This window comes from Eucalyptus grandis, chromosome 5, assembly GCF_016545825.1.
Source record: "Eucalyptus grandis isolate ANBG69807.140 chromosome 5, ASM1654582v1, whole genome shotgun sequence".
NCBI classification, from domain to species: domain Eukaryota; kingdom Viridiplantae; phylum Streptophyta; class Magnoliopsida; order Myrtales; family Myrtaceae; genus Eucalyptus; species Eucalyptus grandis.
The window spans coordinates 14,963,789-15,035,877 of NC_052616.1; the positions used below are offsets into that span (position 1 = coordinate 14,963,789).

The window sequence follows — 72,089 nt, forward strand, 5'->3', positions numbered from 1 at the left end:
TGTCCTGAAATGCAAAATTGATGGGGCTTTCAAGCTTGAAAGCAACCTAAGCTCAATGGCATGTCTATGCCGAGATCACACCGGAAAGCTGATAGAAGGATTTACCCGGGATTTCGCTGCCTCCTCGCCTCCGCAGGCTAAAACCTTTGCTTTTTTGTTCACTTTACAGTACTTGATCCAATGCGAACGAACGGAGGATCCGATTGTGGTTGAATCTGACTGCTTGTTGCTGGTTAATGCTGTGATCGACAACCGCACGACGTCATGAGAGGTGCAATCCATGCTTGCTGAAGCTGCCGTTCTCTCGCGCAGGTTCTCCAGCCTTCGCGTGTGGCATTGCAAATGCGAAGCAAATTTTGCAGCCGACTGGGCCGCGAAGGCCCACCAAAAGAGAACCCCAGTTGCTAACTGGGCCGAAGAGCCCCCTTCCTGTTTGTTAGATCTTCTAGTTTCGGACACTAAAGCTGCTGGTTGTAATGGTTACATTACTTGAATGAAAGCTTTTCTTCTTTGACCCAAAAAAAAAAAGTTGACGTGCATATAAAATCTGATGCCACACGACGTCGCTGTTTCAGCATCAAGTTAGTTTTAGCTTTGACCATGGACAAGAACAACTTTTCGTGATCTTGGAGGTACGTCGTCAATATCGAACACCTGAAGAAGGCGAGGTCGTCCAACCTTAAAGCCCAGCTTCGTCCTCTGCGAGTTAAAGCAGAATTCCTTACTATCGATATGATGCAAACTTGTTATAATTCTATAATTCGAACATTTCTTCTAGCCGGCCTAACATATTTTGATATAAAATAGCTACTTAACGCAGTAATTCGAAAACTTAAAAAGTTATCTAATACTTTATTTCCAAAAGTAGTTGAGGATACTTCTTTATAGATCTATATTGAAAATTTGGATGTTAAAATTATTGCATATCGTGGAATTAATCTTATGGGTAGACATAGGAATTACCAGATAATACTTGGTATTAATTTGGCATTTTCATTGTATTTCACATTAATAATTGATGAAATAAATTAATTTTCATTGATATATAATATAATGAAAAGTACAAGAAGGGCGCGATTATATCAGATTAATTGTAAACGGAATATAACATTTCTTCTTGTCAGACGACTACATTATATGTATTTTGTAATAGGACCGTCCAGATATTACTCTATGTCTTTAATGTATATCAGATAGATAGATTTAATGTCTAGAATTCAAATAAATTAGATGGTAATTTGCAGAAAGCATTTTGAATTCTTTTAGAATTTAGAGTCAAGGTAATTTGATAAGAGCAATGGCAAATATGCTGCCGCTAATAGTAACTAAATCTCATTTCGATAGATCGGGGTGCACGGTAGTATTAAAACATCTCTCCATCTCATTATTAGAGTAAAAAATATTTTTTTTCCATCATCTTTCCAGATCAGTCATGGTCTTCAGAACTCTGATTCTAACTTTCCATGAATTTTTCGTTTCTCACATTCAATTTAAATATAAATTAAAGTTGATAATGTCATTTAATTTTACTGGAATATAGGAGTTGCGGACGGCGGGAGAGGGGTAGAGAGAGAGAGAGAGAGAGAGAGGACTGGGCTTGTATTTCTTTGGGCCTCGCATGTGGCCTCAAGTAAGATGGGCCGGTCTGATTCCTAATTGGACTGAGTAAGTCTTTCTTTTCTTTCTTCCTCATTTCTTTTACATTTATTTATTTGTTTGTTTGTTTCATTATTTGTTCTTTTTGCTATTATTGTTATCTTTTTGCAAAAGTGTACGCTCAGCAAAATTGAGGTGTCAACGCCATCCTTGTGGAGAGACCTCTTGCGTTCTCTCCAAGCATCCCTACACTAACTATTCATGAAGAAGGTTGCCTAAATACAGTTGGAGCTTTTGTGGATCCTTTGAATTAGCCCAACCGATTCCAAACATCCCCAAGTTGGATTTTAAGTTTGTTCAGTTTCCCAAATGGCAGGTCTCTTGACAGATTGACGATATAGACAAGTGCTCAACTTTTTCATGTTTTTCAACTAAGCCAAGCAAAGTTCCTTCGCAGTGCTTCATCCTCGGTTTCCCACTAATCAATACCATTTTCCATACGCAGTTCTTCAACCAAGCTTTCGAGAATGCTGGGTTCGATAACTTTGAGCATGGTGCACCTTGTCAAGTTCAAAAATCTCAACCCTATTAATTCACCTATTTCTTTTGGTGGCCAAGTTAGGAGCTACAATTCTTTCAGCTTTCCAAGAGCAATTACATTCTTTCATTTTCATTTTTTTTTTTTTTTTTTGCCCTTTTACTATTATTACCTTTTTTTTTTTTTTTTCATTTTCTACAAAAAAGTATGTTTGACATGTCGGCACAAAATAACGTGTCAATAATGAGCCTTGGTGAACCGCCCATTGGGCCGGGCCAGACCTATATATATATATAAATACATCCACAATTTAGAATGTTAAGAACTTAAGTGCGTTTCATGTCATTTATCAGACAATTAATTACACTCCGTAAGCAATCAATTGCCCGCTTTATATAATCCGAAAACAAAACCGCGATGTCTTATATTCGGTTCCTTAAATTCTTCTTGCTAGCCCATTAAAAAATCTCTCTTTTGGTCGCTAGCCCATTAAATGGTCTCTATCTCATGTGGCCATACAGAGTACTCAATTTGGGGATTTGATCCACGTGGAATTTGTTGGGTCTTCACATAATGAGAAAGTAACGATCTCCTGAAGAGTGATTATGCATACTCTGTAAAAACGTTTTGCCGTGAGATTATTATCCGAGTAAAAAAGAGGATCTCGTCCATAAGAGTGGCATCACTTAATCATGAAATACCTAACAATATTTCATGGTAGAGATTCATACACGAAGAGCTTAGACATTGGGCACATGCACATAGTTCTAGGGTAGCAATTCCACACACGAATTTAATGAACGCACCACCTTATGGATGAATTCGAATGCTCTGCGTCTTATCTTCAGTTCAAACCTGATGTCCAAACTTTCCTGAAATGATTGTGGACAGGACTTACCGAATTCGTCATTTTTTTCGTATTGAAGTGAAAAGTAAACGATGAAGACTGAAAAATTCATAGCCTGGCTTGTAGCTAACAAGTGGCCTTTCAATCTCTCCAACCTTATCTTTGGCCGCAGATCGCTCTCATGACCAGGGAAAAATAGGACTTGACCAAGAAGAATCTTAGATAATATAATATTTTATGATCTAATTTTCCACATTGTATTTCACTGGATTCTTTTGGCTGGGCGAAAGAAGACCTGCTTTGTCTTTCACTCTTTTACTTCGTAAGATTTCTTACTCAATTGGTCTCTCCATGTTTCAAAGTGTAATATATTTGTTGTAATACATAAAAAAAAATTATTGAATTGTTTGCTTATTTTAGCGGCCATTGTCATTTATAAATGGGATATATTAAAAAAAAAAAAAAGCTCCTAAAATATTGTAGAATAGGCCACTTATAATGAGGACCCGAATAATTTCTTAAATAATGGTCGTGTGGCAACTTTAGACGTTAACTTAATTACTCAGACTCTGTTTCAAGGCTTGAGACATTTTGCATGGTTGCAAATTGGAATGCGAATTGAAGGGGATAAGTACACTAATAATGCCATAAGTTGTGTACAGCGCTCACTTTGGTGCCAAAAGTTTCCGCCGGATCACTTAAGTGCCAAATTGGAGAAAAAAGATCACTTTGGTGCCACCGGCGAGAAATTCCGGCCAAAGTGATTACGTGGCATTTTTATTTTTTTTAAAAAAAGTTGCTCGGCTTTTAAACGACGTCGTTTTCCATCCTCTTCAAGAAACGACGTCGTTTTGCTCTTATACGTGGACACCCTCGCAAAAATGACGCCATTTAGCTCGTACATGGGTTGAAATTAGGGTTAGGGTTTCTCCTCGCCGCTCGGCCACCGTTGTTCGCCCGCCAACGCTCGGCCACCGTCGCTTGGCCACCATTGTAAATGCTCGACCAGGTGAGCGAGGAGGGAATGAGATTGTTGCTCAAACAAAAAGTGGCAGAAAGAATAGGAGGCGAGGCGGAGGAGGAGGAGGAAGAAGAGGGGTTGAAGATGCCACAACCGGTGCACCGCCGCCGCCGCCGCTGGTGCCGTTGTTGGTGGTGCTACTGGTGCGTTGCTGGTGTTGCTGCCGGTGCCATTCGCTGCTGGTGTCACTCTTCAAGGAAGAAGACGACGTGCCTCCTCTCTCTCTCTCTCTCTCTCTCTCTCTCTCTCTCTCTCTCTCCCCTCTCTCTCTCTCAATTTGGGGATTTAGGGTTTCGATTTGGGGGAAAAAGCCAAACGACGTCGTTTTTGTGGTTTAGATGCTGATTGTGCTCTCCGACAAGCCACGTCAGCCTAAAAAATTAATTAAAAAAAAACGCCACATCAGATTTCCGGCCGATCAAATCGGCGTTGGCACCAAAGTGAGCGTTTTTCAAATTTTTTGGCACTTAAGTGATCCGACGGAACTTTTGGCACCAAAGTGAGTGTTGTACACAACTTATGGCACCATTAGTGTACTTATCCTGAAAATGGTCGAGAAATTTGCTTTTAACCAGAATAAAAGAATATCGTTTTGTTGACCGGACTTGACGTAGCAGGTCAATAACATTTTATTGATTAACTGAAATCATATCTAGGTGAACTTAAGTTTCTTAATTAAAATTTTGAAAAACTACCCTCACTTTTTCCAATGACACGTTCTTGAAGTAATACATACTTTCTCTAACTTGGACGTGAATTTGTTCAATTCATGCCTCATGCGCCATGTATCGTTTCCTGAAAAATTAGAATTTGGTGGAGACTCATTCTCTAGGTGATACATCATTAGATCACCGTATTAAATTGAGTTTTGTACTTAAAAGCTGGATCCATATCCGAAAATTATAATTATTTAAAAGAGATCTTATAAAATTTTATAGACAACTGCTAACTGCTTTAAAAATTTAATATTTAAATGTTTTAACAGATTCATCTTAATCATGACTTCATGCAAATCAAGATGTAGCATGAAAATTTTAGTTGTATAGAATAATTAATCGAGCAATATCTCTAGTTATTCCTTGTCACATGCACGTAATCGTGGAATTTAATTTTGGCATACGTGTGAGGCGATCACATTTTTTTTAAGCGATTACATTTTTAAGACGAGAAAATGATTAAACAAAAACTGCCTCGTAGTACGACAACGGAAAAATAGTGGGAAAAGGAAGGGGTTCCATCGTGAGTTGAGACTACATATAGAGTTTTAATATCACGGAAATTATTTATTTCTGTAATAAATAATAATATGGTTTATGTGATTGCACAGAGGTCACTGTCTGTTCAACGATCTCGGAGGCGCCCCTGGTGAGTATGAAATTTAAAAGAAAAAGACTAAAACCGTGTGCTTGTGTGTGTTCATAAGGTATTAGGTCAATATTTGCAAGCCGTAAACTTTGAAAATCCCCAAAATTTGACATTGCTGCCTGAATTATTACTTACAAAATTTCCCAGAAAATGCAGATTTTGGATACATGCATCTCCACATCAAACGAAAAACGTGGTTGATTAATTGCATCAATTTTTAGGGCTCCATTTCTGGAAGGCACAAGGGTTGAAAATAAAACCATCTGCCATAACTTATTTCTCTATCCCTCGTCTCCATCGGAGTCATATGCAATTTTCTTATGTTATTCACAAGTTATTTTGTGCTAGAAATAACTACACCTAATTAACTTAGAGAACCTGCCTAAGGTGTGAGCTCGTGCGTTGCTCTTCAATCCACAAGCCATAGTTGACAAGTCTAAGTGATTTCATAGGATATGAACTCATAGTCAACATTATTTTCAAGGACCAATATAAGCATACGTCTATTCAGTTTTGTTAGTTTGCTATATTTTCTAAAGCTTGTTCTATTATAAGCGCATAAAGAAAACGACGCAGTGGACTGAATCACACCTATGGGCGTGACGTGATTGAGAAAGCGGGACATGTTTCCGTCATGCTTTGCATCATTGGTTGACGAGATGCGTGGATATGAAAGGATCGCAAAGCCTATGTTCAGAAACGTGGAAGAGAAGTGGGGAGAGCGAGCATGCGGGTCGCTAAACCCTTCGAATCGATGGTGTCGTGTGTTGCCTTCATCTAATACTTCGTTGTATTTGATGTCACAACTTTCGCATCTTGTGGCCAATGCCAAATTTATGTCTGATCCAGTCCATTTTATCTCGATTAGCATCTTGATCTATGCTTTCTTGCTTATCCGTGGTCGATTTGAGGACGACCACCTCGAATGGCCTCAATCCAAGGTCACTGGGCCGTGCTCAAGGAGCCAGAAGCATCGAGGAATCGTGGTGATGGTCGAGGGTGGAAGTGATAAGGCCGACGGGTGAAGAGAAGAGAAAGGAAATGAAAGGGAAATATAGTAACTTCTTGTTTGGTTAAAAAAGAAAGGCATCTAATTATATCTTTATGACTAGCATACGGAAAAAGACATTAAAAAACTACACATTCATATTAACAACATAAAATAAAATACAATGGGCATATCCACATGTAATATTTTCAAAATTGTTCACCTTTATTATTGAGAAAATTCTAATAAGAATTCTTGATGCAGCCCACATTGAAGACCGGCTCCCTCGACCAAGAAAATCGGCCCGCATTAAAGCTCGACGAAACCGAGAAGCCATAACGACATCTCGAGTCCATCCCGGAAGCTTGAAAGACACTTGGAAGCTCGCGTGACGCATTTACTAGCTTATAGTTTCCATGCTCTTTACTAGTTTCTAGTTCCTAAGCTGTTTAATATTTTTCTAGTTTCTAGGCTCTTTAATGCTTTCAAGTTTCTATGCTCTGTTTTTATTTCTTTGATGATATAAGCCATCCAATCCCTTGTAGAAGACAGATAACTTTTGATTAATGAAAAGCTTTGCTTGAAGCAAGTATCATGAACCTTGAATAGTTCAACCCTTGAAAACCTAGAAGAGTTTTCACTCCGTCCTTGAAGAGTCGGAGCTTTCGAAATCTGCATCCTTGAAGAGTTGCAGTCATCGATCTAGAAGAATCGGTGTCCCTTTCAACTTCCTTGGAGGCCTAGAAGAGCAACCAACGAAGTTCCTATCTTTTCCTTTTCTGTTCGTTATTTCCAACCCATTTTCGACCATCCTAAAGTGCTTATTTCAGAAAACCCAAAACACAAAAATTGTAGATCCAGAAGTCTTTGTTCATTTGGCTTTGGAATCAGGTCAATCTGATCTGTATCGACAAAGATACAACTGTTCTCCTGAGCTTGCGCAGTGCTGAAATTACTGTTCGTCCCGTTTCTTGTGCGCGAGTCACTCTCCCGATCCTATTGTTTGAGAAAGCCTCCCCTAGGCTTGCATCAATTCTCCACGCGCCATGGTAGTAAATATCATGATAAATATATGTTTATGTAAAATTATAGGTTACTTGCGATGCAGTGCAGAGTTAATATTAGTTTCGTGAAAAATATGCAGCAGGAAAATATGTGTGCTGTGAACGATTAAAGTACACATTAATTTCATGTGATCAGTATGAAAAATGAAAAAGCACACATTAACAACAATCATTAAAACAGAAGTCATGTTTAATATTTACGGTCTAAAAATTTATTATAAGAGTACTTATTTAATCAAACAAATGAAAAGGCAGAGTATACTGTGACTTATTTGAAAATGATTAAAAGATATGGACAAAGTTATTGGAGATACATCGTCCATAACAAGATAATTTAAGGATCACAACATCGCAAGTTTAAAGAAGAAAAACATGAAAGAAAATGAAAACTAACAAGGGAAAGTGTTGTTTACTCTTCGTGTTATTTTATTATTATTATTATTATTTTGGGCTAAAAGTGCGTTTTGCTTGTTAAAAGGGAACGCATGTTCCAATGACAAGTTTATTTTATTTTGTAGATATAACATAGGGCATACATGGAAGAGAGAGACAAAAAAAATATTTGTTCCTCCTACAATCCCTCCAGATTTAGAGTTATTCAAGGGGATTAGAAAAAGTAAGGAATTTTGGGATCGTAATCCCGCAAATTCACTCCAGATCCCTTCATCTCAATCCCTTCTACCACAAGAGAAATGCTTATTTAATATTTTATCTTGCTCTCTAATCCGTAATCACTTCATCCAAACTTGTAAGAAAGAAAACAAGCATGATACTACAAAATTTGAGAGAATTATAAAAAAAAATTCTTAAATCTATTATAATTATACCCACTAAGTTCTAAATCTTTTAATTAGGGAGAAGTATACTATCAGTTCCATAAGTTGTTTATAGCGCTTACTTTGGTGCCAAAAGTTTCCGTTGAATTACTTAAGTGCCAAATCGGAGGAAAAACGATCACTTTGGTGCCACCGGCAAAAGATTCCGATCAAAATGATTACATGGCTTTTATATTTAAAAAAAAAAAAATCGACAAGGCCTTTAAACGACGTCGTTTTTGTCCTCTTTAAGAAAACGACGTCGCACAACTCATTTGGGTTTTATTATTATTATTATTATTATTATTATTATTATTATTATTATTATTATTATTATTATTATTATTATTTGGAGATTGAAATTAGGGTTCCGATCCTTATCAGCCGCCAACCTAGCTCGCTCGGCTGCCGTCACTTAGCCGTTGACCTAGCTCGCTCGGCCGCCATCGCTCGGCGACATGAGGTTCGCACTTGAGCGAGATCATGGCCTTTGACGTGGTCGTCAAGTGGCCAAGTCGTGATCGAGTTGGGGTCGAAGTGGTTGGAGTTGAGGTGGAAGAGCATGAGGTCGGCGAGCAGGCTGAGCTCTTCGAGGTGGTACTCGGCGATGTCGCCATGGTTGAGGTCGACGCCAACGACGGTGCGGACGCCGAGGTCATCGGGGCGGGGGAGCAAAAGACATTGGAGTAGCCGCAGACGTCGGGCCGACTCAATTGGAGGTGAAGTTGTTGGGGTCAGAGAGGATGGCTTGCTTCGAGGCCTGAAGGGTGATGTCAGCGTTACGGAGGCGCGGGTTCTCAAAGGAGGCGGAGGGGTTGACGGCGACTTGCTCGCCACGGTCACCGAACTCGTGAAGGTAGTAGAGGAGGTGGCGGTGCTTGGCGGTGCCATGGGCGGTGGCAGAGAGGACGGCAAGGGAGGAGAAGAGGACGAAGAGGGTGGCGGTGGCCGAGATTATCCGGTAGATTTAGGGTTTAGGGTTTTGAATTGGGGGAGAGACACCAAACGATGTCGTTTTGTGGTTTACATGTTGACTGTACTCTCCGATGAGCCACATCAGCATAAAAAATTAATAAAAAAGTGCCACATCGGATTTCTAGTCAATATGAATGAAGTTTGCACTAAAATGATCGTTTTTCAAACTTTTTGGCACTTAAGTGATCCAACAGAAACTTTTGGCACCAAAGTGAGTGCCGTACACAATTTATGGCACTAATAGTGTACTTCTTCCCTTGTAATTATGTTAATTGAGTGTCAAACTTTATCACATTTTATCAGTTCAGTGAATTCGGTTAGTTTTAGCCAAAAATCGCTAACATAGATGCTAGCAATCCTAAATGGCACAATTAGCACTGTAGTAGATATTTTCTAATAATATTTTAATTTTTTTATAATTGTTTTCTTTTTTTGTTTTCTCTTCTTTCTTTTTCCTTGGATTTAAGGCCCCTAAGGATTGTCCATCATAGGTGAGGGACGGGACGCCCTTACCCAAATTTTGTCACTCAGTGAGCTCAAGACCTTATTTGAGACTAAGGCTGCATTTTGCAACTTGCCAAACAATAGAAATTTCTATTCTTTTGTTCCCGATAGTAAATTTAGAATAGAAATTTATGAGGTAAATTTTTTTTCTTGATAATAGATTTGGAATAGAATCAAGAAGAAAAAAAAAGTTGATTTTTTGTTTCCATAAACAATTCCAAAATCAAGTAAATCTATTTTTTTCTTTTTTCTCTTCTTTTCTTCTTGTTCTTCTTCCCTCTCTCTTTTTCTTCAACTGCCATCACCATCAGCCGTCAACGCCACCACCATCCGCCACCGTTGGTCGCCAGCGACTAGTTAGGTCCGACGAGCTCACAAAGGCTTGCAAGCCAAGGTGAGGTCTAACGAGCTCACTGGTGGCTCACCCAACCATCGGTGAGGCCGACCTTCGCCAGTAGCTAGGTGAGCCTCGCTTGAGCCTCTCTAGGCCACCAGCTAGCCTTGCCTAGCTAGGCAAAGCCCAACCTCACCCAAATCTAGTGAGGCCAAGCTCGCCCCACCACTAGCAAGGCTCGACCTCATCGGGCCACCGCGAGGTCGATGTCGCCTGGCTAAGGCGAGGCTAATCTCCCGGTGGCCCAGCGAGGTCGAGCCTAGTCAGCGATTAGGCAAACTCGATTGAGCCTTGACCAGTTGCTAGGGAGGCAAGGTAGATGAGGCGTGGCCTCATTAAGGGCCGGCAATGCTCCAACGTGGTCATGGCCCTCGTCTGGCCGATTAACTGGTGAAGCCAGTGACCGACAAAGCTTGAAGGAGAAGAAGAGAGAGACAAGAAAAATGAAAAGAAGAAAAGAGAAAAAATAATAAATAAATAAAATTATTTAAAAATTAAAAGAAAATGATTTGTATTAGAAATTTTTAGAATTGTATTAAACGCAATTCTATTTCGAGAACAAAAATTTTGGACAATTATCAAACATTTTAAAATGCTTAGAAATTATTTTTGGAAATAAAATAAAAATGAATTATTTCTTATCAAAAATTATTTGCAAGAATAGAACGGTTACCAAACGCATTTATCTTATTTGCGGGAATAAAATGATTACCAAACGTAGCATAAATAAACAACTTTAGAGCTTTATTTAACACAAATTCCACTTTAGGTTATTGTCTTAAGAAAATGACCTCATTTCTGACAATTCTTTGAAGTTTTCTCTAAATCTTTAAAAAGGAAAACAGGTACTTGCCTGATTGACAGCAAGCATCACAGAAGCTACCATTTCGCACGATTTGAATTTTGAGGCCTCTAGGATTGGTGATGGAGTAATGGTCAAGATCCAAGATGGCGACCATCATAAATCCAAATTGATGGATGTGACAATTTGGAATGCGGTCGATATTTATCCTGAGAAACATTCGATGTGAAATATGAGAAACCCCAAAGAGAAAAAAAAAATGATTTGACCGGAACCGCCCTACTGAAAAATTTTATTGGGCAATTTTCTTACTAAAGATATAATTGGAACAAGACCGAGAAAAAATCTCGCTAGAATAGAAAGATAATAAGAAATTGGAGCTTCCTTCCGGTCGAAGTTAGAACTTCAGGCTCAATAAAATGATCAAGTTGAAAAGCCAAAAAAAAAATTGGAAAATTGATGCAACTAATTGGTGGTCCTTCTCCCCGAAATTTAGGAATTGACAAATATGCATTTAAATTGCTGTTGAATTTAAACATGTTAACAACTTACTTTTTTATCAACATCACAGCGATTGTTTTGGCCAAGAAGCATACAACCACCTGCGTTGAAACTAACACCAAAGGGGCATTTAGGTTCAACGTACATTGGTAAACCTAGAGTGAAGTTAAATACAAACATTTGAGCTTTCACCAATTGTCAAAGAACTAATTAGCCTTAATTTAATTAAAATAATTTAATAGATAGGCACAGGTCACAAGAAAGAAAAGAATGAAGAGGTGAGTCAAGATATTTAATAGTTAGGTATATTTAACAGTTCATAAAAATTCATTAATTAGATAGTTTAAAAGACTGTACTATATGGCAATGCAACGAAGCAAAGTCAGGCAAAGAAAAAAAAACAGTAAGGTGAGGGAAGAGCAAACGCCCATAAGTATACCAGATAATCTGGAGACTTAGGAATTGGTTTTTACATAGAAAACCCTGGAACTACATGATTTTCTCTCAAGCCGACCGGATTCAATTCGGCCCTGAAAATTACTGCATTTTTCTTATACTTGTGTTTGCTTGGTTGAGTATGATCCGATATAATATGTATGTAAGTAGTTAAGGAATGCTTGTATTTGTACATGGAATTGTTAATTCTAGTTATGATATCCAATGATTTGGTAGATAAGATAATCATTTTCTTAAAATCGAAATAGATGTCCCTTCTGACTGAGTATTCCCCAAAATATTCTTCTTCTTTTTTTCCGTTATTTTTTACGAAGAGTTTCATATTCATATGCATGAAATATATGTGCTCATAGCCTCATACTGGCCGCTTATTTGATTACTTCTGGGTCAAGCGGACAAGAGAAGATATATGTGCTCAACGAAAGTTACTATAGAAAGTTTCGACTGATTTCATATAATTGAGGATTACATATCCACATTGTACATCACTTCCACTAACTTCTATTAGATCGACCGAGCATTTATTAGTCTAGGGATGAAGAAGAAAAAAAACTCAACTAGAAAAACGATGGTGTACTTCCAGCACACATATAGATTCGTATACAAGTTCTTCCATAGTATGAAGATTGCATAAGTAAGATAAATTCTTAGTTATGGGCTCGGAGGCGAATAAGAAGACCATTGGCGAAACCGGAGAGGGATTGTAGATGATCTTTTCATCTGGGATGACCTTCTGGAGCTTGAATTTAGTCACCAGATTGTGTATGAAAACAAGTATTTCGAGCCGAGCATACTCTTTTCCAGGGCACATGCGAGGTCCACCTCCAAAGGGAACATAGGTGAAAGGGGCAGGTCCATTTCCTTCAAACCTTGAGGGGTCAAATTTCTCCGGATCAGGGAAGTACTTGGGATTTTTGTGAGTTGTATACACGGTCCAAAATGTCTGGGAGAAAAAAGTTTGAGATGATCAATGCGTATGATCATTACTTGGAGACTCCATGTATTAAATCACAGCATAACCATGCCAAGGAGAAGGATCAAAAGCTAGAGATTTACCTTCCATCCCTTTGGAATTGTGTAACCAGCAAAAGTGAAGTCAGTAATCGCCTCTCTAAATGCCCCTTGTGCAGCTGGCATTAGCCTCATAGACTCGCAAGCCACATTCCAAGAATACTTCATCTTCTGGATATCATCCCAGTTCAGTAATTCGCCGAGGGCTTTAGACTTTGCAATCTCCATTTGCTCTATTGACGTGAAGCAAGTGAGTTAGATATATGCAAACTAAATCCAAAAAGGCATATTGACGTTGCCATCTTTTCTATGGAAATACGCATATGACTATTACCTTTGTAAACTTTCTCATAGATGTGGGGCAACGAAGCTAGATAGTTCACTATTACAGTGATAGACGTACTGGTGGTGTCATGACTTGCAATTAGCAATCCAAAGATCTTGTTAGACACATCCATCTCATAATAAACGCTACTGTCATCATCAACTTCGGTTAGCAATCGAGACAACAAGTCCCTCGCGTTCACATCTTTTCCCTCCAAAATCTCTTGCTTCCTTTGTCTAATGATGTTCAGAAGCTTTTTCCTTATTACTTTTCCTCCTTCAACTGCTCTGTTGAATGGCGTGCCAGGAATATTGATAGGCACCGAAGTGAATCCCGGAGCAATACGAGCAAATGGATCGGCGAATTTCGACACGACCTCAGGGTCTTTAATATTCATGAACAAGCGACACGCCAAAGCAAAGGTATAGTTCTTTGTCAAATGAAAGACCTTCACCTCCTTATGTGGAGACCAGTCACTCTCCAGGTGATCCCTAGTCATGGAGTCCATGATAGGTATGTAATGTTGGAGAGCCTCTGGTTTCAAAAACTCCGGCAGGAAGCTGCGCATTTTCTTGGGGTCATCCTTGTTGAGCTTCTCCATGGTTTCGGGGAAGATGATGACCTTCTTCATGGAGGTGGGCCACCAGGTGGTGATGTACTTGTTCTGGCCAGAGAACAAGAACTTGTTGCCGGAGGCGCCACAGAATACGGCCATGTCTTCCCCAAGCAGTGAGGTACGGAAGACCTCCGGGGAGTACTTGGCCGTGCGGTCATTTATGAACTTCTCAGGGCATCCGCTCTTCGCCGTGCCGACAAAATCCAGGGACTCGCCGATGATGGGCCATCCCTTTTTGCCAGGCGGTAGGTTAAGAGCGGAGGATTTCTTTCTGAAGACGAGGAAGAGAAGGTAAAGAGAGATGTAAAGGACGGCGAGGTAAAGAAACAGCTGGGAATAGAAATCCATCTTCTTCCTCTACTCCGAAGGCAGATACTAACACTGAGAAGAGAAAAGAAGCCAGGCTTGAGGATGAAGAGAGGACGGCAAGATTGTGGCTATTTATAGACGAGATTTGTACGAAGTTGCTATAATCTCATTTCGCTCTCTTTCCACGTCCTTTGCAAAATGTAAGTGTATACACACATTAAGTGCTTTGACCCCAAGTGTTGTCGAGGCTGTTTTTTCTCCTGTTGGCTAGCTTGGCTAAAATTTTTTAATGCTATTGATGTGACGTGACGATTTATCAATTGTATAAAATAATATTTTAGGTGTAATTAATTTTTATTAATATTTAATAAAATTGTCTCCACTATTTTTTTTACAACATGTTAGCGTAATATATGCTTTCTCTAATCTTGAGTTAAATTAGTTTAATTCAGGCTAAAGCACATCACAAGTGCTAAAATTTGGTACAGGTAGACACTTAGGGCATGCATGACAACTATTCTATTTTAGTTTCAGAATTATTTTTCTATTTCAAACTTGTTTTTAGAATAGAAATTCATTAAGCAATGCAATTTCATTTTTATTCCTAGAACAAATTTTTAGTCTAGAAATAGATTTAGAATAGAAATGAGAAGTAAAAAAATTTAATTCTCTATTTCTGAAATAGAAATAAGAAATAAATACTATTCTCATTGCTCATCCTTGCCACTAGCCAGCTGCCCACTAGCCTCTGCTACTTGCCACCCACCACAAATCACTAACCGGCATTCATTGCCATTGCCAATTGTCAACAGCCGTTCACTATTGCCGCTGCCCACTAATTGCCCCCTACCGATTGCCACCGGCGACCCACGTTGTTCGTCATCAACTAGAGGGAGAAATTTTATGTTATTATTAAATGAATTTTTATTTTTGGAATAAAAACTTTGTGTTGTTATCAACATATTTTTGCTCATAAATTCATCCATAAATCAATTTCTAATCAAAATAGTTATCATTTACGTCTTTAAATGCCAAAACTTCCAAAATGTATACATGAGTACCACTTTTTTCAAAAAAAAAAAAAAAAAAATGGACACTCAATTGCCAACATTGACAAAGGTAGCCGAAAATCCGACGTAGCTTATTTTTAATAATATAAGTGGTCTACGTGGCTTGCCATAATGCTTACTCAACAATAAACATGCAAAACAACATTGTTTTGCCCCCAAATTAATTTAATATTAATTAAAAGTAAATTAAAAAAAAAAATTATTTTAAAAAACTCAACAACGAACATGCAAAACATCATTTTGCCCCAAATTTATTAATCTAATATTAATTAAAAATAAATTAAAAAATTGAATTATTAAAAAGAGTAGGCAGCAGGGTTTAGCGAGGGCTGTGGATGCCCTTGCCGAATGCTGTTGCCTCCTTTGTTTTTTTAATTTAGTTTTTAAATTTATTTTAATTAATTTGTATATTAAAAATCAATTTTAGGGCTTAAAGAGCCTCGTGGATACTTTTTCTTTAAAATATTGCAACGTGGATAATTTTTTTAAAAGGATTGCCACGTGGATAATTTTTTAAAGAAAATTACCACCTCGGTAAAAAAGGTCGTTAGAAAATGCCACATCAACAATTCAGTCAGAATTTCTCACAATTAACACTTAAATGTTCCGTTCTTTTTTTCGATTTTGATATTTAAATATACATTTTGAAAGTTTTGGTACTTAAATATCTAATAGTGTCAAGTTTTGGCACTTGCAGTGTTTAGCACTCTTTAATTCATCACTTGTGTCCCGTCAACCGTTCCCTAAAATACAGAATTTTTTTGGGAAACATTCTATAAGTCATGTTGCGTTATCATCACATTAAGTCGAATTGGGTAATTAAAACACGATTTTGAAATCGAAAATCCTAACCATTTGAGAAAGATCCATCCTAATCGTGTGAGTGCCGGCAATTCAAGATATGGCACCAATTTAGGACTATCGCCATGTGCTTTTGCGTGGTCATCCGGTTATTTGGTCAATGTTTGCCAGCTATAACACTTCGAAAATCCCAACACGTGACAACGGGGAGAAGTGTTAAAAAAGTCATAAACCTTTTATATTTTTGTCAACTTAGTCCTAATTTTTTTTTTTGCACCAACTTAGTCCTAAACCTTTTTTTTTTTGCATCAATTTAGTCCTAAACATTTTTACTTTGCGTCGATTAAATTCTTTCCAACCAATTTTGACCAGATTTTGCTGATTGAGTGTTGGCCTGCTAACATGGCTTCATCAGCACTGACATAGATAATTTTTAATAATATTTGAATATTTTGAATTTCTTTTTCTTTTTCTTTTTTTCTTTTTTTCTTCTCATCTTCCTTCCTCTAGTCAGTCACCTAACCTCAACACGACTAGAGGAGATAGCTGGTGAGGTCGAAGTTGACCTCGTCGGCCACCTCACTAGTGGCCACGAGGGCAGCCTCATGTTGGGCAGCGAGGCTTGACCCTTGCCAGATCGAGCAAGGCTAAGCCTCACCCGCTCAACGCTAGGCCAACTTCAGGTTACCCAAGCCTCACCAACTTGACGCAAGGCCGCCCTCCAGGCCTAGGCAGCCTTGAGTCGGCCTCACTGACCATGGGCAAGGCTTGCCAGCTCGACTCAAGGCTGAACCATGGGTAAGGCTTGACCCTCATAGCCACTGGTGAGGTGGCCAGCAAGGTCAACCTCGACCTCGCCAATCGTCGCCTCTAGTTGGTTGCCAAGGTCCCGTGACCGACTGAAGGAAGGAAGAGAAGAAAAAATAAAGAAAAAATAAAAAGAAAATAAAAAATTCAAAAGTATTATTAAAAGTTGTCCATATTAGTGTCGATGAGACCATGTCAGTCGGCCAATATCCAATTAGCAAAATCTGACCAAAATTGGCCGGAAAAGACTAATTGGCACAATGTAAAAAAGTTTAGAACTAATTAGCACAAAAAAAAAGTTTATGACTAAATTGATACAAGTGCAAAAGGTTTAGGATCTTTTTAACACTTCTGCCAATGACAATGCTGCCAGCGTTCTTACTCATGAATTTTCCAGAAAAGGCATATTGTGTCCAAGCATTTCCACCCGACAGAAAACGGTAATTAAGTTATTACGTTAAACTTTTGGGTTTCAGTTTCTTGAACGCATATAGTGCACATTATCAAAAATCTTGTTAACCGCAATTACTTATTTTTCGATCACTAATCTCCATCGAGTCATATATTGTTTTTGCTAGATATAATTAAACCCAAATAACTTGGAAAACCTTTCTAGAAAGGAACAAAAGACAGTTACCGTGCGTTGCTCTCTAATCCACGAAGTCAAAGTTGACGAGCATAAATAATATCCCCAGATATGTACTCATACGGAGTCATACTTAAACATCTTCCTCAAGGACAAACATGTCATTTAATATTCTAAAGCTACGAGTCAACGTGGAACATATGAAGAAATGAGACGTCGTCGTAACGCCTATTGAACCAAATGGCAATTCAACCTTTCCAACGTTATCCTCGGCCGGTTGCCGAGAATGTTCCAAAATTTTGTCTTGGTGAGAGATTTTTTCCCGAATTTGTTTTTTTTTTCTTTTGGGTTATATCAATGATGACTAAAAGAGATTGGAGAGATGCATTATGTAGTTTATAATAAAGCTAGTAGTAGCAAAGAGTTCAGAATATTTGGTATTCTAGGACTGTGCTTAATCATTTTTTATGGGTGACAATTATTTTAATTGTTGCCTTATTGCCTTGACTAACTGTAATTCTTCGAGCGAAGGTCAGCTTGAGTAGTTTGAACCATATGATAAGAACGTCTTGCAAATAGAAATCACTAATCGGTTTGTATAAAAAAAAGAAGACGTAAGCAAAAATATTTAAGAAACTTTTTAGATCGCTTATAGTTTGGTTTGTGATGTTTTATGAGATTATTCTTTTTCAACATTTTGCAAGAGATGGATATCATCTGACAATTTTTAGATTTAGAACACCTGAGAAGCATTTCGCCCATAAAATCACTTTTAAAAAAAATAAAAATAAAAATAAGAGAAAACTGTAAAAGGTATACGGTAGTTTGTGGCATAGTTCTTCTCTGTGGATTTAAATTTTCTCTCCTAATTATGCTCGCATAATTCTTATGTTTTTCTCAAAATTTTCCACCCAAATTATTTTCTCTACTAAACATGGCAAATTGAACTTCAAGTTCCCAAGAGTGTGTGTTTCGTCCCCTTTTTTGGAAATTCTGTTGATGATGAACTTGGATTCTGAACTGAATGAGAGTTGAAAATTTGATTACTGATGTCCAAATTGGAGGTCTTCATCTTTATCCTTTCTCGTTTATATGTTTCTTTTGGTTCTATATGATAAAGTTAATTATGTGCATTTTAAAATTCTAATTCCTGGCTCATTGATGTTACAGCTTATGCAATTTTAAAGCCAAAGCAAGTGATGATATCACAGCGAATGAGCAGTAATAATATCGGTCAAAATATTTTGCTCTTCTTTCCATTCTCTTCTTTCTTATATGCATTTGAGGAGGCAAGCATTGTGGAAAAGTTATATATTTCATGTTCTTTTGTTTCGTGAAAATCATTATAAAATTTTGCGTTAACCTTTCTGTAAATTCCCCTTGTTAAACGTAATTGTACCATCTTATAACCAAGATTTGTCGATGTTGACAACTCGAAAACGTCTGGAGGTATTCATCTCTAGTCTCGTCTATTGGTTGGCGTGGAAGCTTCAATTCAAAGTGGATCAGCTTTGGGTAATTTAACATTATAAACCGCATGAAAAACATGATTCTTTTTTTCTAAGAAAAAAATATTTTTAAACAATATTTTTTAATGCGTATATTGCCCTAACTTTCCGTGTTGTCCATACGTTAATCTATTTTTCAGTTGGCTATCTTCGCTGAAGTCATCAATTTATCAATTATGAGGGTGTGAAGTCAAAGCCAATCACATAATGTCTTGAGTCTGTTAGACGGAGCCCCATACACATGAATCATGACATATTTGTTTTATCTTTTGTGATACACGTTCTACCTTTTGATTCAATTAATTAGCACAACACGAGAAAACCATCCTATCCATGTGAATTAAGTAATACTGTATCCAAGCGGTGACCGACAGATTGCGTCACCTCTTCCGTCACAAGTAGGTGCAATCCCGCTGCGACCGATTTGAGGGCACGAGCCAGACTCGGTGACTCAGCCACAAAGAGAAACGCCATTGTGGGTCGATCCTGGCAATGCGAGGGGCAACTGTGGCTGCTATCCTCAACGTTGTCATCGTCATGGAGGCACCACCTTTGGTTGGGGGAGGGAGGGAGGGACCGTTGGGTTTCAAACTCCAAAGTGTGCACCCACAGATGCTTGAAACGAGCAGTGGTGTTGTAAGGGCACTTACGGTTAGTCTTTCCGACAAAACAGTAGCAAATAATTTCGAGCTAGCAAACAATTTAAGCAAAATGAGCAAGCAGGAGTGTTGCTACACATTTGACTGCCCATTTTTGTTCAAACACCAGTGTGCTTTTGTGCAAAGATTAATTTTCTTTGAAGGGATGATCGGCAAAAACAAAATGACCATAAATTGGAGAAGGGAAAGCCAAGATTGTCCGAATCAATTTTACCTTTAAGTTTCTTCCGGGAATGAAAGACAAGAAAGAGCATGAAAACCAGGTCATGCGACAAAATTAAGTACGATACATAATCAGATCACTTGCTGCACTGCATTCAGAGAACATTGCAAAGAATTCTTGAGAGAGTTTCGATTCTTCCTCCACGACTGATGTAGAAAATTTGTTGGCACGCAATTTTTTTATTTATTTATCGGGACATTCAATCTTTAGCTTTGTATTTTGTGAAAGCGAATCATGCGTTGTTTGAAAGTCCTTGCCCTAAATTGCCCTCATTATCATAAAACATCTACTTCAATGATTCTACGTTCTAGGATCCTCTACTTTGGTCTTAAGCTTATTGGGGGCGATTCTGGGGTCCCATATGAAAAAAAGGACCTCCATCCCATGTGCAATATTGACTGGCTATAGCCAGTTATTTGTAGTTTACTTTGGTTGTAGACAGTTGTGAATTAAAAGTGTAAGATAATTTTTGAATTTGCAAATATCTAAAAACATAAGGTTAATTTAACGATGATGAAACTAATTTTGTGAACATGGCATATAACTTACAAACATCATTTGGCATTTATGATACAATAAGGTACGTCACTACGATTAGGTTTTGTTGACAATTTACCAAGAATTTTGACCCCAAAAAAAAAAACAATTTACTAAGAATGAGTATAATTAAGATCATCAAGGATTAGCACTCGCTCAATTTACTAATTATAAGAGAAATTACAAGTTGAAAGGTGAATTATTTCCTATATGATAAATTACTATTTGGAATTATTTATTATAAAGTAGAATACTGTCTTAGGAAATGTTACTACTTTTAAAGTAAATTACACAGTTTGTAACTTGAGAATGCTTACACTTAGTAATTTCCTTATAACATAGTAAGTTACCTCAAACCATTACATGTGATATATTAGTTGGTTGACCTAAAGCTATGATGAATGGCTGAACTCCTCACCAATTAATTGCACTTATCGTTCGTAATATTTTATTAAAAATAGAAACATTCCTTTACACTTCGTTTGCTGGGGATGTTTTCACTAGAAATTATCTAATATTAATGTAATTGCTTTATATAGTCATAATTGGTAGTTCGTTATTTTTTGTATTTTTCCATTATTAATAGTGAATTCCCTTTATATTTCATAACTCGACAATAATATTCCTGAGTAACTGTGCTACAATGGTGTAATTTTTCTCAACATGCCATAACTCGTTGTTCCTGTCCTTAATAATTATATCTCCAACAATTGTAATTTTACTGAAATTGCCATCATCTTAATAGTACCAGTAGTTACTACATTCATTTTTTGCATAGTAATTTACTATAAAGTTTGTAACGAGAATGCTTTGATGGTAAATTACCGTCTTAAAAGATTATTACTTTGATAATAGGTTATTTATTTTGTAACGTGAGAATGCTTACAATCGTATTAAAATTGTAATTTCCTTGCAAGATTACCTCAAACCATGGCGTGTGATATATTATTTGGTAATTATAATTCCTCGTAATCTGATTGCACCTATTATTCTTAAAATTGTATTAAAATTGTAACATTTATATACATCACTCAACTCGGGGATGTTGTCACTAGTTATCCAGTCATATTATAATTTTCATCAATTAGTCAAAGTCGGTAGTTCGTTATTTTTCCATTATTAACAATAACTTGCTTCTGTACTTCGTAACTCGTCAGATCATGACTTGTAGGGTCATTATGATTCTTATAAGTGGTCTTCTTTTAAAGCAGGGTCAGATCTTCACGAGATTGTGATGTTGACCATGTGAGTTGCAATGACTTCCACGGCAGCAACTTATGCCATCTTTATTTTCACACTAGATAGCAAAAGGAATACTGCATATGAAATAGTTGGGTTGGCAGGGTTGGCATGGGCTTTATTGATGGCTTTAGTTTTCCTATGCCACCTTGTATGATTAATGGACGTTTTTGGACATTATATGGTTTTTCCCACATTGGGCTTTCCATGTTATATCCTTGGTATTGTTATTTTTTGTTTACTTATCATTTCAGCATTATATTTGCATATTGTGAGGATAAATATTGCTATTTGTTGTTGGGGATTAAAAGAATTTCAGTTGATTTAGTTTCAGGAGACAAATTGATCCTAGATTATGTTTGGCTCACGGTGAATTATTATCACTGATTCTCCCCAATAAAGTGGTTTCAAAGCTAGAGTTGAGAAACTAGTTATTAATGGAGAAAACTAGCAACTCTATGTTTAAGTTAAATGCCTCGAATTATTCTATTTGAAAGCCTCGGATGGAAGACGTGTTATATTATAAAGACTTGTTTGATCTGATTGAGGGTGATTAAGTCAAAGGAGATAAGGAGACAAAGAATGGAAGAAAATGAATTGGAAAATAGTTGGATTTATTCGACAATGGATTGATGATATTATGTTCCGTCATATTGCTGAAGAAACGAAAGTGGATATTTTGTGGAAGAAATTACAAGATCTCTATAAGAGGAAAACTCCACAAACTAAAGTTTTTTCTAGTTAAACAACTTGTAAATTTGAGATATAAGAAAGGGAGTAGCATGTCAGAACACTTGGGTGAATTTCAAGATATTGCAAATCAATTAACAAATCTTGAGATCGATCTTGATGATGAGTTGCAAGCATGCTTATTATTTGATACTCTTCCAAATAGTTTGGACATCTTGGTTGTGGTGTTAAAATAATTCAGCTCCTTATGGTGTGCATCCTATGACTATGGTTAAAGAAAGCTTATTCAATAATTATGCTTCTACTTGTCATAGAAAATAGGGTGAGTCGTCAATCAAGAAGGTTCCAAAGAAATGATAATTGCAACAAGTCAAGAGGAAAGCCGAAATCAAGACTAAGGAGGAGTATGAAGCGTTACAATTATAGTAAGATAGGACATTATGCAAAAAAGTGTTAGTTGCCAAAGAAAGATAAATCTCATGATAGAAATGGAGATTGAAAGAAAGAAGAGAAACAAGTTACAAAGACAGTTGCATCCGATAGAGATATTGTGTTCGTATGTAACGACGGATGTATGAACTTTACACACCAAGACTTTATGTGGGTTGTTGATTCCATGGCTTCTTTTCATGTCACTTCATGATGTAATTACTTTGCTTCGTATCATGGTGGTGATTTTGGTTGTGTTAAGATGGGAAATAGTCGTGTTTCTAAGGTTATTAGCATGGAAGATGTTTATTTGGAAATTGATGTCAGATGCAATTTGCTTTTAAAAAATGTGAGACACGTTATGGATATTCGACTTCACTTGATCTCCATGGGTGTCTTAGATGATAATGGTTATTGCAATTCCTTCTTTGACAACTAAAGATTCCATATTAGTGGCAATAGGTAAGAAGACAAGCTTTTTCTATACCATGCAAACTAACTTGATTAAATGAGAGGTAAAAGCAATGGAGGATTCCTCAATTGATTTGTGGCATATGAGCCTTGGTCATCTTTGCGAGAAAGGGCTTAACACTCTTGCTAGGAAGAATCTTCTACCATTGAAAGAGAGAAATTTGAAGGATGCACTCATTGCCTTACGAGTTAACAACACAGATTATCATTTCATAGTTCCTCTCCACACACAAAATAAAATGTGTTTGATTTAGTTCATACTAATAGTTGTTGCATGGATGCTAGAACACTTATAGGTGCATTATATTTTGTGACATTTATTGATGATTGCTCTAGAAAAATATGGATTGTTACTTTGAAATCTAAAGATCAGATGCTTGCGGCTTTCAAACAATTTCATGTCAACATGAAAAGAGAAACTAGGAAGAAGTTTAAATGTATTTGAACTGACAACAGTGGTGAATATAGAGGCCCGTTTGAATATTATTGCAAGGATTGTGGTATCAAGTTTAAGAAAACTATTCCAAAGATACCACAACAAAATGGAGTAGCGGAGAGAATGAACCAAACAATAAATGATAGCATTTGGTGTATGCTCTCATCCGAGGTTGCCTAATCCATTTTGGGGTATAGCAATGAGAATGATAGTACTTAATAAATCTTTCTCCATCATTTCCTCTAAAGAAGAATATTCCGCAAAAAGTTTGGAATCGCAAAAATATTTCCTACAATCATCTAAAAATGTTCGATTGTCAGGCATTTGTGCATATTCCAATAGATGAAAGATCCAAACTTGATAATAAGTCTAAACAGTGTATCTTCTTAGGTTTTGGACATGAAGAGTTTGGCTACAAGTTATAGGATCCAATTGCAAATAAAGTCATTAGAAGTCAGGATGTGATGTTCTTTGAGTATCAAATTATTGAAGACATTGACAAGGCAGAGAGACTAAAGAATATAACTCAACATTCGGTTAATTTCAACCCAAATCCTCCTGCCATTGGTGGAAATCATGGTGAAATGCATGGAAATCATGAAGATGGTGTATCCTCACATAATGTTAATTCTTCAGTTGAGATAGGTGAAATAGTTAAGCAAGAGCAGCCCATTGAATCAATTGAGCCAGTTGAGCAAGGGCTACCTACCCTACCTCAAGTTAGAATATCTGAAAGAGAGTATAGACCTTCTAAAAAATATTTGACTCATTGATGTAGGAGAGCTAGAAACTTATGAAGAGGTTATGTCATGTGAACGAAAGAATGAGTGGCATGAAGTTATGCAAGAGGAGCTTAAATTCTTACATGAGAACCGCATATTTGAATTGGTGAAATTGAACAACTTCATGTAAAGGCAGTTTTTCTTCATAGAGACCTAAAAGAAGAAATATATATGAAGCAACCGAAGGGTTTTGAAGTTGAAGGCAATGAGTGTCTTGTATGTAGATTGAGAAATAACTTATATGATCTAAAGCAAATGCCAAAGAAATTTGAATTATTCATGGAAGAATAAGGATATGGTAAGAAAACTTTGATCATTGTGTCTTTATACAAAGATTTTCAAATAATGATTTCTTATCCTTCTACTTATGTGGAAGACATGTTGATAATTGGGCATGATGCTAAGAAAATCAAGAGCTTGAAAAATGAGTTGAGTAAAGTTTTAGGCCCAGCCAAGCAAATCTTATGCAGACGAATCACTCGTGATTGGAAGAATAAGAAACTTTAGTTATCTCAAGAGAGATACATCGAAAAGGTGCTTAAAAGATTTAACATAAGTTCATATAAACCAGTAAGTACTCCATTTGCAGGTCATTTCAAGTTGAATAGTAATGAGTGTCCAAGTGAGAAAGAGAATAAAGAGATGAAGGAAATTCTTTATGCATCGGCCATAGGTAGTTTGATGTCCGTCATGATTTGTACAAGACCTAATATTGCTCATGTAGTTGGTGTTGTAAGTAAATCTCTCTTAAATCCAAGTAAGGAGCATTTGACCGATGTTAAATGGATTTTAATATATCTTAGAGGCACTTCTGCACTTTGCTTGTATTATGAAAATGTGAAGCCTTAGTTGAGTGACTATTTGGATGCAAATTATGCCGGTGATGTTGATTCGCGAAAGTCCATGCCAGGTCACAGAATGATTTTTGCAAAGAGAGATGTTTCATGACAATCAAGATTACAAAAATATATTGCTTTGTCCGCAACGGAAGCAAAGTATGTTACTATTACCAAAGGAGGAAAAAAAACTCTTGTGGATACAAAATTCCTATAAGAGTTGGGTTTGAAGTAAGAGAAGCTTGTTCTATATTGTGATAGCATGAGTGCTCTCTATTTTAGCAAAAATCCGGTATTGCATTCAAGATTGAAGCATGTTAATGTCAAATATAATTGAATCCAAGAGAAGTTAGAAGAGAAGCTCTTCCTACTTGAGAAAGTTCACACTGACAACAATGGATCCGACATGATGACCAAAGTATTGCCCGTAATGAAGCTTAACTCTTATAGAAGAAAAGCAATCATGATAGATCTTCCCACATGAGGCGGAAGGGGAGATTTGTTAGCTAAGTCCATCTCATTTGTGGGGCCCAATCAATATGTACATAAAAAGAAAAAAAAAGAAAAAAAGAAAGAGAAGTGGCTTCGTGCGTGAGTGCGCCCAAAAAGTGAGGAGAGGGAGAGAAAAAACAGAAACTACCAATTAAAAGGCCAAACGTTAATGGAGTCGGCTCAAATTTGAATATGTTGTTCGTGAGACTGACAGTTATGATTTGATGGTTTTCGTTCATTGAGAATTGCCTCCGAATTCTCCAATTGTAGTTAGGGTTTTCTTGATTCAATTTTGTTTATCCACCTATGGGGTGAGAAAATATGGTTGTAATATCAATGTTAAGCCTCTAGTGTGTGACTAGAGAATAATACTTTGTGCATCCTACTATTCTTAGTAAGTAATGGATGGTTTTGGGCGGCCCGTGTTTTTTCCCGCATTGGTTTTTCCACATTATTTTAGCATTATATTTGCATATTGTGATGATATATATTGCTAATTGTTGCTAAGGGTTAAGAGAGTTTCGATTGATTTAGTTTCGGGGGAGAAATTAATCATGGATTTGTTTGGCTCGTGGTGAGTTATTGTCCCCAATTCTCCCCCATAGTTTTAAGCATGTTGAATTTATGTAAAGGATGGGGCTTACATATATAATGAATGGATTTTTACTAGACTTGATTTGTGGTAGTTACCACTAAAGAAAATGCTATGGTAGTAGGATATCACATCGGATTTAAAGTAAAAAAATTCTCAACCATGGAATCAATTTTGTGTAACTAAGCATGTTAAAGCGGTAATTTATTGATGTTAAGGAAGTTTATTATAATAAAATTGTAATTTTTTTAATTAATAAAGGGAAATTATGACAAACAAGGATTATTACTAATGCATCGGCTCAGTTGATTACGAACTTAGCAAGAAAATTTGATTGCTTAAGTAAAGTTTCTAAGAGTAGGGAAAGAGAAGTTGCGGTCATGAAGACCTTTGAGTTTATGATAACTTGAGGCAAATTATTGTCTCCAAAGGTAGATCACAATAATTTTGAAGGTGTTTTTTCCATTGATTGAAATTATTTTCTTCTACTAGTTTATTTTATGTGAAGTAAATGACGAAAAATCCAAAAAACTTTTTTTTTATTGAAGATTGTTTTCCATGAAATGAATGGAGTTTTAATCTTTTAACAACAGAATTAGGTAAAGAAATTTTTTTTCTTTTAAGATATCGAAAGGATTCACAACCGCCGCACCCATCGCTAGGTACATATTAGGGCATGTTTGGTTGGGTCACCCCTTGGATTTTGATCATGTTATTTGATGGCTACAGTGAGGACTTCTATGATGCTGTGGTGTGTTATGACTTCTTCTATTCAAGATTCTTTATCTGGAATGCACCACCATAAGGGTTCAACCAATAGAATACTAAGCCTAGACTTAGCTTGACTCTATCAAGTCCATAACAATTCGCAACTAAAGGTTCGAGCTCTTAAACATACAAATTGATTTCATTTTGGAGTCACCACTATTTAATTTCTTTAAGGATCAATTGGAAACCCAAGTATCGAGAGATATACTTTAGCTCCAACATATTAGAGGTTATAGATTTGGGAACTTAATTACGCGAGATTATTCTAACATCCTTTGGATGCCTTTTTTTTTTTTTCCAAAAAATGTTTTCAAGCAGCATTAGTTGACTTTAATTTACTCCCTAATATGTGAGATGATTATGCGAATGCACAACTATTATTTAACACTCGATAATCAATACGTTAAATAAATTGCAAAGAAATGGATGAATTACATACCTCAAAGTAATGTAAGACACTGTAATGTTAGCTAGAAAATCAACATGACATGCAATTTCTAATTAAATAAACCTAGCATACAAGCTATATGACATGCGATTTTAAATGAATGACCTAACTCTAATGACGGGCAATAATTAATATTTAAGTACTCTAACATGGCATGCAATCTTCAACATGCAATTTCCAAATAAGGGTCAAATTAATATGCAATTATTCTAACATGTCATGCATTTAATTTAATGACCTTAAACATGTAATTATTAAATGACTTGTAGTTTGTGAACATAATTCTACATGACATGCACAATATATATTTTATTTTTATTAAAAATACCGATTATTTAAACATGCAATATTATCTATAGAAAGGAATCTAATCCATCGAAGATGATATTTTTTATATTTTTCACAGAAATTCGAAATTAGAAATTACTCTAAATTAAATATCAAGATTAAAATAATATCTAACTTGAACTAGGATGTAATCTACGTTAAATTCCTATTCAAATTGCAATACAACTTTAATCTTATAGAATTAAAGTAAACACTATCAGTACGCATCAACATCGCGACACCTCTGCTTCTTGGAATTTTTCCTTCGGAAACTGAACTCGTTTTTTGTTTTATTATTACTTTTCTTAGAAGGCAATAATAAATTCATAGATTGCTATCTGGGTTTCTCTCGAAATGTAGAGTCCTCTCTCTCGACATGCAGAGTTTTTGTTCTGTACTTTTTTCTGGGTTTCTCCGCATTGATCGACTTTCCTCGCGGTTAAACCCTTCTTCACTCTTCTTCGTTTCTCTGTCCCGTGTTCTTACATTTTCACTCAGCATTCCCATCCTTTCTCAGTAGATGATGTTTCTCAACGTCGCTTTTCTCCTACCAGTCCACTTACTGGGTTTTGCTTCTGTTGGTCTTATCGGAGCTTGCATGTCGACTTGATCACCATTACTAGACAGTTTCCAGTTATGAATACATCCCAATCTCCGGAAAATGTTCGCCTTGCTGCCTTATGCCATCGACTTGGCCGACTCTGGTCTGAAGCAGATGTGGACGTCTGGGATGATGAAATATCTCCGGAAAAGATGCAAGCATGCAAGGCAACATTAGTGGGTAAAATCCTGTCTGATTCATCAGTAAATTTTCAAGCTTTACAGAATACGTTAAAACGTGTATGGCGTAATGAACATGTGCAAATTTCCCAACCCGAAGAAGGTATGTATGTTTTTACTTTCAATTCTGAAAATGAACGGCAAAGGATCTTACATAGTGGCCATTGGCTGTTTGGGCACAACCTTCTGATACTGAAACCGTGGTTGCCGAATACGCCTCTTCATTGCTATGATTTCACCACATGTGAATTCTGGGTGCAAATATTTGGCCTCCCTCTGGAAAGATGTACCGAGAGAATGTTCGCCAAGGCGGCTCGACATGTTGGTCAGGTTCAGGAAGTGAACCTAGCAAATAAAGAGAATTCATTTGTTAAAACAGGGCGGGTACGAGTGAAGATTAACCTTCAAGAACCATTGAAATCTGGTAAGCTACTCAAAGTGGAGGGACAGAATATATGGATTGATTACAAATATGAGCGATTATCTGACTATTGTTACTCTTGTGGTATCTTGGGCCATTATGCAACTCAATGTCCAAATATTCCCTTTGATGAGGCCAAGACGGAAGGGAAAGATCAGCTGTCCTATGGTCCCTGGTTAAGGGCTGAGGTAAGAGTTCACATCCATTACGGAAAGCCTTTTATGAGAAATTACCGGACCAAAATGAAGTTGAAGAAGTTATACCAGAAACTCCACCGCCATTACCTTTATTACTTCCTGCAGCACCTTCATACACCAAGGAGCAACCCCCATCTGTGGAGATTACTACCACACAGAACCTTCAGAGTAATCCATTGCCTACCCTGCATATTCCCTCTATGGCCGAACCTCTTCCAAAAGCACCTGTGTTGAATAGCAAGAAGCTAAAAACTCCTTCCATGGCGGTAAAGGCTAGTCCTACTAAAAAAACAAAGCGTTACAATCCTTATGGGTCTACTTCTTTTGTTCCTGCACCTTTTGATGATTCTCTCCTTATGGATGCCCCTATATATGCAGCTGAAGGGGCAGACACAAGGGCTGTGGTGGCTTGCCCTAAACAGCCACCGCCAGCACAATGAAAATTATAAGTTGGAATTGTCAGGGGCTGGGCAACCCTCTGACAATTCAAGCGTTAAAGGACCTAGTGGTCCATGATCGGCCTGATATTATCTTTTTGATGGAAACTAAAAACCAGGAACCAGTTATCAAGAGATTACAAAGAAGACTTCAATATCATAATAGTTTTGTGATTAATCCCCAAGGTCTGGCTGGTGGCTTGGTTCTTTTTTGGAATGACCAGGTTAATATTACTATCCACTCTCATGATCCTCATTATATTGATACTATCTGTTCAGATGTGTTGCAAAGGACAACTATGGGTATTACCTTTCTACATGCTCCAGCAGTTTTTACTCAGCGTCAATTTCTTTGGACAACTTTGCGTCATCTTAGTCATCTACATACCCTACCTTGGGTGTGTATCGGGGATTTTAATGAAATTTTGAATCACTGGGAGAAAGGTGGGAAAACGCTTACCTCAGCAACATCGTTTACAATCCTTTAGAGATTTATTAAATGACTGCGCTCTGATGGATCTTGACACCAAGGGCTGTGCCTACACTTGGGTGAACAATAGAAATGGTGAGGAAGCTGTTAAGGAAAGAATAGACAGAGCTGTATGCACAATGGGATGGCGATTAACCTATCCGGAAGCAGAAGTTTACGCTTTACCTGCTATAGGATCTGATCATTGTCCACTATTTTTAACGACTGAAGTTAAACAAAACAGGCGGAAAAAGCGGTTCACCTTTGAATCCTTTTGGCTTCAAGATGATGAATGCCACCGGGTGGTCTCAGAAGCATGGTCCTCAACCTCATGTCACCCTTTCAGCATCTCCAAAAAATTGCAGCTGACAACCACAGCTTTATCTCAGTGGAGTCGAAGGAAGTTTACGGCTGGTCATCAACAGATAGATCTTTTAAAGCAGCATCTTCAGTACCATATCAATCAACCTGCGTGCAATTATAATACCAGTCGGGTTAAATCGCTGAAGGATCAGATTCAGAAAATATGGATACAGGAAGATCACTACTGGGCAATGCGCTCTCGTATCAACTGGTTGAGGGGGATCGAAATACGAAATTTTTTCATGCTACAACACTTCAACGAAGGAAGCGAAACAGAATCAGCATGCTCAAAGATGTAAACGAGGACTGGATTCGGGACCCAAGTCAGGTGAGGCGCATGACTAATTGTTATTTTCAGAACCTCTATTCTACTACTGGTCATCGAGACTATGGCCCTACTTTAATGAAATGTCCACAGATAGTGACAGAGGTAATGAACGATCATTTAATCGCTGATGTAACAAGAGAGGAAGTCCAGCTAGCTACATTCCAATTGGGATCAACAAAAGCTCCAGGACCTGACGGTTTTCATGGCCTCTTTTATCATAGTCATTGGAATATACTTCAGGATGATGTTTTTAGCACAGTGCAAAATTTTTAATTACGGTGTGTTGCCCGTAGAAATTAACAGAAACTTCTATATGTCTGATTCCTAAAGTACCGAATCCAGAGAGGTTAGATCAATTTCGCCCCATCAGTTTATGTAATTTTCTATACAAGATTATTTCCAAAGTCCTAGCAAATCGATTAAAGTGCTGTCTCCCAGATTTGATTGCCACAGAACAGAGTGCTTTTGTGTCAGGCAGACAAATCCAGGACAACATTATGATAGTTCAAGAGGTCTTACATCAATTTAGAATTCGTCAGAGAAAGAAGCAATTTCAGGCGATCCTAAAACTGGACATGCAGAAAGCCTATGATAGGATTGAGTGGGACTTCTTAGAAGACTATTTGCGACAGATTGGTTTTCACGATCGATGGGTGTTATGGTTGATGCAATGTGTTAAAACTACCTCTCTTAGTGTCAAACTTAACGGCGAAGATCTACCTTACTTCAAACCAACCAGGGGAATTAGGCAGGGAGATCCTCTTTCACCTTACTTATTTATACTCGTGGCTAACATGCTGTCCAATCTTATCCAGCAAGCTATTACTATGGGTCATCTCCGAGGACTGAAACTTAACAGGTGCTGTCCTGTTTTATCCCATCTGTTCTTTGCTGATGATGCGATCTTTTTTCTAGATGGTAAAATTCAGGAGTGTCACAACTTGGCTAGCATCTTAAATGAGTACTGTAGTGCAACAGGACAGCAGATAAATCGAAACAAATCAGGTCTGTTTGGTAGCAAAAATTGTCCTATGTCTCTCAAGTTAAATATGGCTGGAGAATTAAGAGTTCCAATTCTTGATAAAACCGGAAAATATCTAGGCCTCCCCTCAGACTGGGGATCCTCAAAGAGAGAGATGTTTGCTTGGATTCATACACGAGTGAATGCTAAATTGGCAGGGTGGAAAGAACAATTGATTTCCAAAGGAGGGAAGGAGGTTCTATTGAAATCTGTGATTCAAGCTATACCTCAGTATGCGATGTCCATTTTTAAGATTCCTACCTCGATATGTAAGTCTGTTGAACAGAAAATAGCCAAATTTTGGTGGCAACATACAAGTAATAAAGCTGGAATTCACTGGAAGTCCTGGGATATCCTAAAAGAGAGGAAAAGTACAGGGGGGTTTGGTTTTCGGGACTTATTATCTTTTAATAAAGCTCTTCTGGGAAGGCAGGCCTGGAGAATGTTTCAACATCCTTTCTCTTTGTGGTGCAAATTTTTCAAAGCTTTATACTTTCCTTCTACAGATTTTTGGCATGCTGCACAGGGATCCCGACCATCTTGGGGCTGGCGAAGTCTTCTAATGGGCCGTGACTCAATTATTCCTACGTTGTGTTGGTCAGTCGGCAATGGACAGAACATTAATGTTAGACAAGACAAATGGCTACCTATGGGAATCCTATGTGGACCATCTAACAGGGAGGAACCGAAAACAGTTGCAGGTTTTATAAACACAGAACAAAATGCATGGAACAACCAGCTTCTCAACCGTACATTCGATGAGCCTATTGTTAAAGCAATTATGGATATTAAATTATGGCCAGCATCTACTGAAGACAGAATTGTATGGACAGCAACTGTTGATGGACAATATACAGTAAAGAGTGCTTATCAAGTCATACACAAATCAGAGGCTACACAGGTAGATTCTCGCCCGTCCTCATCTTATATTACACCCCGTCATCTTTGGAAGCAAATCTGGAAAACTAAGACAGATCCTAAAATCCGTATCTTCCTCTGGTCTATTAGTCAAAATGCGATTCCTACCAAGTCTAATCTGTTCCGTCGCCGAATCATCAATGATCCTTGCTGTATTCTCTGTTCTACCCGCTCCCCCGAAACAGTCGAACATTTATTTTTACATTGCCCTTGGACACAACAGATCTGGAGCCATCCTATTGTGCAAGTTAATGTAACAGATTATGCAACACATCGTATTGAAGCTTGGCTTGCAGATATATCACAACAGCAAGGTAACATACCTGATTTTGAGACCATCGCAGCTCTTTTGTGGCGATCCGGGAAGGCCATAAATCATTTTATCTTTCGCCATCAATTGACGAAGCCGGACCAGCTCGTTGATTCCGCTTTGGCTCTCGCTCACCTGCATATTACAGTTCAGCATCCGAATCTGCAGCAGCAACTGAAAAGGGGCATTAAATCGCCGAACCCTAATAATACCTGGATCCCACCGATGCAGGGCACGATCAAAGTGAATATCGATGGTGCTTTTCCTATTGCAGAAAATTGGGGCGCGATCTCCAGCATCATACGGGATCATCACGGCAATCTGCTCGGCGGCTTCACCAACAGCGTTCCAGCAAATTCTGCATTTGAAACAGAGACTCGAGCTTTTTTATATACGCTAAAAGATCTTCTGCAACTCGGACATCATCACTCTGACCTGATTATTGAAACCGACTGCCTCACTCTGGTTGAAGCAATCACGCACGAGCGCCTCCCTCCGTGGGAATGCCGTGCCCTTCTTTCCGAGTGCGAAGCGATTTTGCCCTCTTTTTCGAATCTGAAAGTGCAGCACTGCAGACGATCGGCAAATGCCCTAGCTGACTGGGCTGCGAAAGCCCACGGTCGAGGTTCACTCTCTGCGAATTGGGCCTCTGCTCCTCCTCCCTTGTTGTTAGATCTAATATGTAATGAAGCCCTGTTAGCGGGTTGTACTCTTTTCCCTACTTAATGAGGAATATCGTATATCTTCTGACCAAAAAAAAAAAAAAAAAAAGTAAACACTATCTATCCTAAATTCACACAATCTATAAGAACCAATACAACTTTAAATTTCAATACAACGCTCAATTCCCTCACATGCAACACAATCTATAAGAATCTATTTAAATTCTACCTAATCTTTTTATATTTTCATTTGTAGAACCGATAAGATAAAAGATAAGCACCCATCACCAAACGAAATCCACACAATCCGCGAAGGATATATCATCCATTTAAATTTGGGGATAAAATAAATCATTGATCTGATTATGTATAGAATAGAAGATTTTCCTATTTAAATTTGGAAACAAAATAAATTGACAACATCTCATGGGTTGAGATCAAACTGCCATCCATATGCACGCGGGTTAAGAAAAATCGTGGATAGACATATCATTCAAGAATCAATTAAAATCACAATATTTCAAATGAGAAAGCAAAATATTCAAAAATAAAATTACATAAAATTCTTACCTAATTTGAAATATTGTGCGGATACGGTTTCCAAATTGAATTCGACGAACACGAATCGGTTGGCTCGGGACCGACGGGAGTGCTTACTTTGCGGTGGACGGCAGTGTTGCTCGGCCAGCAAGCTGGTGGTGTATCGGTAGAGAGGTACTGTCGGCGGGGGATGATGGACAGCCGTGGAGGTCGCAGGGCTCGCGGCCACCAACTCAAGCACAGCGTCCAGTTGACTACAATGACAACATCGGAACAATACAAAGTAAATGCAAGGGACAAATATCCAACGTGAAATCAACTGCAGAGTTCAATAGGGGGAGAGACGACCAAGGTTCGTGGCGGCAGATCGGAACAGCAGCTTGACGCCGGAACAGGGACAGCGATGCAGCGGCCACGTTGGAACCGGCTTGCTGGACACTCGCTTAGAGCTTGCCGGACAAGCAGCGAAAGGACTCCGTGACCATGGACGCCCCGGAATTCAGTATGGCCGCGAACGTGTTGGAAATCGTTGCTAGCTGCTCGCAAAGTATGTGAATTTCTGAGTAATTTTCTAGAAATTTTTGGAGACAAGTCTTCTCTGGCTTTTGACTTCAGTCATGTTTATATATTCTTCTGAAATTTTTGGAGCTACGAGGTACGAGCGGAGTCAAAATCTTCGCACACGCTCCTTTCCCATCTATAATTTCCTTTAAAAAAAAATTAGAATTTGATTGAAATACATTCTATAAATAAAGCGTAGGTATGGAAAGATGGATCTGAATCCGAAATTATAACCATTCGAGAGAGTTCCTTCTTAGTCTGAGTAAGGTGCAAATCAAGACGTGGTACGAACATTTCGATAAGGCCGACTTCTAAATTTTGCATAAAAAAAAAAAGGAGATTGTGCACAGCATTTCCACATCTAAGAAACATGATTAATTAATTATATTAATCCTTAAGATTGCTTTTCTTAGAAGCATAAACTTAGGTTAATGCGCATGATCTGAAAATCACATAAGGGTGAAAATAAAACTATTCGCAAATAACTTATATCTTCATCGTCTTATTTTATTGACGAATCATTTATTTGGCACAAATATATAAGCTCGAATAACTTATATCCTTCTTGCTCAAAATAATAATAATAATAATAATAATAATAATAATAACTTATATCCTTAATGCGCATTTTATTTTCTATTTTTATTTTCTGTCTTCTTCCCCAATTTCTTCACCGAGACTTCAGCAACGAAGTCTTCGCCGAGAGTCTGCCATTTTCAGACGAACTCTCTTGAACTCCAGCCAGCCCGACGTTGACAGCTGACGTCACCATCTACCACTGGAGCCATCCCGTCAGCCTACTACTCCCGCCGTCGCCGGTCTGTTACCAACGATGACTGGGACAAGCTGATCCTCAAATGGCTAAAATTTCCAGCTAAAACATCATAATCGATTAAAGTTTCCCAAGAGATACAACGAACACATGTACACACAGCGAAGAGAGGGAAACAGGGACTTCACTGTAGCGGACTCAAACCGCGGGCATCGCCGGAAAGGAGGGAGGTCTCCAGCTCGAATGTTTATCCATGACCAATGCCGGAAGTCCATGAACATGCCGCAAAATCGAGAAAAAGATACTAATCAGACATGGTTCAACAAATAAATCAGACAAACGTGCTTCACGCCTAGCCCTGGATACTGATTTTCTGGAAACAGATTTCGACATCTCATTTAGGCAAAACAACAAACAAGTGATATGCGCTTGAATATGACTGTTTCAGATTCAATTTCAGTATCATTCACAGCCTCGACACCATATATGAAGCTCTAAATCATCACTATCCCTCACGGGTCGGTCCCGTTTCGCGAAATTCATTCAGAATTTCGTCGGCGAACCCAGCGTTTCAAGCTTCGGTTCGGTAGGAGAAAACAGGGCAAACTAGATGAAGTTTTTACGTGGTCCGTTCGGTGAGGTGAAATCGCTGGAATCAGAGTCGATGAAGCTCGAAAACATTGTAGGAAGACACCGTTCCTCTGTCCTCCAGACTGCGAACCATTCTAGCTTCGTCCTTTCCGACCAGCCGTGACAAAGATCGGTGGCCGGCGGTCAGAAACGCCCTCAAAAGCCCGAATCTCTGAGAATCGGTCGACTGAGAGAGGATTTTTCGTGATCTTCAGCTTCCACCCCTCAAAAATCCGATCCTCCTCTCTCTATATCTCTATCTCTCCTCTTCCTTGGCCGAACATCTCGACGAAAAAACAAGCCCACAAGGAATAGGAATCTGAAAACGGAATTCTGTTCTCTCTAGCTCAGCTTCTTCTAGAAAATGAAATGGGCTAAGAGGGCGGAGTAGAAAAGAAGGAAAAGGATGGGCTGGAGAAAATTGAGAAACACGAGATTGACTAGGCCGACGAATGGGCGAGGTCAAATTGGTAATGATTACCTTTGTTTACATAATTTTTTTATGTGATATATTTTTTTATTATTTATTTTATTTAATAAAAATAAGGTGTCAACACCTGACAAGTGATGGCTATAGCCACACGACCCGAGCGAGATCTTTCTTGGATTCTCACTACCTGCGAGTGGTGGCCTAAGGTGACCCAGCCCTTTGTCTCACCAAATTCTTATTTGCACTATTGTCTCTTTGTTCCTCTCCATACGGTAGAGACGACGATAGTCATGTTGCAATCACCAAATGCGAGAAAGCGCTAGGCGAACCTTCATGGAGCCACCCTGCCCTCGCCGCCCCAACTCAATATTCAAATATTTTGGTACAATCGATAAAAACGATTCAATCGATGATGACAAAGCACTAATGCGATGCCCCACGTCGGCATTTTCATTTGCATTTCTTTACTAGGACTAATTTGAGCCAAAACAACATATAGATTGGGGACCACCTTAGCAAATATATATTCATTGAAATTGAACAAATCGAAAATGTAGATGGTCAAGTAGTGTTTTCAAGGAAAATTACAAAAAGAAAAAAAAATCTTAAACCAATGCCAATTCAATCCTAATTTTTTTTACTGGATCTTAAACTTTTTTATATTTGTACCAATTCAATTTATTCGGCCAATTTTGGTCTGCAAGCACTTATGTGGATGCCAACCATTTTACGTGGTGTGGCTGATGTTAACATGAACAAATTTTAATAATATTTTGATATTTTTTTTAAAATTTTCTTTTCTTTTCCTTTTTTTTCTTTTTTTTTTCCATTCCCTTCCTTCTATGACCGGCTAGAGGAAGAAGGAAGGGAATGTGGAAAAAATAAAGAGAAAGAAAATGAAAAAAATTGAAAAAATATTAAAATATTATTAAAATTGTCTACATCGTTATTGACTGATTAAAATGGTCGGATTGACTAAGTTGACACAAATAAAAAAATTTTATGACTGAATTGACACAATTGTAGTAGGTTTTAGACTTTTTTGGTAATTTTTCCTATCTTTTTCCCTAAAATATGGAATTTCATGATTTTTCTCAAAAATGATTGGGGTTGAAGTTCTTCAATTGGGATAATCGGTTTACATGATATATAGTAAAATATAATTTATTAATGAAATGATGTTTCTGGACTATAATTAATAAGGGAAAAGTATTTGTAGCTAGTTTTCAATGCAGATTATACTTGAAACTTGGATCCAATTGCTGGGACGAGCACCCTCATTAGAATCATAAAAGAAATTCTTAATAGCTAATAGTATGTATTCACATGTAGAGGATTAAAGACTCCATCAGTGCCATTAATTTTTATACAGAGCTGACTCAATGGGCATAATTTTTTTTCAACCACTTAGATGTCATATCTTCTAAAAAAATGTTCACTTAAATATTATAATTTTCAATTGATCACTCGAGTACTATAATAGCACTTATGGTTGAATTTTTTTAAAATTTATGATACTCAAGTAATTAATTAAAAATTTATATGGAATTCAAGTTATTTGAAAAAATGTCTTGACACTTAAATAAACTTCATACATAAATTATGTCACTCAAATAATCAAAGAAAAAAATATAATGCTCAAATGAGTGCCATACGAAAATTATGACATTTGTAATGTCTATTTCCCCACATGTAGTACATGTGATACATAATCTATGGAATTTCTTTCTTTTTTTTTTCATAGTAGTTAACACTACCCAACGTCTCTATTAGAAAAGATCAAGTGGCAAATCTCAGGTTGTTGATGTTTCGGTTTACTTTTATATTGTAATCCTATTGAAATAAATTAATTGGTAAAAAAAAAGATAATACAAAGCTCACAGAATCCTATGAATATTTTTTTCAGTCGAGACACTGAATATTTTCCCCACATGAAGCACACATGATACATATTCTATGGAATTTCATTTTTATTCCATAGTAGTTAATACTACCTAGCGTCTCTATTAGAAAAGATCAAGTGGCAAATCTCAAGTTGTGGATGTTTCGGTTGCCTTTATATTGTAATCCTATTGAAATAATTTGATTGATAACAAAAAGATAATGCAAAGCTCACAGAATCCTCTGAATATTATTTTTAGTCGAGACATTGATGTTTCTTCTGACATTTGCTATTTAACGAGTATTCACATGATTTTTTCTTTTTTGGTCGAACGAGTATTCACATGTTACTGTTATTTTTCCTTTGCTTTACGAGATAATAATGTCTCCTTCGACTTTCTATTTAACAAGTAGGAGCCTTTCCCACGTTATCGTTCTTCTTTTTGCTTTGTTTAGTCGAGATAATGATTTTCTTTTGGCTTTCTATTTAACCAGTACGGGCCTTTCCCACGTACCTTTTTTAAGTCGAGATACCTTTTTTTGGCTTTGTCAGTCTTTTTGGGATAAGAAGATATTGCCACGACTTTTAACTTTTCTATTGAGATTGAATAAAAATGTCACTCGGAAAATCAATTACTGAATAAAAAAATCCACATACTCTAAGATTGGAAATAGAATCATGTGAAGAAGCCAACGGTATTCAAACTTTGTTTTTTTTTTTTTTTGTAGGTTTTCTATTCTATATCTATTTTTCCTCTCTCCTCCAGACTGCAAAGTTCTTGTTTATGAAACTACGACCAAGAGCAGTTACCTTTGTAAATTTTCTCATAGAGGTGGGGCAAGGAAGCTAGATAGTTTACTATAACAGTGATAGCTGTACTGGTGGTGTCATGACTTGCAATGAGCAATCCAATGATCTTGTTGGATGCATCCATTTCGTAATGAACACTACAGTCATCATCTGCTTCGGTAAGTAATCGAGACAACAAGTCCCTCGCGTTTGCATCTTTTCCTTCCGAAATCTGCTCCTTCCTTTGTCTGATAATGTTCGGAAGCTCTTGCCTTATTACTTTTCCTCCTTCAACTGCTTTGTTGAATGGCGTGCCAGGAACATTGATGGGGCACCGAAGTGAATCCCGGAGCGATACGAGCAAATGGGTCGGTGAATTTGGACACGTCCTTAGGGTCTCAATGTTCATGAACAAGCGACACACCAAAGCAAAGGTATCGTCCTTTGTCATAGGGAACACCTTCACTTCTTCATAAGGAGACCAGTCGCTCTCCAAGTGCTCCCTAGTCATGGAGTCCATGATAGGTATGTAATGTTGGAGAGCCCCTGGTTTCAAAAACTCCGGCAAGAAACTTATGGTTTTGGGGAAGATGACGACCTTCTTCATGGAGGTGGGCCACCAGGTGGTGACGCTCTTGTTCTAGCTAGAGAACAAGGACTTGTTGCAGGAGGCGCTGCAGAACATGGGCATGTCTTCCCCGAGCAGCGAGGTGTTAGCTGGGTTCACTCCTATGTGGAGGAAGCCCGATGTTGCAAGCCCAAAAAGGGCTTGAGCCCATATAATAAGTTATATGAGGAAATAGGGTTTCTCATTATCTATATAAAGAGGTAGCAGCAGAAAAGGAAATAGTACAAGAGAAAAAGAGAAAGCAGAAAATCTGAGGTTTGGGGCAATATCTGATTTACATCAAGCTGGCGTTGGAGGTCGATTCATGGTCCAATTGAGCTGAAATTTTGTCAGCATGTTCGTTGCGCAATTTTATCGAATTTGAACGGTTTGATTTTCGTTTGAAGCTCCATACATCAGGTTTTTCGTGGATTGATCAATACCTGCGTTTTTAGTCAGATTTATCCTTGATCTCTTGTGAAGTTCATGTGTATTGCCAAGAATTATGTTCTTGAGGTGTTTGCTGCTATGTACCTCTAGTATTTGCTAGAGAAGAATAATTTTATTGATAGTGAAGATTTTCGGGTGGACTTCAGTCCCGTGGTTTTTTATCTCCTCACATCGAGGAGGTTTTCCACGTAAAAAATCGTCTTGTGTTCACGTGCTTGGTATTTATTTTACTCTACTATATCAATTCCTATTAGGTTTACACAAGAGGGGAGATTATTTTATTCCCCCGCGTTGATTCGATATTGTTCAAATTATTACCGTTCTCCCATCAGAGTGGTATCAGAGCAACAGGTTATTACTTGATTTTTCTGCCTTGTGTTAAACAATGGAAACGAATACGAGTAGAATGGTTAGACTGAATGGTTCGAATTACCATATCTGGAAAGGGAAGATGGAAGATCTTTTATATGCGAAATATTTTTATTTGCCTGTATTTGCTAAGGAGAAACCAGAGAATAAAACTGATGCTGAATGGTCTATATTTCATCGTCAAGTGTGTGGTTATATCAGGCAGTGGGTAGATGATAATGTTTTAAACCATATTATTGAGGAAACACATGCAAACAGTTTATGGGATAAGCTCGAACAGTTATATGCTCGAAAGACTGAGAATAATAAGTTATTTTTGATAAAACAGATGATGGCTCTGAGATATCATGATGGCACTCGTTTGACTGATCATTTAAATTCTTTTCAAGGAATTATAAATCAGTTGGCTGCGATGGGAATCAAGTTTGATGATGAGATACAAGCACTATGGTTGCTTGGTACTTTGCCAGACTCATGGGAGACGTTCCGAACATCTTTGTCTAATTCAGCCCCGGATGGTACAATTACCATGGATTTAGCCAAGAGTAGTATTTTGAATGAAGAGATGAGAAGGAAGACATAGGGATCGTCCTCTTCACATTCTGATGCCTTGGTTGTTGAGAAAAGGGGGAGAAGTGAGTCTCGAGGTCTGAGAAATAGAGATAAAGTCGAGACAAAAGCAGAGGTAAGTATAATAAATTTGCTAATGTTGAGTGTCATTATTGTCATCAAAAGGGACATATTCAGAGGTTTTGTCGCCAGTTAAAAATGGAGAAACAAAAGGAGAAAGGTAAAGAGAAGAAAATTGATGATAACAGTGATGACAATCCTGTCGCTGCACTTAAAGAAGACTTTCTCACTATTTTTTATGGTGATGTGGTGAATTTTGTTTCTCATGAGACCAGTTGGGTAATTGATAGTGGTGCATCCGTTCATGCTACATCTCGTAGGGATTTCTTTACATCATATAGGTCAGGTGACTTCGGATCTATGAAGATGGGAAACAATGGACTAGCTCAAGCTGTAGGTATCGGTGATGTGTGCCTAGAAACCAGCAATGGCACAAGGTTAGTATTGAATAATGTTAAACATATACCTGATATCTACTTGAATTTGATTTCTACATGCAAGTTGGATGATGAGGGGTATTACAGCACCTTCAATAATGGTCAATGGAAGCTCACCAAAGGTTCTCTTGTTGTGGCTAGAGGTGAAAAATATTCTTTGTTATACATTATGCAGGCAAAGTTCTCCATAGACAAAATTAATGCAGTAGATAGCGAAGATGCAACTGAATTATGGCATAAGAGGCTCAGTCACATCAGTGAGAAGGGTTTGTCAATATTGGCCAAGAAGAAGCTCCTTTCAGGATTGAAAGTTCAGCGCTAAAGAAGTGTGCTCACTGTTTAGCAGGAAAACAAAACAAAGTTGCATTTAAAAGCTCCCTTTCTTCAAGAAAGTCAGATATACTAGATTTAGTGCATTCTGATGTTTGTGGTCCTATGAAAACAAAATCACTTGGTGGCTCTCTTTATTTTGTTACCTTCATAGATGATTTTTCAAGGAAAATTTGGATTTATACCTTGAAAACTAAAAATCAAGTGTTAGATGCTTTTAAGCAATTTCAAGCTTCAGTTAAGAGACAGACTGGAAAGAAATTGAAATGCATTAGAACTGATAACGGGGGAGAGTATATTGGACATTTTGATGAATATTGCAGACAACAAGGTATTCGACATCAAAAGACACCTCCCAAGACGCCTCAGTTAAATGGCTTAGCTGAGAGAATGAACAAAACACTGGTTGAAAGGGTAAGATGCTTACTTTCACAGTCAAAGCTACCTAGATCCTTTTAGGGTGAGGTTTTAAGTACAGTTGTGCATGTATTAAATCTTACTCCATGCGTTCCTTTAGAGTTTGATGTTCCTAATAGAGTTTGGACAGGCAAAGAAGTTTCTTATGATTATTTGCGTGTATTTGGGTGCAAAGCATTTGTGCATGTTCCCAAAGATGAGAGGTCTAAACTTGATGTGAAAACACGACAGTGCATATTTATTGGTTATGGACAGGATATGCTTGGTTACAAATTTTATGATCCACTTGAAAAGAAAATTGTAAGAAGTAGAGACATTGTGTTTATGGAAGATCAAACAATAGAGGATATTGAGAAATCAGAGATGATTTCAGCACCACAGGTTAGTGATAATCTGGTTGATTTAGATCTAGTTTCTCTTACAAATATTCCTACACAGGTTGATGAAGAGCAGTAGGAAGTCAATGTTCCAAATAACGCACATGTTCCTGAACATGTTGAAATAGATAATACTATTCCTGAACTAGAGGCTCAATTAGATGTTCCACTGGATGTTCCAGTCCGGAGATCCATTAGAGACCGACGACCTTCCACTAGGTATTCTGAAGATGAGTGTGTATTATTGACTGATGTAGGTGAACTAGAGTGTTATGCAAAAGCAATAGAAGATGAGTACAAAAGCAATTGGTTTGATGCTATGCGAGATGAGATGCAGTCACTTTATGATAATCATACTTTTGAATTGGTGAAGTTACCTAAAGGTAAAAGAGCTTTGAAGAACAAGTGGGTATATAGGTTGAAGCAAGATGAACATACTTTACAACCACGGTACAAAGCTAGATTGGTTGTTAAGGGATTCGGTCAGAGAAAGGGTATTGACTTTGATGATATATTTTCTCCGGTAGTGAAAATGTCTTATATCTGTGTGGTACTAGGCTTGGCAGCTAGCCTAGATTTAGAAATTGAGCAAATGGATGTTAAAACGGCCTTCCTACATGGTGACTTGGAGGAAGAGATATACATGGAACAACCTGAGGGTTTCAAAGTGAAAGGGAAAGAGGATTATGTGTGCAAATTGAAGAAAAGTCTCTATGGCCTAAAACAAGCATCGAGACAGTGGTATAAGAAATTTGCGTTAGTTATGACAGAACAAGGCTATCAGAAGACTTCCTCGGATAATTGTGTGTTTGTCCAAAAATTTTCTGATGATGACTTTATTATTCTCTTGCTTTATATTGATGATATGCTGATTGTTGGCAGAAATGCTTCAAGAATTGAGTTATTGAAGAAACAATTGAGCAAGTCTTTTGCCATGAAAGACTTGGGCTCGGCGAAGCAGATTCTTGGCATCAGAATTACCCGAGACAGAGATGCTAATAAGTTATTTTTGTAGCAAGAGAAATATATCGAGAAGATCCTTCAGAAATTTTACATGGACAAGGCTAAAGTGGTTAGTACTCCTCTTGCTGCCCACTTTAAGTTAAATATGATGCAAAGTCCTACGACTGATAAAGAGAAAAAAGATATGGAAAGTATTCCATATGCTTCAGCTGTAGAAAGCTTAATGTATACGATGGTATGTACACGCCCAAACTTGGCGCATGCAGTTGGCGTTGTTAGTCGCTATTTGTCAAATCCAGGTAGAGAGCACTGGAATGCAGTGAAGTGGATTATGAGGTATCTTCGGGGAACTTCAAATTTGAAACTCAATTTCGGGACTGGAAAACTTGAGTTAGTTGGATACACAGATTCCGACTTGGCAGGAGATATTGATACTCGTAAATCTACTTCTAGTTATTTGATTTCTTTTGCGGGTGGAGCTGTGTCGTGGAAGTCAAGATTGTAGAAGTGTGTTGCACTTTCTACAACCGAAGCTAAATTTATTGCAGTGACTGAAGCTAGTAAAGAGATGCTATGGATGAAGAAGTTCTTAGAAGAACTTGGGTTCAAGCAAAAGAGGTATGTGCTATTTTGTGATAATCAAAGTGCAATTCATCTTGGTAAGAATTCATCTTTTCATTCTAGATCGAAACATATTGATGTTAGATATCATTGGATAATGGATGTTGTAGATAAAAAATTGTTGGAACTTGAGAAAATTCATACGGATCATAATAGTTCCGATATGATGACAAAGACTCTACCAAGAGAGAAGCTTGAACATTGCCGTTTGATAACAGGGATGGTGAATCCCTCCACATTGTCGTGAGGGGGAGATTTGTTAGCTGGGTTCACTCCTATGTGGAGGAAGCCCAATGTTGCAAGCCCAAAAAGGGCTTGAGCCCATATAATAAGTTATATGAGGAAATAGGGTTTCTCATTATCTATATAAAGAGGTAGCAACATAAAAGGAAATAGTAACAAGAGAAAAAGAGAAAGCAGAAAATCTGGGGTTTGGGGCAATATCTGATTTACATCAAGCTGGCGTTGGAGGTCGATTCGTGGTCCGATTGAGCTGAAATTTTGTCAACATGTTCGTGGCGCAATTTTATCGAATTTGAATGGTTTGATTTTCATTTGAAGCTCGCATTAGGTTTTTCGTGGATTGATCAAAACCTGCGTTTTTGGTCAGATTTATCATTGATCTCTTGTGAAGCTTATGTGTATTGCTAAGAATTATGTTTTTGAGGTGTTTGCTGCTATGTACCTATAGTATTTGCTAGAAAAGAACAATTTTATTGATAGTGAAGATTTTCGGGTGGATTCCGGTCCCGTGGTTTTTTATCTCCTCACATCGAGGAGGTTTTCCACGTAAAAAATCGTCTTGTGTTCGCGTGCTTGGTATTTATTTTACTCTACTATATCAATTCATATTAGGTTTGCACAAGAGGGGAGATTATTTTATTCCGCTGCGTTGATTCGATATTGTTCGAATTATTACCTTTCTCCCATCACGAGGTATAGAAGACCTCCAGGGAGTATTTGGCCGTGCGGTCGTTTATAAACTTATCAGGGCAGCCGCTCTTTGCAGCTCCAACAAAATCGAGTGATTCGTCGATGATGGGCCATCCCGTTTTGCCAGGCGGCAGGTTAGGAACGGAGGGTTTCTTTCGGAAGACGAGGAAGGTAAAGAGAGACTTAGAGGATGGCCAGGTAAAGAAACAGCTGGGAATGGAAATCCATCTTCTTCTCCTTCTCAGAAAGCAAACGCTGATACTGAGAAGAGAAAAGATGGCCAAGGTCTAGGATGGAGAAAGACCAGCAGGATTGCAGTCATATATATAGGAGAGGATGGGATTGAGGGTACCGTGCGCGATGACCACTTCTGCATTTAACGAACTTCGGTCTAATTTTACGTACTTTTAATATCTATACATATGTATGTATGTATGTATGTATCGAGAGCACCTTGCGGGTTGACCACTTCTGCATTTATCTGAGTTCCATGAATGCCCACTGATGGAGAAAGTGCGTGGAAATGCTAGGTCGTCATAGTCAATATATAGCTTTTCACTTTTGGCTAACTATAATTTCATTTTTCTAATATATCCCCATATCCCCATAAAAATGGCTATAGAAAAGTAACCATTTTCGGAAATAGTGGATTAGAAATCATCTGGATTTAGGAGAAAATTGACTCAATATGTACCATGGATATCATCTTACCTCAGGTGAATGATCGAAATGTATCTGTGCTATGCATTGTAAGCAATCATATACAAAGTTGGAAGAAGAGGTGATCAAGTCATCAATTTTGACTTTGATTATCCGAGCTTACGTGAGATAGCATGCGGTTTATTTCTAGGGTGCGTTTATTTCAAGAAAAATGAATAATTTACAATATGTATTTTTAAATAATTGTTCATATCCCTCAAAATATTAGCCAATAAAAATTATTTTCTTTTTCAACAACTTATATCTAAATATTTTCATGGACAATTTTCATTCATTCATTTTTTTTTAGTGACTCAAGGAACCCGCACACCGTACCAACACAAACAACCCGAAAAGCCTGGGGCAACGGGGGGTAAACTCTGAGAGCAACACGTGCTAGCCACCACACACGTGCCACCGGGAGAATCGAACTCCTCCCCTTGCGTTAGGGGGAGAAGCTCGCCGCCAACAGTGCCACCCAGGTGGGTGGTGATTTTCATTCATTCATTTTTATATACAATACAAGTAATTATGTTTAGAAAAATATTTTTTAAATTATTCATTTTTGGTGAAATAAATGAAGCATAACCTCTGTAATTTCTCCTCAGTACAAATGAGCACCAGTATCTCGAGAACCCTTCTTTGTTATTTTGATGTAAATGAGGGGACCGTCACTATGCTCACTAATCTGCAAGTCAAAGAAGAAGTGCATATATATAATTTCATGTGGGAATTTATGCCGGCCCCCTTTTAGCGCATTGACCGCAGAGAGTAATGCCATTTCATACGCTTTGGACATGAGGCGTCAACATCGAACACATGAAGACAATTTTCAATACCTAAAATAAGAGAAGATTTCGGGGGCAAAAACCCTTCAAACTTGGCGACTTCGTCTCAATTGTCCCCGCAATCTCATCGGCGGCAAAAACTTTCATATTTTAATTTGAGAAAAATTTTAAATTCCTCAATTTCAAATTTCACTATTCATGAAGGAATAAAATCAGCTTTAAACTAAATGAATAAAATGAACAAAGGGTATCATTAAAAATTTATGATCAGTGGATACAATGTTTTGGATCTATTTTATGGACTTTCACTTTCTGAATATCCTGAAAACCGCCTAATATTTTGTTAAACTCGTTAAAAACATGAATTCATATTTATTGAAGTTTAAAAATATTGCTCATGTCAATTATAAAGATTTAAAAATATATCTGTCTGATTAAACAAAACTAAAACCATAAAATGATTTTGGATAACTTGAACGTAATAAAAGGCAGCATCAAATTCCTAATAATGATTTTGGTTTAATGGTCATGTCCATCTCCGCAAAGAAATTTCCGGACATTCCATTGATGGACTTCGAATTATTAGAAAGAAAAGGAAAATAACACACCATTCCTTTCAGAAGTTCCTGATTTCCATGGTTTTAGCTCAACCTGTGGATGCAATGAATCAGAGAGTCCGAAAGTCGTCCTACTTGGTGGCCTGTGTTTTTGTTATTTTTTTTGTCTTTTTTTTTTTTGGGGGGCGGGGGGTGTGGGGCGGCTGGTGTATTTATAAGATTAAGTTATGTGAAATTCGAAAATACAATATCTGAAAAAAAAGGAGCTCTTTGAAATTGAAAGCAGAGAAATTTTATCGGACACTAAAATAGAAAGGACTGAGTCATTCCATGATAAAATAAAACAATTTCCCCTCCCAGCTAGATTTATGTTCTTGAATGGTAAAAATTAATATATAGTTGGTATAATATATTTAACTCAACAAAACATTTTTTTTTTTTTTTTTGGTCAAACAACAACAACAACATATTTGACTGGTAGCTTTTGCCTTCATTTTTACATGTCAAATAGAATCTAAACAAGGGATAAGAAGAGATTGCCTCTAGTTTTAACTTTTTAATTGAGATTGAATCAAAATGTCATTTGGAGAATCTGATACGCAATAACATAATATAAAATTCACATACTCTACATATGGAAATAGATCCGAATTTGTGAAGAAGCTGACAATATTCAAACTCTTTTTCTTTTTTTTTATAAGTTTTCTATATATGTCTATGTTGGTCAATTTTGAATTGAGACTTTGAGGCAGCATTTTGTATGTCTGATTGATGAATTTTTACTTGGTAATTTCTAAATTCAATGGATAACGACCCTAAGAATTATAATATTTAAGAATTGTTGACATTAACAACAAAATAGGATAAAATATATTTAAAGTGCATCTACTAATATATGCCCGCAGAAAGTGCGAGCCAAATTTGTCTAGATTGAATCCACAACTAATAATACTTCATTTCATCTAGCATTTTCTTTAATATTATTCTTAAATAAGTGAGAAAATACAACCAAAAATTAATATTAATACTGAAGTTGCCATTTTATCGTAGCGAGTATCAAATTTGTGCATTTTTTGGACGGTTAAAAGGAGGAAAATTCTGCATTTTTAAATGGTGGCTAAATAAGCATCCCTGGATTATGACGTGGTTCTACTTCAAGGTTTTGGATCAAGACATGATCAATGAAGTTTATAATGTTCTTTCACTTTGGGAAATCACTTGCTATCGACTATAGTCTGAAACAAATTATGCAAAATGGCATCAACACTCGTGCTCTTAAAATATATATACACACACACATAAACACAATTATACAAAACAAACGAGGAAAGATATCTGGAGGGACTAAGTGAAAATCTTATTTTTGATCGAATTACACGGGGGAAACTAAAATAAATAGACTCCAGTAGAATGCTGAGTGTACAACAAGAGTATCTATATATGAGCTCTTAAAGCTTTTTAAATTATTAAGTACACTAGGCTATTAGTTAAGGGGTCGGAGGCGAATAAGAAGACCATTGGCGGGGACCGGCGATGGATTATAGAATATCTTTTCATCTGGAATGACCTTCTCAAGCTTGAATTTGGTCACTAGATTGTGGATAAAAATGAGTATTTCGAGCCGAGCATATTCTTTTCCAGGGCACATACGAGGTCCGCCTCCAAAGGGAACGTAGGTGAAAGGTGTAGGTCCATTTCCTTCGAACCTTGAGGGGTCAAATTTCTCCGGATCAGGGAAGTATTTGGGATTCTTATGAGTTGTATACACGGTCCAAAATGTCTGCAAGGAAAAAGTTAAGAAGATTGATGCGCATTGTCATTGCTTGTGGATTCAATGTATGAGTTCATTGGATAACCTAGCCAAGAAGAAGGCTCAAATGTGAAACATTTACCTTCCATCCCTTTGGAATCGTGTAACCGGCAAAAGTGAAGTCGGTGATTGCCTCTCTAAATGCCCCTTGTGCAGGTGGAGTTAGCCTCATTGACTCACAAGTCACATTCCATGAATACTTCATCTTCTGGATATCATCCCAATTTAGTAATTCACCTGGGGCTTTAGACTTTGCAATCTCCATTTGCTCTATTGACGTGAAGCAGATGAGTTAAATATATGCAAACTACATTGATTTTGCTTCAGAAGAACACAGTTAGGTGGTCATCTTGTTTATCAAAATATAGCTAGAGCGGTTACCTTTGTAAACTTTCTCATAAATGTGGGGCAACGAAGCTAGATAATTCACTATTACAGTGATAGATGTACTAGTGGTGTCATGACTTGCGATAAGCAATCCAATGATCTTGTTGGACACATCCATTTCGTAATAAACACTACCGTCATCGTCTGCTTCGGTAAGCAATCGAGACAGCAAGTCCCTCGACTTTGCATCTTTTCCCTCTGAGATCTCCTTCTTCCTTTGTCTGATAATGTTGAGAAGCTCTTGCCTTATTACTTTTCCTCCTTCAACAGCTTTATTGAATGGCGTCCCCGGGAAATTGATAGGTACCGAAGTGAATCCCGGAGCAATACGAGCAAATGGGCTGGCGAATTTCGACACAACCTGAGGGTCCTTGATGTTCATGAACAAACGGCATGCCAAAGCAAAGGTGTAGTTCTTTGTCAAAGGAAACACCTTCACTTCCTTATAAGGATACCAGTCACTCTCCAAGTGCTCCCTAGTCATGGAGTCCATGACAGGAATGTAATGCTGGAGGGCCTCGGGTTTTAGGAACTCTGGCAAGAAGCTGCGCATTTTCTTGGGGTCATCTTTGTTGAACTTCTCCATGGTTTCGGGGAAGATGGTGACCTTCTTCATGGAGGAGGGCCACCAGGTGGTGATGTACTTGTCCTGGCCAGAGAACAAGAATTTGTTGCCAGAGGCGCCGCAGAACACGGCCATGTCTTCCCCGAGCAGCGAGGTACGGAAGACCTCCGGGGAGTATTTGGCCGTGCGGTCGTTTATGAACTTCTCGGGGCAGCCGCTCTTCCCAGCACCGACAAAGTCTAGGGATTCGCCGATGATGGGCCATCCCTTTTTGCCAGGCGGCAGGTTAGGAGCGGAGGATTTCTTTCGGAAGACGAGGAATAGGAGGTAGAGAGAGATGTAGAAGATGGAGAGATAAAGAAACAGCTGGTAATAGAAATCCATCTTCTTCTTCTCCTTCTCAGAATGCAGACACAAATACTGAGAAGAAGAAAAAGATGCTAAGGTCTAGGATGGAGAAAAACCACCACGATTGGGATTATATATATAGGAAGGGATTGAGGTCACCACGCATTTGGTCTAATTTGACGAATTTTTTAAGTAATAAATATATTTCTAGACCGTAAATTGCGTGCTTTGACCACTTCTGCATTTAAGTGAGTTCCATATATGCCCATATAATTGAGAATGGGAGTACATATACTGATCGACCTGAGTTAATACTAAAGAAATAATACAAAGATGGAAGAAGAGGTGTTGCACGTCTTCAATTTTGCACGTCTTCAATTTTCACTTTGATGACATAAACATTTCTATCGTCAAAAGAGTGAGGACTCCAGTACTCAAAATTCACAATTACAAACGGAGACTAAGGCCACGGCTGTTGTCCAAAAATGACCGTATGAGACCATCTTATGCATTGTGTTGGTCATTTGTATTTGGTCTACGTGCGTAATTTGGTTAGCCTCGTTAACCCTAACTGAAAATATAATATCAAGACTGACAGGAGTACTTGTTAATTGTTTGTAACGTGAAGATAGCTTAATTCACCTCCACTTGCATGGTCATGGATATAAACTTAGCCATCTTAATTTAAATCCTCTAAATTTAGGAGGAGGTATAGTAGGCAAAATATATATATGTGAAAAGATTACATTTGTTTGTAGTAATTTACATCTCGACTATGTACTAATTTAGAGGTTTGAAACTAGATAAATTAAGCAAATCCACTTTCAATTAATTAAGATGTGGTCTATATCAATCTTCTATTTGTAATTCATTTAATATTTTATTACAAATTTCTATGCTAATGGCCTAGGAAATCCTCAGGGCAGATGAGCATCAAGATGAGCATCAACACCAAGAGAACCTTTTTTGTTGTTTATGATCGCAAGTAAAAAATGACGTGCATATGTAGTTTCACATGGTGATTAGATGCCGTCCTCTTTTAGATCATTGGCTTTGGACCATGAAGACAATTTTTCCACCTAAAAAGTGGAAAATTTCAAAAAAAAAAAAAAAGAAAAGAAAAACCCTTGAGTGCGACAAAAAAAAAACCCCAATCACTTGATACCAATTCTTCACCCGAAAGGGATAAAGATGAAATCCCAACTTGCTAAAGTAACATGGAGAGCGACTTTGCTATGGATTGATAAGGCGATTACCATCATTAAATGTGACACTGATGAAATTATAGCACGCTAGAAAGTTCTTGTAAATCGTGCCATCATAACCCGCGCGGTCCCACGTAGAGTGACATGTGGGGTCGATTGAGATGAATCGCCAGCTTCATGGAGTTTTTTTAGGCAAACCCTACTGGGGGTTCTCTGCGAAAATCGCCCCACTTTGAGGGTTGAATGCAATTTTCCCCGGAAAATTAAATAAAATTCTTGTCAGCAATATTATATTTATTATCTAAACTTCTTGACCTAGTCTAGTCTATAATCAGTTTGAAGATGACGTTGGACATTAAGGTGGAATCGACACATGGCTGCCAGAAACCACCTTAGGACTTTTTATGCATTCTTTGATTTATTTATATATGTAGTTAGGAAAAGGGAAATTCATCATATATATCGCTAATGACTAATTACATAAATTTCACTACAAAAATGCCTGAGGCGTGCAAAGCGTTTAGAAGCATCTCGCATAGATGTTATTCATCATTACTCCTTGAAAATATAATGATTTTATGCGGGATAGAATATGTTTAATTAGGCCTTTATTTCTAAAACTTGGCACCAAATGGTCATGTGATAAATAGGATGGTCAAAATATAGCTGCCAACAGGAATAAGTAGTTCAATTTTGAATTTTGTGCAGAACTAATCTTCATTTTATCATTATTTTAATATAGAAATGTGCTCACATGGGTTCAAAAATCGCTTCGCAATCAACCTTTTGTGAAAGAGCAAATAATTGCTCTGTCATTATAATTTTCTTGGGACTATAAATTAATCACCAGCTTCTTAAGAGGATATCTGATTGTGACCGTGAATAAGACGGTGAATTATTTCCCATTTTGTGCGGATTTTATTGGATAAATACAGATATTACATGGTAATTTTAAAAAAAAAAAAAATACAAGTACAAATATGCCCAAAAATAATCAGCCTCTCTCTCTCTCAAATTTATTTAGCTTCACTTGTGTTTGGGGTTCTCTGGAAAATGATATGAATCTTTTTTTATGGTGAATGATCAGTATATACATATATAATATATGTGTGTGCGCGCGCGCGTAGGTGTAAAGGAAGCCAGTCGGAAACCAGCTGAAGTGAAAAAAAAGCGCAAAAATGAAGAGCATTTAATTTAATGTGTCAAGGTATGACCGAAAAAAAAATAATCAACTTGTCAAGCATACAGTTTTATGGTAGTTGAAAGCCGAACTAATCCCAGTTTTTCTAGGAAAGAGATGGTTTTTGAGTTACAGTAGTCAGCCAGCTTTTTTTTATTTTTTATAGTATGTGATCTCAATGATTGGTGTTTCGACTAAAGAAAAAATCTCAATGACGGGTACTATTAAAATGATAAAATAGCAAGACCAAGTATCCATGATTTACTTTTGTATATTGTGGGTACTCCATGAATATTAAAGACACTATGTTTTCTTTTTTATTTTTAGATTTTACTTTTCCAGAAATAAATTATGTCGAAAAAAGAAACTTTCAAGAAAATATATATCAACTCTCTTTTTTTTTTTTTTTGAGTCAACAACTCTCTTAATTTACTACATCAAAAAATCTGCCTTTTTTCATTACTCTTGCCAAGATATATTTACACAGAGTATATAAGACATTATAGGAGTATTGAGGAATATACTCGATAAAGCTACGTTAAAAAGTTATGCATAATGAAGCATTTTGCTATTTTTTCACAAATAGTTTATGGATGATATTAATTTTTGTCAATCCAAAATGATGAAATTTCACTAACATTTAAAAAATAAATCTTGTTTTAAGCAACATTTTGATTTAACTAAATTTCTTTTTTTTAAATTTCACCTTGGAGAATGCAACAAAGATTTTTTTTTTTTTTTTTTTTTTGTTTCATCCTAGCATCCCATTAAATATATCGTGTATAAAAGACAATTGATTAGAAAAGGTTTGATGGTGATATGCACAACAAACGTGAGAGTTTGTGAATAAGTGATGGTGTTTTAAAATAGTCTATATCATAATTTTCTAGATTGTTGATCCATTAATTTGCTAGACAATGTAGAAAAAATTAAACTTTTTCAAAATTCTCCTTTTCAACAAAACTAATTGCTGCAGAATTAAACTCTAACATTAATAAGAAAACATAGTGCTCATAATAAACAAAACAAAAACATGTGAAATTCTTAATTATGGCAACTAAATCCTTTGTAAAAAGAGAAAAGCTAAACAAAGAAGGAAAGCAACAAAATTTAGAGTTACTGCTTTAAATTACAATTGAACGATTAAGGGTAATTTTGCCTATTTGGTGAAAATTTGGTAGATTTAGTCATATAAAATTAGAAAGGAAAAGTGTTATAAAATCATAAGCCTATTGCATTAGTACCAATTTAGTCATGAACATTTTAATTGTGCTATTTTAGTCCTAAACTTTTTGATCTACTATTAATTTAGTTATAAACCTTTTGACCTAATGTCAATTCAATCATTCTAGCTAATTTTCGCTGAATATTGCTAATGTGAATGCTGGACGATTTATGTGGTACCGTTTGCGCTATCGTTGATAATTTTTAATTATTTTTCTTTTTGTTTTTCTCTCTTTCTTCTTCTTTTTGCAAGTGATTGAACACCAGCCATGGCCAAGCAGGCTAGCCTCGCCTAGCCATGTTGAGGTTGAGCATTAGTGAGGGTTGGCCTCACCAAAACTAGCTTGGGCAAGGGGAGCCCTCGCTAGGCTCACCCTCAACCAGGCGACGCCCGGTGAGGGTTCGCCTTGCCAAGGCTAGATTTGGCAAGGCCAATCCTTATCGAAGCCTGGCCTCACCATGACTGGGTGAGGCCAACCGGCTCGGCCATCACACATGGCCGATGGCCGATCATTGGTAAAAAGAAAAATAAATGATAGAAAAAATAATAAAATATTCAAATAAAATAAAATAAAATATTATTAAAAATTGTCAACACTGGCGGTGTCACGTAAGCTAGGCGGCGCCCATGTCAAACAATATCCGGTTAGAATTAGTTAGAATGATTGAATTGGTACTAAATCAGAAAGGTTAAGACTAAATTGACACTATAAAAAAATTAACATTAATTTGGCACTAATGCAATAGGTTTAGGATTATTTTCACAATTCAAGATTAGAAATAGGCCACCCGAAAAGAATCTCCTCGATGATGTTATTCTTCTCATCTAATCTTCTTGGTGTAGTCCAGTCAATAGTAAGCTTGAAGATCACGTCGGGCATGAAGGTTGAATTGATACATGGTAGCTAAAAGTAGAAGCAATTTTATTAGCCTTCACTTCTAATCTCCTTGGTGTAGTCCAGTCAATAATCAGCTTGAAGATCACGTCGGACAATAAGGTTATGGTTGGTAAAAGTAGAAGCAATTTTCTGACTTTTTGGACACTCTTCGATTTATTTATGTATGTATCTGGAAAAAGGGAAATTCATCGCATATAATGCTAATGAAAAATTAAATAAATTTCAATATGAAAATGTTTTTAAGTGTGCAAAGCGTCTAGAGGCATCCAACATAGATGTTAGTCATCACAACTCTTGAAAATTTTAAAGGATTTGATGTGGGAGAGAATATGCTTAATTATGTCTTTATTTTTAAAACTTAGTAGCTGATGGTCATGTGATAAATAGTATGGTCAAAAAATAGCTGCTGCCAGGAATAAGTTATTCAGTTTTGAATTTTGTGCAGGACTAATCTTCGTTTTATCATTATTTTAATTTTGGAATGTGCTCGCATGCGTGCAAAGATCGTTTCACAATCAACCCCTTGAGAAAGAGCAAATAATTTTATTGTCATTATTTTTTTCCTGGGAGTATATATTAATTATCAGCTTCTAAGAACACATATGATCGTAGCCTTACTCGGCACCAAATATCTTTTCTAATTATTCCTCTGCATTATTGCCTAGACCGACTGTAATTCTTCTGGTCAACATCTGCATCAATGTTTGAATTGAACCTGGTAATCACATGACATGTAAATGTAGAGATTCTGGCAAATGAAAGGGCAAAATCTTTGCCGATGATATCAGACATGTTTATCAAATTTAGTTGGTTCCACTTATATTTTGGGTTTTCTGGAAAACGATAAAAATCACGCATGGTTCTTAAATGGTGAATAATCAGCATTTAGCCAGCATTTTTAATTCTTTCTAGTATGTGATCTCAATAATGATTAGTATGGGTGAATTATTTAATGATTCATAAATCTATCATACATATATCAATTTAGTCATAATTTTCTAATTTTGCCAACTAACTTCTGAATGAAGTCTTTCCAACCTATTTTCGTTGAAAATCGCCCACATGACCGTGAGCCATATAAGACACCAAAGATAATTAGACCACCATGGAAAAATACAGTGAAATTTCATGTAAAAATTTAGGAATCATTTAGCAAAATTGAGAAATTTATGATCGAATTGATATTTGTATAATAGGTTTAAGGCTAATCGGGTAACTTTCCTAGATTGATACAATTAAATTGAGTATACTCTTCTTCTGTTGTATTATGGATGGTACCTAAATTAACAAGACCAACTTAACAAACGAGTTATCCCTTAACCTCTCAAACATTCTCATTAAAAGAAAATTTTCCTCGTAAAATATCTATTTAAATTCTATCTCGAAATAATCTAAGTTTTCATGTATCTTGTCTATAAGGGGAAATTTATCACTTCTGTTCTTTTCTTTCATATGCATTAAAATTGCTTCGCTCGCCATTAATTAATTGAGCAAGTCCATGTAATATTTTTCTTCCATGACATTTCCAGCGTAATTTATTAGTCCAAAATTTTGATAACGATGGAATTATGTGGTATCAAATTAATTAATTAATTGATTGATAATGCAAAAGAGAACTAAATATTAAGGAAATATATTTGACTAAAATACGATAAAATAGTAAGACCATGTATCTATGAAAAGGGAAAATCAAATTTAAACTAAACAAATAAAAAATGAAAAGAGAGTATCATAAGGTTATGTTCGGTTCGTACAATGTTTTGGATCTATTTTATGAACTTCTATATTTTAAATGCACTTAAAACTAAAATATATCTTGTTATGCATTAGATTAGGAACTCAAGTTCATCGGAGATTTACTAAAATTGCTTGTGCCAAATTATATAGATATAAAAGTATAACTATCTTATTTAAAAACGAATAGAAGAAGAAAAAGATTTTGGTTACCTTGAATTTAATAAAAGGAAGCATTTATTTCTATTATAATGTAGAAGAATGGTAAAAGATTTAAGCATTGAACAGCGCCCCCGATTGCCCTCCGTGACTACGTGATTGGGAGTGATTATTGTAATGTCAATTATTATAATATTTTCATTGCATTATTGAAAATATCATCACTTACAGTTTTTTCCTATAATTGAAGGGTTAAAAAAAAAATCAGAGTTTCATAAAAAAATCTATAAAATCTATAAAAAAAAATAATTGCAAAAATTGTAGACATTCACGATTGCTGACTACCATTGACCAAAAAGATTACATTGGGAAATTGTCAAATGGTTTATGATTAAATTGGCCAAACTAAAAAGTTTATGACTTAATTTGCATCCATACTATAGATTTAGGACTTTGTTGATAATTTTGCCTTTAAACTTGCAATCTTGTGATATACATACAGTTCTTTTATCAATAGACTAGCATATGTATGGTGATGGTGAGCTTTACAAACTCCAACGTTGATGGATTGACGTGGAGCTTATGTGTTAATAACCAACAAAACCTACATGAGAATTGAATCTAGACTGAAACCAATTGATAGAATCAAAATAATCTCAAAGTGACATGGGACTAGTTCCCCTTTCAAAGCGATGTCCTACCAAATTTTATGTGGATGAATGTATCTTCATGGACGTGATTGGGCAACAGGAATGATACCGATTTTGGATTCTTGGGAGATACTAGCAAACCTTGCATCATCCCGATTAAGATCATCATCAGCTTCTTATATTTCAGGTTTGTCCGTGTTCGATCTATCCATTGCCCGGACTGGATACGGTTTTTGAATATTAACTATTGCTCGGTATCGAATTATTTACAAAATCACACCAATCAATACATTTTATGGGTGATTTTAAGAAATTGACCATGCAGAGATTGAATATAAGACGTCTCGATCCACGAGAGAATTAATTTGGGTCAAAATTATTTTAGGAAATTCTAGACGTTTAATTGCGTAAATATAACTACCAAGGATTGTTAGGGCAACAGAAACGTAAAGCCGACACGATTCATCATTTAACGGTCCTTTGGTCTTTGCGAAGAAATTTTCGGATTCCATCGATGGACTTGGAATAAAAAAAAAAAGAGAATAAGAAATATATATATCCGATCAGAAATGCCTCAATTCCACAATATGAATGAAAGATTCGGAAATGCCCAGCTTAAGTCGCCCTACTTGGTATTCTATGTCTATTTAATGCTTCGCCTTTGCTGTTGTTGTCAAGTTTGAGGAAAGAACCGCAGCGATTTATGGCGAATTTAACTAATAATGTCCCTTTTTTGGCTAGAAGTAAAATTTTCATTTCAAAGAACACATTGCAAACTGGATGGACACTTATATTAGAACAATAAATAAAAGAAAACTCTATTAATACAATATTTTTAACTTCAATAGGAGATTGTCTAAAAGACAAGAGGATGCGGTGCCTATTTGATTAATTGCAAGCACAAGAACAGCTCTATTATTCACTCGTTGATGTGGAATTCAAAATTATATTATGTCAATTATCTTGAATTGATTACTTCTGGAGCCAAGTTGGGCGATGATATTACCGTGAAGGAGCATTTATAGATTAGTCTTCTCCTGGTCACCAAATTTTGCTCTTTTAGATTAATTTCTAGTCTATCCATGTAATTAGGGAAAAAAAATTGTATCCATCTGCAGCGTTGATTGAGTTGTAGTTATATCTAATATCGTTTTATTTTCATAACTCACAGCACCTGATCTCAACCCAATTGTCTAAATGTTTTGTTGAACTATCATTCTTCGAGGTGTGCAAATCGTCCTACACTAGAAAGAGGGCTCCTTCATTCATGAAAAGCTTGCACTAGCAAAATGTTCCGATTGGATTCACAAACGGTTTCATGGATAACTAAATCTCTACACTCAGTTAAACTCCTGGTTTATAATGATAATAGAAGAGAAAATGGATTGACACAGTTTAGGATTAGATTACAAGTACTTTAAAAAGATAAATATATATCTATGACGACAATTTCTATTTGTGACAACAACTTTGTACGTGGTCCTTAACTTCACCTATTAATGTCAACCTTGGTTTTGCAAGTACCCATCTTTCCTCAAAGCCAGCTAGCAGGACCATAGTAAGTCAAAGTCAAGCCAACAACAACTTAGAACTCATTTTACACAGTTCTGAAACACGTATGTCATGTTCAAGAAGCTGCAACCTAGTCATCAGCTGATGACAGGAGGTGCATCAGCTCACAAAGCACATCTGGTCAATAGTCATTCATTACGTATCATCAACGAAGATGGGCGGACTTATTAGAGAATGTGAACTAAATATCTGAATAAAAAAGTTACTAAAAAGGAGAAGGAATCGCTTACATAATAAAGTAATCGATAAACAATTGACTAAATAATAGCTATCCCCAAATTATTTTCAATAATAACCATGTCTTTCCTGACATAACTAACGCATGTATCATTTTGCATCATTTAATCAGGTTTGATTTGGGATTTTGGACGCCAGCATACAATTGAAGTACTCATGACCCCATAATCATTTAGGGACTAGTTAATGAACGTCCAAAGATTACTGACCCTCACCTGCAATCGTGTCGCCATAAATACAGTGAGGATGCTCATTTTCGGTGGGGGCCCACATACACCAATGTATATTGTCTAGCTACCATCACTAAGGGTAAAAAATTGTGGAGCTGACAATAGCGGCCTTTGTTTTTTTTTTTTTTTTTTTTTTTTTTTGGTTTCGAAATGACTATGCCCGGAAGGTAATGGCATCTTGAATGCTGCCTGTTCTTTTAAACCTAAAAGCAATGTGAGTTTCTTTGAGTGGGTATGTATGGCATGTTCATCTTAAGTTTGTGAGTAATGTAAAAAGGTCATGAATTTTCATGTGATTTGCACATAATTTGCATGTGAGAGAAGTTCGACTTGCAAATGATTTGCATGTGAGAAGGAGTATTAAAGTATTATCCTATACCACTTGACTGGATTCTATTTGGGATTTGCGATCTCCTGTGCACTCCACAGAATTTTGTCTCTTTCGGCCCTTTTTTCAATTGTTTCCCTCTGCCTCCCTTCTCTCTTTTTCACCATTTACGTGACAAGAAATCATTCACCTACACAATGAGCTGGAAAAGCTAGAGCAACCAACCAAAGAAATAATAAAAAGAAATACGTTTTTTCACTCTACACCCTCACCAATAGCTGCTCTTCAAATTGCTTCCCCCTTTTTGCATATTTCTCACCTCGAACTGTGATTCTCTATAAGTCAAGGAGGTGCTTTCGGGATATGATTATTGACACCTAAATTTTTGTCAATAATTCAAATATGCATTTTTCTAGGTAAGGAAATATATATATATATTAAAAGAAAATAAAAAATTATAATAATCAATAAGAAAACAAAAAAGGCTTCGGTCCATTAAAATCGATCCATGCCCCCACTACTCCGTTTGAACTCAATCCATAGCCCAATCAAAGACAACAATTCATATCGGCCACGCTCGGCCCGTGTCCCGCGCCGGAAACTGAGTCCAAGTCGGATTCGTTCAAAAGAATTTGGAAAGGAGAAAGGATGACACGCGTCGTCCTCGCCCGAGAGAGGGTCCCATGAATGACACGTGTCGTCGATTCAATGGACTATCGCATGACGTGGCATAGGATTTGCATGCAATATTTTCTCGACGTGACGAACGGGACCGTAACCTCCCGCTCTCTCTCTCTCGTTTCAACGGACTGGATCTCCCATGTGAAAAGAACGGATTTTGCGCCGGGAGTGGGGGGGGGGGGGAGTTTCCCGGACGGTTTCTGCTCTTCCGTCGCCTTCCGACGTCGTGCCGGCCGCCGCCGGTCGATGCCAGTAGCCGAGGCTCCACATCTCGCTCTGTTCTGCCCTGTATATTGGCCGAGAAGCGCGAAGCTCGGAGCAGTCGATTCTCTGATGAAACTCGATCCAGACTTCGAAAACGGATCGCCGAGGGCAAGACAATGCTCTTCAGAAGCGATTCCTTTTGCTCGACTTGCGAGTTCCCAAGGGATTCCGTGGATGAAGGTAAGTCCTCTTTACTTTCTCTAGTTTCGATTTTGGGTTCAATTAGTATGACCGATTCTTCATCGGCTTTCTTTTCCATTGCCGTCTGGACGCGTCTGTATGATTTCGTTCGGCTCTTTTTTCTGGCCAAGAAGCTCGAGGTTCCTAGTTCTCGGTCGAAGCTCTTTCGCTAGCGTCGATCTTCACCGTCGATTTTTCCCGGACTTCCTCTTACTAGTTTACGACCGGTCGAGATCTGGATTCTTCCTTGTCAAGGTAAATTGCATAGTACTCTGTCTCTCTCTTACGAACGAAACGAAAGCCTCTCTGTTCTACCTTGTTTTGAAACCGAGATCCATGATTAGGGCTATGAGCATTACTCGAAAACTTAACTAGTTCTAGTGACTCGAAAACTTTAACTAGTTCTGGTGACTCAAAACTGTTGTTGTTGTTGTTGTATGAATTTTGGAAGACAAATTGCCTTACTTCCATGATTCTGCTTTGTTCTGGTGATGCACATGGCCTGCTCGACGAATGTTTCTAAGAAGCTTTTGCGAAGTAATTTCTGTCGTTCGTTGATTTGATTATGTGAGCATTACTTTTGAATGATTATGAATCGGGTTATCGGTTATTAGATGAGGTAAGTCACGCTTACCGAAATTTGCCTCTCTGACTCGCTGTTCTGCCTCTGGGTTCTGTGATGTTCGTATGTTCTGAGGATGGTCTGTGGTATAGACGGTTGAAGACGTGAGGTGCAGTCCTTGACTTGAATGCTCGCTCCTGTTGATGTTTAAGGTTTGTGCTTCTAGGGTATCAATTTTAAACTTCTTTGCTCTTCCTGGGTGTGCGTGTTAATCGACCATCGGTGATGTTGACTGTGGTGGCCAGGGACAATGGCGGCGGTTGATAGTCATGTTCAGGCGGCTGATGATGGTGCCACGGTGATGATGAGAAGTAATTGATAGTGTAATACCGGGTGCTTCTCTGCGTAAGGTTTAGCCATGTTGTCATTTATTCCATCCTTTACAAGCATGCAGTTAGAAGAGCGAAAGTGAATACCAAGAAAAAGATGAGAGTTCGGGTGCTGGGTGAGAGGACCGAGAGACTATGGATTGAAGGGAAAACTAATAAAAACTAATTATAAATTTCGAAAAAAAAGTGGAAAATTGGTTAGAAAAATAGTCCATGATTTTTTTTTGGGTAATTAATAGTCCATGATTAGGTTGTTAGACTTTGGTAATAGAGTTAGTCTTTTATTCAGATAACAAATATAGTTTAGGAAAAATTCATGATTCTCTCTCCTTTACACATAAGAAAATTAGTTTCTTTAGGAAATTGGGCTCTCATAGAATTAAGCTCATGTTTAGATGTAAGAAATAGTTTAATTTTGTTAGATAATACACATAGTTTAGGGAAATTCAAAACTTTCTCTAGTTTAGATAGAAGGAAATTAGTTTCTTTAGGAAATTGGACTCAAATTGAATTAAGCTCATGGGGTTGCTATTTTGAAACTTAATAACAGGACTATGTTATATTCTTTGTGTAACTCATACCATGTTACTTTACTACACTTCATTTTTTTTTTCACTCATTCTTTCATTACCATCTTTGATTGAATTAATTGGGACTCTTTTATGTTGTTTTTCTAAGTTGTATTTGCTTTTCAAAGTTGAGTGGTTAGGTTTTATTCTAGGATTATAATAAAAATAAAAACATCACATGGATACCTAACTTACGATGAGCGTAGATCGTTTCTAGATTCAGCTGGTTTTAGTAAATGACACAATCAGATTTGACCTGGTAAATCGGTCAATCTAGTTCTCACTAGGCTTGGCTTTTGACACAAGGATCTTTTAGAATGTTTCAAAGTCTAGTTTTATTGTGGATGATACTGAAAATGTTGGGATGGAAGATTTTGAAGATGGGATAGCCGAGGATGATTGTTCTAATTATGTTTGTGCACTACGCGATAATGGAGGTAACGTTTTATGTTACGTGTCTTCCTCCTTCAGTATTCTTTTCCTGATATGTACTTTTTTTTTCAGTATGTTAATTTCTGGAAATTTAGTGATTAGAATATCATTGGTTACAATTATTTAGGGCATTCTTCATTTCGATCCCCATTCTCATTTTAGTCCCTGAACAACTACTTTGCTACTATTTTTGTCCCTCAGATGGCATTCCAATGTACTATTTTGGTTCTAGAAGGGTGAAAATGGTCTTAAAGTACTTGTTTAATGACTATAATTAGAAAACAAATGTATGAGGACCAAAATAAAGAACGTTTAAAATACTTGGACCAAAATTATAGTTTTTCTTATAGTGATCAGAGTCTTTCAATTGTTTTGGTGCATCATTTTAGTTCCTATGGGAGGAACACACTCCTCCTTATGAGTGTGTTCCTTATAGTGGCAATGGCAATATGGAACCAGCCATGAGTATAGTCCGTTTTCATAGTCAACTCTTTTTAATAAACACGATTGGGTTTAACTTGGTAAATTAGTGAATCTGATCTGACCAAACTTGGCTTTCGGAAGTTAGTAAGTGTTGCTCGGGGAGAGAGCCATGCCGCTCCCTCTACGGTGTTGGGTATTCCAACATCCTCACTATGTAGCAAAATTGCTCCATCGCAAAGATGCGATGAAGTTGCTGCAGAAAAAACTCACGTTGAGGATTGCTGTAGGAGAAAGTTCCGCATGTCTTGTACATGAATATTGCCTTTCAAACAAATAGAAAATAAGTAGGAACATGATCTGCATGCAGACGATCCCCAAACATTACCATAAAAAATGCTTGCCAAAGTATGTTGTGCTAGACTCTTAGATTATCGTTGCTTTAGTTGCGTTATAATTGTTCTATGTTGCATCACATTAGGGGTAATTGGCTCCACATTGGGCGGTTCCCACCATGGAAATTGTTCACTAAGAATTGGTTCCAAAAAATTGGAATTGGATACTACCTATTGATCTTGTTGATCTTTGAGAACCAGATCGCCGAGCTGCAATCACTATAGAATTGCATTCAATGGCACCATTTGCCCAATGATTTGGGTGAGTTATGAGTTGTCAACATCTCTAAAGATGTTTCCAATATAGAGCCTCATGGCGATGTCCTCCAAAGATGAAGAAGTGACTCTTCACAATGGTGCACACACAAATTCTCTTTTAAGTACAATCTATCTAGGGAAAGGAGGAGGAGACGGTAGGTTTGAAAGGAAAAGGGAAGGTGAGAGGCTTGAGGTTGAGGATTGGGACAAAGAGATGCTTTGCATTGGACACCGATGAATGGAAGGTGTGGGAGTGACAAGAGAGAGCGCAAGGCAACTCTAAAAGAAAGAAAGATAATGATTCCGATGCCATGGGAAGAGAGGACGCAGAGCAAATCAACAAATGAAGGAGGAAGAGAATTGTTGGAGCCAGAGGGAGTTGCGAAAGACCGGTGGGTAAAATTATATTTATCAATAAATGGAACTGTAAGTAAATTGTAAAAGGCCTGAACCCCCCCGGCCCATCCTATTGTATGAAAGATGGATGTTTTATGCATGGGCTTGTCGGTGCCGAAAATTAGGCCAACTAGTGACTTCATGCATTAAACATGTATTTTTCATGCATTAAACGTCCCTCTTTTGTGCAATGCATGTGAATCCTACAAAACCAATTACATTTAAAATAGTAAAATAAATTAACTCAACACAATTCTATAACAAAAGATTTGCCAAAATTGTTATATAACATTACGAACACATATGAGATCCACCACAAAAATATTTTTCTGTTTTATGGGATCACCAATTGTAAGAATCAGTATATTGGCAAAGAAGAGGTTTGATCATTTATGCAATAATAAGTTTAGTGTTAGGATGAATAGCACATAATTAGTGAGGGACCCTCTACATTTGGAACAGCTACATAGACCAAATAATATTTACTTATGCATCGATTCTACATGGCCAGAGATCCAAAATTAAGACAACATCCTCAATTGTTTTAAATGGACAATTTTCAAGTAAATTCCTCAAATCTTGACGTTCAATTCTCTAGTCATTAAGAAAGCAGGAAGTAGATAACTAGAGGGGGCAAGTAAATTAGCTAATAGTATAGTTACTCACCTTGTTATTCTCTATTTCATCGTGGCAATCTTCTTAGTTGGTGTAGACATTTGCACACAAAATTCAACTATATCTCCCATATGAGGTTTTGGATAGTAGTTAGTGATGGCCTTAGTAGCTAGCACACTTTGGAATTATTATCTTCTGATTGTTGTTTCTCAAGAAAATAGTTGTTAAGATGTTTTGCTCTTTCACCACCATCTGAAACACAATGTATCATGGTTTAGAAACATATGTTTTGAACATATGTTGAAAGCACAAAGTTGTATTTGCTTGCGTACTTAAACCAAAGTGACTTCACAACGATCGCCGTTATTAAATGGATGCATCGCAAATAGGAAAATAATCACTTCAAATGCCATCTTGCAAATGTCATCTTACAAAAGTTTCCAAATATGAATATTACAAGTAATAATTGAAAGTTTATGAGAAGCGGAAACATTTTCGCGGCAATTCCTAACATATGGAACTGTATAATGGCTATGAGGATGCTAACTAGAATGTTCATCTCCAATGGAGCTTGTTAACAGCCATTTTAGTGTTATCCAACTTCGTTTTTTGAAAGGATTAAACTGCATTACATCCGAATGCGAACTTAAAGCTCAATTAGTGGACACTTGCATCTATATAATTTCAACATATATTGATAGACATTATAACCACTTTATCGGGGTAACTTTAATTCAAGAAGATCAAATTTATAGGTTAGTGCAATCAATTGGTTTCATTATGTCCACAATTTTTAACAAGCACCAACTAGTTTTTTTTTTTTTTTTTTTTTGGCTATTTGAGCTACACAATACGGTCTCATTTTGCATCGAAATTAAAATTAGGGATTATTAAAATGAAGTTTGCTTTATAACCATCCTGCCTGCATGAAGAGCGAGTACTTTAATGTTAAAATTGACAAAACTTTCTAGAGGTCAATATGTTGAAGTTTGGCTTGACAAGTTAGACATTTGTAAAATTTGTCTAAGACAACTAGTGTTTTCTAGGGTCATGAAGGGGGCTATCGGAATAGATGTGATATAACTTGTTGAAACATAGTTCAAAATATTAATCTCTTGAAAGTTTAGCGGAGGTTAACATAATAGATCTTGTTCTTCATGCGAGGAGGTGTGAAACAAAACTTTTTACTAAATGAATATTTTTAGAGTTAAAGTAAAAGTACTTTGTAGGCTTAACTTAGATGCAAAATGAGAATGTTTTCAATAGCTCAAATAGTAAGTAAACTAGTTGGTGCTTTAAAAAAAAAAAAATGTAGACATAATGAAACCAATTGATTGCACTAGGCTTGTAAATGCGATATTTTCAAATTGAAGTTATCCCAATAAAGTATTTATAATGTCTTTCTACATCTAATGAACTTATATAGTTGCAGTGTCCACTAATTGGACTTTCAGTTTGCATTGGATATAATGCAGGTTAATGCTTTCAGAGAATGAAGAGCACTAACTTTGACTTCGGATTATACGAAGACTACTATGAACAAACTCCATCGGATCGTGAATATTCTACTTGGCATCCTCATAGCCGTTATATAGATCTTTATAATAGGAAGTACCACAAAAATTTTCCGCTTCTAATAAGCTCCCAATTGCTACTTGTGCTATTCATACTTGAAAATTCTTGAAAGATGACACTTGAAGTGATTTTCTTGTTTGTGATGCATCCATTTGATGTCGGCGATTGTTGTGAAGTCGATAGGGTCTAGGTACACAATCATATACAGCTTTATGTTTTCAATAGATGTTTAAAATATATGTTTGTAAACCATGGTGTATTGTGTTTTAGATGGTGGTGGAAGTGATAAACATCATAACAACTATTTTGTTGAGATACAACAACCAGAAAATTAATAATTTCGAATAGTGTGCTTGCTACTAAGGCCATCAGTAACTACTATCTAAATCCCAAGATCATAAATGCAATTGAATTATGTGTGCACATATCTACACCTATTAGAAGAATGCTATGATGAAACAAAGAACCAGGCAGCTATATTATTAACTAAGATATTTGCCCAATTTACTTATTTACTTCCCGCTAACCTAATGACTACATGATTGAGTGTCCAAATTTGAAGAATTTATTAGAAAAACGTCCATGTAAAACAATTGAGGATGTCTTGGTGTTGGACCTTTTAGCCATGTAGAAACAATGCATAGGTGAAAATTATATATTTTATGCTAGGAGACTTGTCAGCCCAACTTTTCACATGCACAACACTAGTTGTCATGCCATGATCCTCTAAGCACGTGTCCATCCCTCGGCGGTCGATTAAATAGCGACGTTCCAGGATGCATAACCAACCCTTTCATTTTAATGCGCATGCGGAAGCGAATAAATAATCCCTAGACATCAACAAGATAGTATAAAAAGTAGGGCCACAAATTTTTCAAAAGCCACAACACACTTATATACATATCAAACAATGTCTTATACAATCTATTAAATATATATTGCCTTTGCAAAGATGAAGTTGCTGCAGACAAAACTTAAGCTGAGGATTGTTGTAGGAGAAAGTTCTGCATATCCTGTACATGAATATTGCCTTTGCAATCAAATAGAAAATAAGTAGGAACATGATCTGTAAATTTATGTATATAGACGATCCCCAAGCATTACCATAAAAAATGCTTGCCAAAGTATGTTGTACTAGACTTTTAGATTATCATTGCTTTAGTTTCTTTGTAATTGTTCTATGTTGCTTCACATTAGGGGTGATTGGATCCAAGTTGGGTGGTTCCCACCATGAAATTAGCAACTGTTTACTAAGAATCGGTTCTAAAAAATTGAAATTGGATACTACCTATTGATCTCATGAATCCATCTAGGAATCAAATTGCTGGGCTACAATCACTATAGAATTGCATTCAATGGTGCCATTTTGCCCAATGATTTGGGTAAGTTAGGAGTTGTCGACATCTCTAAAGATGTTTCTACTATAGAGCCTCATAGCAGCGGTGTCCTCCAAAGATGAAAAAGAAGCGACTCTTTGCAATGGCGCACACACAAACTCTCTTCAAGTAAAATATAATAGGGCGAAGGAGGAGGAGACGGTAGGTTTGAAAGGAAAAGGGAAGGCAAGGGGCTTTTGGTTGAGGATTGGGACAAAGAGTTGCTTTGCATTGGACTACCATGAATGGAAGGTGTGGGAGTGACAAGAGAGAGCGCAAGGCAACTCTAAGAGAAACAAAGATAATGATTCTGATGCCATGGGAATGATGACCATTTTGGCCAAAAATTGAATTCTTGAAGAAAAATAGATTTTTCTATTTCTATTTCTTGATGAGTTTCTAAACGAAAATACCCGATTGATAACAACACAATTTCTACTCTAAAAATAGAAATTTGTTTTATAACGATACAAAAATTCTTCCTTTCAAACGGCGGCAACCGATGAACGGGCAACGGATAGCTGACCGACTCATAGCAAGGACGAACAATGAGAAAAAATTTTATTTCTCATTTCTATTCCAAAAATAGAAAAGTAGTAAATTTTTACTTCTGATTTCTATTCCAAACATATTTTAGGAACAAAAATTTATTTCAGAAATAGAAAAATAGAATAATTTTATCAAATAGATTTCTATTCCAGAAACAAGTCTAGAATAGAAAAATTGTTTCTGGAACAGAAATTGTAGTTTGTCATGCACCCCCTAAGAATCGATTCCAAAAAATTGGAATTGGATACTACCTATTGATCTCATGGATCCATCCAGGAATTAGATTGGGGCCGGGCTGCAATCACTATAGAATTGCATTCAGTGGCACCATTTTGCCCAATGATTTGGGTGAGTTAGGAGTTGTCAACATCTCTAAAGATGTTTCCACTATAGAGCCTTATAGCGGCAGTCCTCCAAAGATGAAGAAGAAGTGACTCTTCACAATGGCGCACACACAAACTCTCTTCAAGTACAATATAACAGGGCAAAGGAGGAGGAGATGGTAGGTTTGAAAGGAAAAGGAAAGGCAAGGGGCTTGAGGTTGAGGATTGGGACAGAGAGCTACTTTGCATTGGACAACGATGAATGGAAGGTGTGGGAGTGACAAGAGAGAGTGCAAGGCAGCTCTAAGAGAAACAAAGATAATGATTCTGAGTAAACCAACAAATGCACACACCCATGTAGAAACAATGCATAGGTGAAAATTATATATTTTGTGCCAAGAGACTAGTCAGCCCAACTTTTCACATGCACAACACTAGTGTAGGTTGTATATACAATTTTTGCATTTAAAAGTCTTCGTTGCATATCATCGTCACGACAAAGGTATATTAAAAATAGGACCATTAAATGGGTGGGTTAGGTGGGATTTGGGTCAAGTTGAAAATGGTCTATCCCATATTGACTCGTTTAACTCATTTTGATCAATTTTCATGTAATGTAAATTTCCCAACCTAATTTACCAAATCACATCAATGGTTAATGTAATCTAGGAGAACCAATATAACCCGCTTTAAGCTTTTTATACCTATACATTACTTGGATAAAAATTTCAAGTCAAATTAAAAAAGTTAATTAAACAAAAAAAATTAGTAAATAAAATAAAAAATTGTAAGAAACCTATAAATTGAAATGACTTATAAACAACTCTTACCATTGACATGAAAGTAGCATTTTCTTATAAGAACTCTTCTAAAATGCTTCTAAATTTGTCAATTCACAGAGTTAAAACTTAAATTGTGATATTTAGAATTTGTATTTCAATCTTGATTAAATTTCGATCTAGATAAGAAGTATTGCTCCAATATGTCTATGGATATCTACCTCAATTTCATGATGTGAAAATCCAAGAGAATCATAGAGTCTTTACCATCTTCTTCACTACCATGAAATGACCTCAAATGTTTTCTGTCACTATTGTATTGCTAACAAAAAGTTAGATATGAATCTAACTAAAAAGTTGCATACCAAACTAAAGTAGAAGATGCAATAAGAACGTCCATAAACTTTACTAAAAGAGTAGAAACTATCCTAAAAGCAATATAAACATTTCATCCCGCATACAATATGAAAAATTCACAGAGTTGCACCTCCAAAAATTTTATTGTCTAAAGCTGGGACATAATCAAAGTTAGAGTAGAGAATTTTCATCAAAGTTGGTAAATGGTAGACCAAATTTTTTTTTTTTTAAGTCCACGCTAATGTTTCTCTAACCCAATAGAAGTAAGACCGTATTAAGGGAGTGCTTAGCTAGCAAACTAGCATTTCGGAAGGATATTTATACATAACCACTTGACTAAATGCAGCTCCTTTTGTCACAAATTCAGTGATTCACATATGAGTTCTTGGGGAGCTTTGGACTTTTAATTTTAAATGAGAGGTATAAATTATATAAAAATGATGGCATGTGGATACAAAGGCATGCCCTTACAAAGTGGCAAAATCCTATGTGCCCATCTTAGAGGGAGCGGATGCAACTGTCTTTCCTCATAGCGCTAATTCCAGTGATTGCAATAGGCCCGTCTTTTTTGTTGGATAAGTACACACATGGGTACTGAGGGAGTTTCCTAGCAAAAAAGAAAAAAGAGCACTAAGAGAGTATACATCAAAAAAGTAGCAGTGGGAAGAAAGTAAAAAGGCCTAACCAAACTTAAAATCAGCCCAGTAAATGGCATCAACTTAATTGCATCAATTTAACAAATTTTAAGACTTAATTGTATTTTTTAAATATTTTAAGATTCAATTGTACTTTTGTAAGAAGTTTTAAACTTAATTGTACTTTTTGAAAGTTTTAAAACTCAATTGCATTTTCATTATTGAAACAATTATCAAATTTGTATGGAACATCAAAAAGAACAAATAAATACTCTACAATCAATTCACATAACGATTCTAACCCCCTTATTTTGGCATAATTAGTTGGTGCATCAAAAAAAAATTAGCTTAATATTTGGATGTCAACTATTCGAAACCCAACATATACGTGCAAATTGCTATGAGTAAGGGACACCTGCACAAACTAAAGATCTAGTCTTAGTTCATGGGACTCACAAAGTATGCTGTGGCCATAGATTATCGGGGAAAAAGCTTTGCAAACGCTAAATTAACAAAAATATAAAATAACGGAAAATTTTGACATAAAAAAAAAATCAAAAAGTGCCCTCATTTGGCCACACCATGGAGCTCAAAACGAATTTCTCACATGAGTATGATGGACCTCATAACTCTTCTTTGATTTAAAAAAAAAAAAAAAAACTACGGATGTTTCATCACTCATTGTGCAAACTTTCCGAGTCCGCTTGATGGATTTTTGGCTATCCAAAAGCGTCAGAAAGTCACGGCCATGAGTTTTTTTAAACCAGTCATATGACACTCATTAACATTTCTAGGACCAAAAGTTGAAAGAGACTTTCGCTTCTGAGTTCTCGAATTCCAATTTATTCCGAATACCTTCCAAGGAAAACCCCAAATCACATCTTTTTGCGCATTGTGTGAATAATCCAAGTTCGCCTTTTGGATTTTAGCCTATCCAAATGCTCCCAAAAGTCATGGCAGCCACCCATGCCTTCGCGTCAAAAAAAGCGTTATTAGATTCATTTATTTGAATTCCTTTATTCATTGGACATAACATGCGTGCAAGATAGTTTTATATATCGATGCAGTACACCTTGAACCTCGAATGTCTCTGCCGTCTAATCAAATGGATGTTAATAACCTACTATTTCATGGAGAATAGAATTCTCTCGATCCCGACCGCAATTGAAAGGTCATCAAGAGAATTGTCATATGACACAATCATAACTTCCCTAGTTTACTCGCATTTTTCTCTTACCCTCAAAGTAGAATTTAACGTAATTTATTTTTCAAAAAGAAAAAAGATAGAAA

General features: G+C 36.9%; 3 protein-coding genes across 3 annotated transcripts; all 3 read right to left on the reverse strand.

Moving 5' to 3' along the window:
* Window positions 1-12,419: 12,419 nt before the first annotated feature.
* On the reverse strand, window positions 12,420-14,166 carry LOC120293668 (beta-amyrin 6-beta-monooxygenase-like). The gene is made up of 3 exons (XM_039313371.1): window positions 13,212-14,166; window positions 12,923-13,110; window positions 12,420-12,809 (listed from the first exon to the last, which is right to left on the reverse strand). The coding sequence occupies exons 1-3, from the start codon at window positions 14,164-14,166 to the stop codon at window positions 12,420-12,422; spliced, it is 1,533 nt and encodes a 510-aa protein (XP_039169305.1).
* Window positions 14,167-39,339: 25,173 nt separating this feature from the next.
* Window positions 39,340-39,858, reverse strand: LOC104446280 (beta-amyrin 6-beta-monooxygenase-like). Its single transcript, XM_039313372.1, has one exon. The coding sequence runs from the start codon at window positions 39,856-39,858 to the stop codon at window positions 39,340-39,342; it is 519 nt and encodes a 172-aa protein (XP_039169306.1).
* Window positions 39,859-48,903: 9,045 nt separating this feature from the next.
* On the reverse strand, window positions 48,904-50,711 carry LOC104444333 (beta-amyrin 6-beta-monooxygenase). Its single transcript, XM_010057983.3, has 3 exons — window positions 49,708-50,711; window positions 49,409-49,596; window positions 48,904-49,296 (listed from the first exon to the last, which is right to left on the reverse strand). Exons 1-3 carry the CDS (start codon window positions 50,660-50,662, stop codon window positions 49,000-49,002), a joined length of 1,440 nt encoding a protein of 479 aa, XP_010056285.1. The 5' UTR covers window positions 50,663-50,711; the 3' UTR covers window positions 48,904-48,999.
* Between the last annotated feature and the right edge of the window lie 21,378 nt (window positions 50,712-72,089).

Bases quoted from the DNA above. Each gene is read 5' to 3' on its own strand.
- LOC120293668 (XM_039313371.1), bottom strand. From the start codon at position 14,166: ATGGATTTCTATTCCCAGCTGTTTCTTTACCTCGCCGTCCTTTACATC. The intron at 13,111-13,211 runs GTAATAGTCATA...TCACGTCAATAG, and splicing joins CTATGAGAAAGTTTACAAAG to AGCAAATGGAGATTGCAAAG. The intron at 12,810-12,922 runs GTAAATCTCTAG...TTTTTCTCCCAG, and splicing joins CAATTCCAAAGGGATGGAAG to ACATTTTGGACCGTGTATAC.
- LOC104446280 (XM_039313372.1), bottom strand. From the start codon at position 39,858: ATGGACTCCATGACTAGGGAGCACTTGGAGAGCGACTGGTCTCCTTAT.
- LOC104444333 (XM_010057983.3), bottom strand. From the start codon at position 50,662: ATGGATTTCTATTACCAGCTGTTTCTTTATCTCTCCATCTTCTACATC. The intron at 49,597-49,707 runs GTAACCGCTCTA...TCACGTCAATAG, and splicing joins TTATGAGAAAGTTTACAAAG to AGCAAATGGAGATTGCAAAG. The intron at 49,297-49,408 runs GTAAATGTTTCA...TTTTCCTTGCAG, and splicing joins CGATTCCAAAGGGATGGAAG to ACATTTTGGACCGTGTATAC.